General features: G+C 53.8%; 1 protein-coding gene across 2 annotated transcripts; it reads right to left on the reverse strand.

The window, feature by feature from the left end:
* Positions 1-22349: 22349 nt before the first annotated feature.
* Positions 22350-47753, reverse strand: KRT80 (keratin 80). Of its 2 annotated transcripts, none has more exons than XM_049883199.1 (9): positions 47139-47753; positions 41020-41228; positions 35512-35572; positions 34904-34999; positions 26787-26951; positions 26038-26163; positions 25210-25430; positions 24513-24571; positions 22350-24378 (listed from the first exon to the last, which is right to left on the reverse strand). In XM_049883199.1, the coding sequence occupies exons 1-9, from the start codon at positions 47421-47423 to the stop codon at positions 24251-24253; spliced, it is 1350 nt and encodes a 449-aa protein (XP_049739156.1). In that variant the 5' UTR covers positions 47424-47753; the 3' UTR covers positions 22350-24250. The 2 variants fall into 2 exon arrangements, with proteins under 2 accessions (XP_049739156.1, XP_049739157.1); XM_049883200.1 differs by having other exon boundaries at positions 24287-24413.
* Between the last annotated feature and the right edge of the window lie 22138 nt (positions 47754-69891).

The following is a 69891-nucleotide window of genomic DNA, read 5'->3' on the forward strand; positions in this document are numbered from 1 at the left end:
CTTTTTATTTGCAGAGTGGGCTTTGGGGTGTAATCCCCACCCTGTCACTGGAGCAGTCACTTAACCTGTTGCAGCCTCAGTGTCTTCATAAGTAAAAGGGGGATGATACCACAACCATCACAAGACCATTCTGAGGACTGGAGCTGGGTGGGAAGCACCCGGCCCTGTACCTGCTTGCCTTCCACACAGTGGGTGCCAGTCCACAGCAGTGAGGCCTGAAGCCCCTTTGGGAGGGACAGAGGAGTCAGGTGGAGACCACCTGGCAGTCCCCACCCCGGCAGCACTCGGCCCAGTTCCCCACATCTTGGGCCAAGGAGCGAGAGTTGTGGGCAGCGTTCCTGTGCCCTTGTGGCAGGTCTGGAGGGTGGCAGAGATCCACTCACAAAGGGGACCCACAGGACAGGTAGGCGGAGAAGGGCCATCAGAGAGAAGCAGCACAAAAGGGGTCTGGGCTCAGAGGAGGGAGAACTCCCTCTGATGGAGGAGGCGGGCGTGGGGGGCAGCGGTTGAGTGGGTGCTTGAAGGCTAGTTAGGATTTCCACAGCTGGTAAAGTAGGAGCAGGATATGCAAAATCGTGGGGGTAGAAACTGCAGTATCTGTTTGGAGAACGTCAGGGGTCTTGCCTGGCTGGGGTAGGGGTGAGTGGGTGGCATGGGTTGTTCCGGGAGCCCCGGTGGGTTGAACAGATTGAGGGGTCCTTGACTGCTAGTGAAAAGGCCTGCAGAGAATTCCATAGACAGTGTGCAGTGTGGGAAGTGCGTGAGAGGCAGTGGGGCCATGAAGCCAGCTGAGTTAGGGAAGCTTCTGGGCGGTGTGGGCTGGAGCAGGGGCTGGAGTGGAGGGGCAGGGCTGAGCTAGGGAGACCAGCCTGGGGAGGGGAAGGCTGAGGTTCACTGTGCGAGAAGTGCTGGGCCTGGACCTAGATGGCATCTGAAGGGATGGAAAGACTCCCTAGGAGGAAACCACCTTCTCCCCTTGGGCTGCATTGTAAGGACTAGAGGTTAAATGACTGGAAGAACTCCCTGGGCCCAGGTCAGAGGAAACCCTGGCCCTCGAGTTCCTTACTTTGGTGCCCTCAGACACTCCTTCCCCTGTTCTGGGTTCTGGGGTGAGCCCTGGCCTGGCTGAGGCCCGAGGTAGGGCAAGGGAGTCCATGTCCTAGTCCTACTGGGTGATATGTGATGTGTTGTGACTGTTCTGGGTCTCCTTGGCCCACTGTGGCTGGGGACATGGCCCACAGTTCCCAGCTGTCCTATTCCACAGACTGGGCTTCTGGCAAGGAGGTGACAGGCTAAGGAAAGGACTCTTCCAGATCTCCCTGCCACCTCGGGTGTGGAGCGTCTCGGGGTGAAGGCTAGGGGTTGAGAGAAGGCTGTGAGGCCTGATGAGTTTGGGGTGCCTGGGCCTTCCTGAGAGGTGTCCCAGGGACATCTTGTAGCTGTCACTGTAGCATGGGGGCTTCAGGCTAGAGCTGAGGGAGCTATATTTTCAGCTAGCTACAGCCATATTTTCAGCTAGCTATAGCAGCCACCTTGGAAGCTGGGAGTTCATGGCAGAGGAGGGTGCTGAGCTCAGCTTGTTTATCCCAAGCGGCAGGCCCTGGCTTGCTGAGAATGCAGCCTGGGTTTGGGGAAAGGAGACAGGAGGCCCAGCCCAGCCAGAATGCACAGGGAGGGCCCTGGACTCAGCCTGCTGGGCCCTTAGAACAGGAGCAGGGACTGGGGTGCTCTGGGGGAGGGCAGGAGCTGGGGGTGTTGGGCAGGCGTGCTGGGGCACCCTGGGAATGTTGGCACAAGCTTCAGGGGTCTGTGTTTGACTCCCTCCCCTGGGTGCTGGGTAACCCAGGTCTGGGGCAGAGCAGTGGGCTGGGCTTGTGCTGCAGTGGCTGCTGAGCTGGGTAGGCACAGTGGGCACCTGGACTGCTCTGAGCGGCCCCCACTCAGCCCTGCTGATGGGGCAGGCAGCAAGGGCAGCGGTGCAGGCCCTGGAGTCTGAGCGACCATATAAGCCACTCATACTTCCCCCCATACGAGTCCTAGCAGGGAACAGCTGGGAGCCCCGAGGGTGGGGCTGAGGTAGGTGATGGTGCTGGCAGAGTTCTGGCTGTTCTTACCTGGAGGCATGTCCTGTTCCCAGCCCCTGCCCCTCTGTCTAGGCTCCCAGCCTGAGTCTTTGGGAATCTGACCCCTACTCTGGGCCCATGCCCTGGCCTAACTCTTGCAGGCACAGCCTGATCAAGCAGAGGTGCCCGGTTGTCAGATGGTGGACATGGGGTGGGCACAAGGTGGGCAATTTGGATAGAAGTGGGGTTTGTGGGGAGCTTGGGCTTGGGGAGTTTAGGGCGGGGTTGATGGTAAGGATAGAGGCAGGGTGTGGGGTGCTACTGGGATTTGGAATAGGGATTTGGGTTAGGGTAGGGCCTGGGAAGGCAAGGTTTGGAGCAATGCTGTGATTTGGGGTGAAGTCAGGGTTTGGGGCAGGGATAGGGCTGACGTTGGAGTTTTGGGTACAAGTATGGTCTGAGAGGAGGTGAGCGTCAGAGCTGAGGTTTGGGATGGGATTGGTTTAGGGCTGGGCTTGAAGGGTGGGTAGAGAAGCACCTGATTTGGAATCAAGTAGGTTTAGGGTTGGGTTTGGGGTATAGCTCAGATTTGGGGTTAGGGTTGGGTTAGTGCTGTGTCAGAACTGGGGACAGGTTCAGGGCTGGGGGCAGGAGCAGGCATAGATTAGCATTAGGCACAGTTTGGATTAGGTTAGGCAGGGTCGGGGTTAGGCTTTCCATCTTGGATTTAGGCATGGCTGGAGCCCATTGGGGTTTTGGGGGATCTGGTTGTTCTGCCCTGGGGTGTCCCTGCTGGGTCTTTGTCTCCCCTTCCTGGGTGGGCTGCTCTCCCCTATGGCCTTGGTTGGAGACTCAGCCCTCCAGCCAGGTGGTGTCACCATCTTGCAATCTGGGCCCCTTAAGGACCATGCGGCTCTTGTTAAGGCCTATGTATCAGATGAAGCAGGGGCCCATTTCACACTGGAATGGGCCTGGGGTTTGGGGCTCCTTTCTGCTAGTGAAGGCAGTCTTCTCACCCGTACTGGCTATCTGCCCTCCTGCCTCAGCCTCCTCTCTCACCTGGGACCTTGGCTCCTTCTTTTAGCTGGTGGTGGGGCTGAGACAGGGTGAGCCCAGCCCCTCCTGACAAGCCTCACTCACTGGGCCTGCTCCTCACCTGGCTTTAACCAGAGAGGTCACCTAAAGGCCTGTCTGTCTCACCTTGTCCCTTTTCCTACACATTTGAGGGCCAACCTTGGCGGCCCAGGGGCAGGGCTGTGTCCACAGCAGTTACCCTGAACCCACACTGACTTGGGGCCCGTGGCCCCTGTGGAGGGCCTCCCTGCTCTGCCTCCAGTTACTCTTCCTCTAGGTCTAAACCCCACGCCACCCAAAGGAGGCCTGATCCCAGGCCTCAGGCCCAGCTTCTTGGGCTCATGCCTGCTGCTCCCACTTAGGGGCTTGTCCTCTGCTTCCTAGGTTGGTGGGAGTCTGGGGCCCATTTGTGGGCTGGTGGTGCTGGTCTGAGCCTGACACGCTCAGGTGTCCCCAGGGCCCAACACTCTGATTCTCAGCCAGCTGTAACTGGGCATGCCCCTGGCTGTCCGTATGAGGGGCTCACTCTCTCTACCTTTGAAGGGAGCACTGGGGGCCCTCATGATCCCCTGGGCCAGGGAGGGGTGGGGGTGCCTGGGTGGGTGTGTCTGAGTGTGACTCAGGCTGGATGCCGAAGCCTTGAGCTGGTGGCTTTGTTCTCCCACTCTTGGGCAGGGTACATGCCATGGTCCTGAGTCACCGGAGTGTGGCCGGCTGGCCTGGCCCACACCAGACATGCACACAACCACACTCACTTTTAGCTATGCATGAGGCCCAGGACACAGTGACTTGGAGCAGGGGGCCTGCTGGGCTGGGGGTACTGTCATCAGTGGCTCTCCCCCTGCGGTACTGTGAGCTGTTCACAAAGTGTTTATTGGTGACTAAGGGCCTGTGCTCTTGGAGCATCCTGGGCTGGGGCCAGCCTCCTCCCTCTGGTCACTCCCTGGGAAGCAGGCTAGGCTCTGGTTAGGGCCTGCAGGGACTGGGCTGGGGGTTGGTACCCACAGGCACAGCCAGAGACCCTGAGGGGCACATGAACACTTGCCCAGCTGCCAAACTCAAGGGTATCTCAGGATAGTATGTGCTAGCTCCCTGAATCGTCAACCATTGGATCCTTAAAACAACTCTGAGAGGATACTATTATTCCTACTTTACAGATGAGAAAACTGGGGCTTAGGGAGCCTCAATAGTTTGTTCCAAGTCACACAGCTAGTGAGTGGTAAGCCAGACTTACACCTCCTCCTCAGGTGTTTGCTGTGGCCTGCCCTGTCCTGTGCCAGGTGTGGGCCATCAGTTATGCCCCTGCCTCCACTTCATTCCAGCTTGTTGTTCAGACCCCTCTGACATGACCCCTCACCCAGAGTCAGGCAGGGAGCCCACAAAGTCGGCCTGGTTTTCCCTTGGGGAATAACATAGGGGTAGCTGAGCAGCCCTATTGCCCCTCAGAGCCACCAGGCCTGGGTCCTTGGGACCTTCCACGTCCTCTGAGGATAGAGTTAGATGTGGCCCTGCAGGTAACTTTCTCTGGACAAGGGGAGCTCCCTCCCTAGGGGGCCAGGCCTCACTGCACCCAGGACAGGACAGGAGGGGTAGTTTCCCCCACAAAACATCAACCCTTCCCCACAGACGTGTGTCTGTGAGTAGAGGGGGCAGAGGAGCCAAATGGTCTTTGTGAGCAGAAGCAGTATAGGTTAAGGGACATGGACCCTAAACAGCCCTGAGGCAGCCCCTCTCACAGGGACGAGGACAGTAACCCAGGGTCCTGGCTCTCAGGTCAGGCGTGGGTCCTCAGTGGCTGCCACTAGGTTGGGTGATTTTCTCTGTCAGAGGAGAGGGGTGCTTCAGACCCTGCTGCACCCCCCCCAGCAAAGGGCTACCCTGGTGCAGCTGGATGGGTGGGGGTAGGGAGCGGCTCCAAGGAACTGTTCCCACCCCCTCCACCCACAGCTGCACCCAGGTTCTTTGTCAGAAGATGTTTGAGAGAAAGGAGACAGCACCTTATAAGGTAATAAATGCTGACTACCAGGTGGGGAGAGGTCAGGTCCGCCTCCCTGCCTCCAGGCCTGCCCAACCCACCCGCAGAACAGCAGCTTCTGTGGTTGTGCCCACCTAGTGCCGGCAATGAGCCCAGCACAGCCCCCTCCACACGCTACCTCATCTCATAGAACCCCCATTTTCCCTCCTCCCCCCGCTCCCCATCACGGTGAGGGCACCTGGGAGGCAGGAGCTTTGCAGCTGTGTGCCCTTGGCTAAGTGACCTGTCCTTCCTGACCCTCAGTTTCTTCTGTACAATGAGGGGATGGGCTGTTACTGGTAACTGCTGTCCAGTAGGCCCTGGACTCATGGCAACCCCATGGGTTGCAGGGTAGAATTGCTCCACAGGGTTTTCTGGGCAGAAGCTGTTTTCCAGACCTTTCATCCACAGAGCTGCTGGGTAGATTCCAACCACCAACCTTTGGGTTGGCAACTGATCGAAAACTGCTTGCACCACCCATGCTCCTTGGGGGTGAGTTGTTTGTTGTGCGCCATCGAGTTGATTCCAACTTACAGCAACCCTAAAGACAGAGTAGAACTGCCCCATAGGGTTTCCTAGGCTGTAATTTTGGGATTGCAGAAGGAGCTGCTGGTGGGTTTGAACTACCAACCTTTTGGTTAGCAGTTGAGTGCTTAACAGTTGCGCCACCAGGGCTCCTTGGGGTGAGTTAAACCAAAAAACCCAAACCCGTCGCTGTCAAGTTGATTCCGACTCATAGCGACCCTATAGGACAGAGTAGAATTGCACCATAGGGTTACCAAGGAGCAGCTGGTGGATTTGAACTACGAACATTTTGGTTAGCAGCTGAGCTCTTAACCACTATGCCACCAGGGCTCTTGGGGGTGGATTAGGAGCCATGAATTCATCTGAGCAACCTAAGCCCCATGGAATGTCCCTTTACTTACAGACACTTACAGCCCATGGCCACACCAGGCACAGCCCTGGCCTTTTCCCCCAAGCTTGCCTCCCTGCTGGAGCTCTGTAGGCCAGGGCCCACCCTCTCTGTTCTGTGGGATCTGGGACTCAAGGCGGTTGTCCTGGTTAAACTACATGCCTGCGCAAGAAGTGCCTCTGGGTGGGTGGCCTGGCTTAGCTTGGTAACTTCCCAGCAACAAGGGCTGAAAGGACAGGGCCCTAGAAAGCAGGTGCTCCATTTCTAGACTTGATTCCCTGCCTTAAACACCTCCCTCTTCTCTCTCAACTAGCCCCTTCCTTGAGATCCAGCTGGAGGCTGGCCTTCCCTCGAAAGCCCCACAGCCTACCCCGGCATGCCTCCTCTAGCCCTGGGCATGACCGATGTGCTGGGCATTGTCCCATGCTGTCCACCTGTATGTGCCTGTTGCCCCATCTTGGTATTTGGCTCATAAATAAGATAAAAGCATGGACTCCATGTCTCCAAAGAGTTTTCCCCTCCATTATCTAATCTGACCCTCGCACCAGCCCTCGACCAGGACACTCTGGCCAAGCGAGGTTAACAGATGGGTGTGACAGCATGGGGAGGCAGAGCTGGGCCTGGACCCTCGTCAGCATGCTGAGGGAGGGACTGGGTCTTCCTGCTGGAGGTGTCACTTGGATATTCTCTAGTCCTGCCCCTCACTGTGGAGCCTGGGAAACAGGCCTAGGGCTGGGACTAGTACCCAGGACTCCTGACCCCCGAGTCCTGTCCACTTTCCTAGGGGAGGCTGCGGGCTACCCTCTTCCCCAGGTCTGGCCTGGGCCTGAGGGGCTCTGGTTCTTCCTGGTGAGTGAGTGTATGTAGGTGGCCTATTCAGGCGAGGACAGGATGGGGGCTGGGGCTGAGCCCCCAGCCTGATGGAGGAGGCCCGCTCTGGGCCTGCCCCTCCCTCTGCCCTCCGTCCGCCGTGCAGGGAGCCTTCTGGCCTGCCCACTCCTAGCCCAGCGATTGATTGCACAGAGGTTTTCCAAGGAGGCTGACAAAGCAACTTCTGCTCTGTGAAGAAAACAAGGCCGAACACGTGAGAAGGGCTGGCTTGCAGAGCCGCAGGCTCCCATTCCCAGATTCCCACGTGCTGTGGCCCTTAGAAAGAAAGAAAGAAAAAAAAAATCCCATTGCCGTTGAGGCTATTCTGACTCATAGTGACCCTATAGGAAAGGGTAGAAGTGTCCCATAGGGTTTCCAAGGAGCGCCTGGTGGATTTGAACTGCTGACCTTTTGGTTAGCATGTGTAGCACTTAACGACTGCACCACCAGGGCTCTGTAGCCCTTAAAGGCCTCCTCAATCCCCCTGCCCCAGTGCAGAAAGGACCCCATCCTAAAGCCCCCATGGTGGTACCCCTTCCTTAAAGTCCTGTGAGGCAGGAAATCCTTCTGTCTCTTGCCAGCTTGAAATTCAGACTGTTTTAGCAGAGAGTTCTGCCCGTTGTCTACCTCTAGTCTCTCCTGCTGTGTTTCTAGCCCCATTTCTTTTTGCCCTATCCTCTGGAGAACGCAGAAGGCCCAGTGCTCAGGCCACAGTAAGTTGGAGGTCAGGGTTACAAGAGCTGTTAATCCTCTTCTCTTTGTCCCCCTCTGTGGGGTTGGAGAAACCTGAGGCTCCCTTCTGAATTCCCACCAGGATGGCCTTCTGCACTCCCCTTCCCTGGTCTGCTTGACCTGCCCTGGCCTTCCACACCTCGAGTGCTCCTCTCTCCAGGAAATGTGCCTGGCTCTGTGGCCCATCTCAGATGACTGCAGCTGGGCTGGTCCCCAGCATCCTTCCTGTGTCCCCCATCAGCATGGGCAAGGCTGCCTAGAGAAAATATCCTTCTGACTTTCCTATCCACAGGCCTCGGGCCCCAAGACTTCTCACCCTGCTTACTGCTGCCTCTGTGGCCACCATCAAAGTGGGCAGGGCAGGGCAGGGCAGGGCAGGGCAGGGCAGGGAGCTTGGGGGAGGTTTTGCTGCCATTCCTTGTCCCAGGGAAGCTTCTCTCCACGCTGCCCTGGCCACATTTCCTGATCGGCCCACTGTGGGCGCTTGCTGAGGTGGAAGAGCTTGAAGATCATCTAGCCCCAGTGTCTGCTGGTGTAGGGACCCCCTTCCTGCTGTCCCTGACAGCTCTGCCTCAGGGCCCTGTCCTTGCTGTTCCCCTACCATGGAATAGCCTTCCCCCAGACCTTCTGAATGTGGGTCACTTTCTCCTTTCATTCAGTTCTCCACTCAGTTATCACCTCCTCCAAGGAGCCTCCCAGATCCTCACTCTGGATCCCCTTACTCTGCTTCATTTTTCTTCGCATCACCTATCCTTCATGAATTTCTATGCCTATTTATTGTCCGTTTCTCCTGCTAGAATAAGCTCCATGGGGGAACGGGCGTTGTTTTCCCTCTATATCCTCAGTGCTTTGAACAGTGCCTGACATTAGTTGGCACTCAGTAAGTATTTAAGTGCTTGAATAGTGCCTGCAACGGGGAGCTCACTACCATGGCACCACTCTGTGGAAGTTCTAATTGTTACAAAGGCCTTGCTTGCACTGAAGGGACAGCTGCCTCCCATCAGCCTCCACCCTGGGGAAACACTGCCGGGTCTCACCCTCTTCCCAGCCAGCAGCTTTTCATGCACTTGCTTGAGAAGAGTGGTTGGCTGATTCTTCCTGTCTTTCTGAGCGGGAAATGCCCGTAGGTCCAACCTCCAGGGACCTTTGGTTCTTAGTGCTATAATGGGGGATCTCAGCTGTGAACTCTTTGTCTGAGTGACTTTCTTTCCTGGTCTGTTTCTCTCCAGGTTGCTGTTGGGCCCTGGGGGGCATTAGAGGGAGGAGGAGATTGTGGGGTCTGCTCACAGGTTGCTGTTTCCCTCCAGGTTACTGACAGTAGCATCTCTGTGCCTAGGCTAGGATTCACCAGGAGATTCTAGAAACTGGGGGCAGGGCATGGGGGACAGAGAGTGTGGGTTCCCCATCCAGGGCCCTGGCTCAGACGGAGGCTGGAGTAGGCTCACCATCTGTGCCAAGTGTTAGTTCATGCATTTATTGAACACTTACTGTAAACAAAGCACTGTGACACTGGGAAGAAAGAACTTATTGTGAAATGAACAAGCCCAGGCCCACCCTGAAATCCTAGATGGGCAGGGCTGACATGGGCCTTAGAGATGGCTTCTTTTAACCAGCTCAGGAACCTGGGGCCCAGATAGGACATGTGCTGCCTTGGGTCACACAGCAGTGCATGGTGGCCAAGACTGGAGCCCATACTTCTTCCCTGGCACCTGCTGCCTGAGTACTGGCCACAATGGCAGGGGTGGGTGCTGCCTCTGGCCAAGGGGAGGACAGATGGCGCCCAAAGTTCTGAAGCACAGCCGCCAGCAGTGGGTTCCCAGGCTGGAAACTCACAGAAGCCCCTCCAAGGAATGTGGGGTTACTGATGCGTACCAGGGGGAGTGTGTGTGCACGTGTGGGAGTGAGTGTGTGCACAGATGTGTGTGTGGGGAGGTGGCAGGGGGCCAGGCAGGGTTCGCTCTGGGTGGGCGTGATTAAATGTGACTTTTAGAGTGATAAGAACAGGGTTTGCCCATTGTAATTGTTACATAAGTTGTTTGTCATGGTTATTTTGAGGGGTCTTAGGGGTTCCTATGAGTTGGATTTGACTTGATTGATGGCCATGGGTTTAGAGTAGGTAAAGGAGCCCTGGTGGCACAGTGATTAAAACGCTTTTAACCAAAATGTCAGTGGTTTGAAACCACGAGCTGCTCTGTGGGAGAAAGATGTGGCAGTCTCTGCTTCCGTAGAGATTACAGCCTTGGAAACCCTGTGGGGCAGTTCTTCCCTGTCCTATGAGGGTCATCATGAGTGGAAATCAACTCCACCTCAAGGGTTTTGTTTTTTGGGGGTGTGTGTGTATGTATTCAGAATAGGTAAGCCAAGGACTGGAAGATGTTTCAGGTGGGGAAAACCAGGCTGAGGGTGTGGGCAGGAGGAGGGCTGAGCACCCAGAATAGCGCAGCAGGTGGGGTGGGAGCTGGAGGTGGAGGGGCTCCTGTGTGAATAAAGGCCCCTGGAGGACTGTGTGAACAGTTCAGAGTAGGGGACAGGAGACTTCAGCTTTGCCCACTGCCTGGGGAGGGGAGTCCAAAACTTGGAGGCCACTTCTGCTGGCTGCTGGATGTGCAGAGGGTGAGGCTGGTGTGGTCTGGGGCGGGGGACAGGGGGAGGAGGTATTGGGGGGTGCTCAGAGCCTTGGCAGGTCAAAGAGGGTAGAAGGGCAAGGCCTCAGCACAGCTATGGCCTTGTCCTTCTTTGGAATGCCCCCTTCCCCACCTCCTCCCGGCACAAGCAGGAAGCGTCCGCTGAGTGACTGATGTGGGTGGTGGGATCTTGGGGGAGCCTCCCCAGGGCTAGGGACAGGGTCGACGCCCCGCACCGCCTGTTCCGTGGGGCCTTCTCCGGGGCCTGCAGCAGCCCGTGGCGGCCGGCAGAGGGCGGTGCTCGACCGGCTTTGGGAGGCTCCCCCGCCCCTGCCGCGGGTGAGGCGCCCGGGAATGCGGCGGGGCTCAGATGTGGCGGCGCCGCCCGCGTCCCGTCCCGTCTCGTCTCGTCCGGGCGGCCCCTAGCAGCCTCCTTGCCCGGGCACGCCAGCCCGAGGGCGGGCGGACGCCAGGTGTCAGCGCTGCAGGAACAGAGGCTGCCGAGCCCCGCCCCGGGAACCTGGAGCCCCTCCCGGCCCAGCCCCAGCTGGGCGTCTTGGGAGTGGGATGGAGGGACTGCTGCCAGGGACAGAGGCCCTGAGTTCCAGGTCAGGGACCCCAGGCACCAGAGAGACACACCTGCCCTGTAGGTGGGAGGCTTGGATCAGGCCCCTAGCCTTGCTGCTGTGGCCTCCCACCTGTCCTGCTGGAATCCTGGCTCTGGGCCTCAGTTTCCTCATCTGCTGCTTAAAGAGGCTGATGATTCTACCTCTACCTTGCAGTGCTGTGTAAGAGTAAACCCAGAGGAAAGGCTCAGGACAGTGGCTCAGGGCATCTCTGTCCACCTCCCACATTAGACTGGCAGGTCCCCTATGAAGCATCCCCCCACCCTGTCCCATAGCTGCCTCCTCAGTGTGGTGGCCCTCAGATTGGGGGTGGGTATGAGAGTGGGAGAGGCTAAGAAGTGAAATGTGAGCTTTAGCGTGTGCTGGTAACAGGCCTCGGCCTGGCCTTGCCTGTCGGGAGTCTCTGAGTGGAAGCCAGGGGTACAGGAAGGCTGGGGCAGCAGGAGATGGCTCAGCCCCTTCACTCCTGCTGGCCCTACCACCCTTGGCTGCACTAAGACAGACAAGTGGACATGGAGGCACATTCCTGGTATTTGGAGGGAGAGACAAGCAGTGAGGAGTAGGCTCTGGTAGCACCGGGGAGGGAGGAAGAGTGCAAATCCCATTTTCATCTGACAGATGGGTAAACTGAGGCTCAGGTCACCTAGCGAGTTAGTGACAGAAGCAGGGGCCAGAACCAGGGCCCCTGACTCTCAGTCCAGTGCTCTTTTCCTATTTCCTTATCTTCCATATTTTATGGGTTGGTTTGCAATTGCAAAGCCATGATGATAGGAGGGGGTGTAGGTCTCAGAATATGCTCAGGGTTCCCCTTCCCAACCCAGGCCTGGCTCTAGCCACACCATTGACACTCACATCCTGGTCCTGGTCCAAGATGTTCCAGAAGGGACCCTGACTGTCAGCTGTAAGGGTAGACCCTGGGAAGAGGTCTCCCCACAGCTATCTCCTCCTTCCAACACAGAATATCTGCTGATTTTGGTGTGTTATTTCACCCCCACCCCCACCCCTACACAAATACCAGTTGGGCAGTCCCAGGACACAGGACAAAGCTTAGAGTGAGAGATTCTGGCTGTCTCCCAAGAGGGTGGGGTGGGAGCAGGAAGCCTAGCTCCTGGGCTGAAGCCCACCTCAGGCTGTGTGGCTTTGAGCAAGGCCTGTCTCTCTGGGCCTCAGTTTCCCCATCTGTAATTATGAAAGAGTAGGCCACATTCATGGTTCTGGGATGTCACCCCCTGTACCCCAACACCTGAGGTGTGAGGTGGTCCCGACCAATTTTGGAGGGATCTGGAAGGGGAGGGGCTTAATTGGGTGGCACTGGCTACTTCTCAGCCAGTTTAGTTTTCAGAGGACAAAAGAGGCTCATTGTCTGTTAAGAATGGCAGCGCTCCCACCAAGTGCTTCCTGACTGCCTAGGGGTGAGGACAGGCTTGGGGAGGGGTCCCAGGTCTGTCTTCTGGGGCCTGATGGGTTGGGGCCTTGGTGATTGGAAGCCACACTTTCAAGGGGTGACCTGCCACATGGCTATCCCTGATCCCCAAGAAGTTCTTTGGAGTTAGCTCTACCCTGGAGACAGGACAGCGTTCCCCTCTCCCTTCAGGCTCAGGCACTGGAGTGGCCATGGGGCATGACCTAGCAGGTTAGGGTTCCTAGGAGGCCATGAGGAGAGTGTTTGTGGGTGGGGTGGGACATGATGGAACCGTGGTGCCCCCACACTGCCAAAGGCACAGTCTCAGCAGCCGTGGGCTTGTAGGGAGATGGAGTGGGACAGGGGCTGCCAAACAGACTGGAGAGTCCCCAGAAGGACCCCCAGGCTTCTCCAGTCTCAAGGACTTCCCCTAAAGCACCCCAACTCACTGCTGGCAGGGCAACAGCCTATGGTGGCCTGGAGGGTGAGTGAGTCCCTAAGGCCTCCATTTTGTACCCCAAATGCCTGTATCTTAGGAGAAGAAGGAAGGCAGCAGGAATTCAGGAATCTGGCCAGACCCTGTCCTAACAGGCTGGAGTGGGAGGGGCTGGGCTCCATGTGGGCCCACATGCTCTTGAGCTCAGCTTGGTAGCTAAGCAGCCATCATAAACAGCAGAAACACATGCAGCGGCAGCCAGCCCCTGCGTGTGTGCATGTGCACATGGGGTGTGCCTGTGCTGGGGGCCTGTGGGCCCGGGGACTCACTGCCTCCACCCACAGGTGGGAACCTTTCTGGTTACTTTATAGTCAATCATACATGCACCTGCGGTGAGGGGTGGATGAGACCCTTTCTGAGTACTTACTGTGTACCAGGTCTGCTCCATGCATTATCTCCTTTAACCCTCACAACCCTTTAGGCAGGCATCCTTATTACCCACTATTATAGATAGAGAAACTGAAGCTCCAGTAGTTGCCCATGCCTAAAGTCACAAGCAAGCGAGTGTAAAGCCAGGGTTCAAACTGAGGTCTGTCTGACTACAGAGTCTAGTTTTGCCATCAGGCATGTATGGATGTGTGTTTGTGTGTGCACGTGCATGTGTGCACATACGTGTACATGGTGGGCCTGGATCTCTTTGTATCTAAGGATCTGTTTGTATCTAAGGAGCTGCGGCTGGCTCTCCACCTCTTCCCACACAAGTCAGACCTGATGGCTTCTCTGCCCCAAACCCTCCAACATTGGTCTACTATGGGCACAGCCTGGCTTCCGCCACCTCTCACTGGCTTCCTCCTGCTCCCGCCTTCCACTGCAGCCACACCACCTCCTTTGTGGGCTCTCAGACAAGCTAGGCAGGGCCTCAGGGCCTTTGCCTTAGCTATTCCCTCTGCCTGGAATGCTATTTCCTGAATCCACATGGCTTGCTTCTTCACCTCCTTCTGGCTTTTGCTGAAAGGTCTCTGACTCCAGGCAGGAGGTGTGTCTGCATAGGATCCTGTGTACTCATGTACCCCATACACACACAGGCATGTGTACACACGGGCACATGCACATTTGTGTAGCGTGTACCTGTGTGCATGTGTGGATGTGTGTGCATATGCTGTGTACACATGTGTGTATGTCTGTAGTAGCGGTGCACGTGTGTACACAGGAGGCCTCCTCAAAGGCTGACCTCACTCTCCAGCTCCCTTACCCTGTCCCTGGGCCAAACCCCTCTCAGGCCCCTGAGCCAGCACACAGGTGGCATCTATTTGCATGTCTACCATGGCAGGACGTATGCTGGCCTTGTTGGCAGCACAGGGACTTCTGAGGATTTGAAGGAAGGACATTTGGGGGAGGGGTAGAATTGGCAAGGATGGGGATTGAACAAGAATAAGGCAGATGAGTGAGTGGGATTAAGGCTGAGGTCAGAGGCACAGCCTGGGTTTTAGGGAGCTGGCCCAGAAAGGCCAAATGCTGCCCCCTCTACCACTTCTCTTTAGGATAAGCACCCCCACTCCAGAGAGCCTGCACAGGGGTCCCAGCACAGGAGTGACACCTGTGTCTTGTCCCCATCTTTGTGTGTGCCCAGGCAATCTTTCCTCAATTCCCGAGGGAACAGAGGGGTAGGGGAAGCAAGATAGGAGTGCTTATCCTCCTTTGTGGTTGATAGGTGTGGGGGAGAAGGGCAGAGGTCAAATCCTAGCCCCAGGAACTGCTCTTTGCACTGGCTCAGGTAGCAGGCCACAGGTTCCTAGGTATCTGGCTCTCTGCTGAGGGTGGAGGTGCAGGCGAGGCAGCAGCCAGCAGGGGGCGCTCGGGGCCTGAGAATGGCCGGGAGCAGCGTTGCAGGCAGGAGGAGACCTGGGTTAGTAGGGCTGGGCCGAAACACACCCACAGACCCACCTGCATATCTGGTGGGAGTAGAGACTCTGCACCAGGAAGGGTAGACTCCCAGAGCGACGAACAGACACACCCTTCCCAGAGGGACAGACTCCCAGATCCCCTGCCCCCACAACTGAGGCCAAGGCCCTCGGAGGAACAGACACAGGGACAGCCCCCTCCCGCTCTGCGGGCACTCTGAGGCTGGTGTTGGAGGGCCCTAGCGTCAGCTAGCTGGAGGCGGAAGTGACTGAACTGGCCTGCCAGTTCCTCTGGGTGAAGCAGGGTTTGCTGGGCCTCTGGGACAGCCGGGAGCAGGGAGGAAGGGGAGGAAGGGCTCTGGAGAGAGACAGGCTCAAGGTCTGGTTCCACCTCTGCCTCTGGTGACCCTGGGCAAGTCACTCAACTGCTCCTGAAATGGAAGGAACGTTTGTCAAATGCCCACCCAGCACAGATCTTGACACTCAGAGTCACATGAGGCTACTACAGGCTGCTGGAGTCTCCATCATGGCTACGTTTGCATATTTCCTCATCAAATATTTAATGAGCTTCTGCTAAGTGCCACACCCTTTTTGAGGTACTAGGGGATACATAGAGTGATGAACATGCCATATGTGGTGGCACCTGTCTCAGGGAGCTAACATTCTAATGGGGCGGGGGAGGGGGAAAGTGTTCTACGACCAGTCAAAATAAAAACTACCCACGCCCCCACTTTGGTTCTTTAAAATGGCAATTACGGCGTAAAAGACAGAGACCGGTGGAGAAGGCCCTTGATCTCTTTTATTGCTTGTCAAGGGCTGGACCAAGAAAATTCCGGATATTACTGTACTGTTCTGGCTCTCCGCCTCTTCCCACACAAGTCAGACCCGATGGCTTCTCTGCCCCAAACCCTCTAACACTGGTCTACTATGGGCACAGCCTGGCTTCCGCCACCTCTCACTGGCTTCCTCCCGCTCCCGCCTTCCACTGCAGCCACACCACCTCCTTTGTGGGCTCTCAGACAAGCTAGGCAGGGCCTCAGGGTCTTTGCCTTAGCTATTCCCTCTGCCTGGAATGCTATTTCCTGAATCCACATGGCTTGCTTCTTCACCTCCTTCTGGCTTTTGCTGAAAGGTCCCTTCTCAGTGAGGTTTCACTGACCTTCCTATTAAACATTCACCCCCTGCCCCACCTCCGGACTCCCAACACTTTTTAGGCACCTCTCAGTTTTATTTTTCTCTGTAGCACTTACTGTCGCCACCTGGCTGACTGTATCTTTTATCAATACATTTCTTTCTTGTCTGCTTTTCCCCATGGGAACATCAGCTCCACGTGGGCAGGCAGATTTGCTCACTGCTGCACCTCCTGGCATGCCTTGAACATTGAAGGCATCAGTACATGTTTGTCAAGGAAATATGGACTGTTGGCCCGAGATGGCACACATCCCTTGGTGGTAGGGACTGATGACGGGGTGCCTGTCTTCGAGGCTGCAGCTGAACCTCTGTGGCACAAACCTGTTGGGGGCTGGAGAGCTGGGGATGGACAAGGGTATTCTGGTTCCTTTCTTGTTCTTTTCAGCACAGAAGTTGGGTGGCTATGGTGATACCCACCAAACTTACCTACCTTAGCTGGAACATGGAGGGGCAAGTTTCTCCCCTTGAACAGAACACAAAATGTGAAAAAGCTAGCAAGCAGAGGGGGAGGTTTGTTGTCTCTGACCAGAGGGGCTTCAGCAGGGGATTTGCTGTTATTATACATTCTCTACCTGGGGCGCACATATAGCCTACCTTCTGGAAGTCACACGATGGCCTTGGCCACCTGGTCAGAACAATCACACTCCACCTGTTAATTCCAACTGTTCCCAATAGAAGGAAAAAAATTTATTTTCCCCCACCCTTCTGCCCCTACCTCCAAGAACCAGGTCCCTGGGTCCCTCTCTTAAGTTGGTGGGTTTGGGTAAGACCACCTCTTTCAGTCCTGGGGTGGTATTGCTTCCTGGGTTTACTAATCCCTAGAATGCCTCAACTTCCCCCTTTTGCTCTTTAAGCGCTCAACACCCACACTGTCAATTCCTTGCATTGAATCCTCTCTGTGTGAAATGCTGGTATGATTTCTCTTTTCCTGGCTGGACCCCATCTGATAGACTAGAGAAGAAAAAACCTTTAAAGTGTTTCAGGCACTACCTCCTCACCTCTTTATACCAGAGACACCCAACAAAAAGAAGCAAGTAAATAAACAAAATAAAGCAGGCTGTGCTAAGTGCTGTGAGGAATAAGAACAGACTAATAATAAAACAGAAAATAAAAAGTAATGTAGCAGTAGTGGGAGACAACTTTAGATGGGTGTTCAGGGAAGTCTTTCTTAGGAAGTGACACGTGAGCTGAAATCTGAAAAATCAGAAGGATCCGAGTCTAGGGGATGAGGATTCCAGGTGGGGCCAAGGTCTCTGTGGGCTGTGGCAGCCCCTCAGTGGAAGGTGCTGAGCCAGCTCCTGCCTCCTGACTGAGAGGGGAGGAGAGGGAGGAAAGAGTCCCTTAGCCTGGGAGCCCAGCTCTGGGGCTCAGCCCTGGGGCCTCTAAGAGTTAGGTCGAAATTTGAGTCTAAGTGTGGGGATCTTAGTTCTGGGCCTAGCTCTTGGGAACACTGCTCACGCCTCCCTTCTTCCCCCTCTTCTTGATAGGACATTGAGAAGAGGAAATCTCTGCTCTCTCAGGCTCCTTAGAAGTGCTGGTCTCAATGAGGCCTGGAGAGGGCAGTGGTTTTGCGGTGAATGCCGGCAGAGCAGGAAGTAACCTTCCGGAAACGGAAAGCAGCCTGGGTGGTCAGCTCCCAAAGGGAAGAGGGAGGGCCAGGCCACTTCCCTTACCCTTTCCAATCCTCAGCTTCTGCCACCTAGATCTCTGAGCCCTGACAACTGGCTTCTCCTGGGGAGAGGCAGGGAGGGGGCAAGTGAGGCTAGGTGGATGGTGTGGATTTCCATATAACCACTTACCCCCCTAGGGGGCCAGATCCCAACTTTACTCAGGATAAGGGGAAAGGCTCTTAAAAATTAGCATGTTTGCTATTATCATTATTAATTACTTACTGTGTGCCAGACAGGAGTCCCTTGGTGGTATAAATGATTAAACACTCGGTTACTAATTGAAAGGTTGGCAGTTTGAATCCACCCAGAGGAGCCTCAGAAGAAAGACCTGACGATCTGCCTCCAAAAAGTCACAGCCTTGAAAACTCTATGGAGCATTCCTACTCTACACACATGGGGCAACCTAACAACAACAATATGCCAGATACCGCTACATTCTTTTATTATGCATCATCTCTTTAAATTCACAACAAATCTGTGAGGCAGGTACTGGTTATCTCTCTGAGGCTCAGAGAGGCTCAGCACATTGCCCAAGACCACACAGCTAGTACATGTTGGAACCAGGATTTGCTCTACAGCCCGTAGTATCAATTACTGTTGCTGCTGCCTCCGTAAGGCGAGTTGGGAGTGATGCTGCGTAGGGAAGAGGATGGGCAGGTGGTGAGAACTTCATAGTGGTGAACACAGAAGGGATCTGGAGGACCACTCAAGTCTAACTCCTTTATTTTACAGATAAAGAAACAAGTCCAGCAGGGAAAGTGACTTGCCCAAGGTCCCACAGAGAGTATGTGGCCAACCACAACAGGGGCAATTTGGGCATGACAGGGGACCGTGAGCTGACCACCCTGCACCACACCAGAAGCCTCTTGAGGGCAGGGATCCCACTGTACCCTTTATTCCCTCCTCTCTTCTTGATGTCCCTATGTACAGCACATAATAGGTGTCATGGATTGAATTGTGTCCCCCCAAAATATGTGTATCAATTTGGCTAGGCCATGATTCCCAGTATTGTGTGATTGTCCACAATTTTGTCACCTGGAGTAATTTTCTTATGTGTAGTAAACCCTTTCTCTATGAAGTTGGTGAGCTGGGATTAGATGCAGTTATGTTAAGGAGGCAGGACTCAATCTACAAGATTGGAGTGTGTCCTGAGCCAATCTCTTTTGAGATATAAAAGAGAGACATGGGCAGAGATACGTGGGGACCTCATACCACCAAGAAAGCAATGCCGGAAGCAGAGCTTGTGCTTTGGACCTGGGGTTCCTGCATGGAGAAGCTCCTACTCCAGGGGAAGACTGATGACAAGGACCTTCCTCCAGAGCTGACACAGGCTGATAACCTTCCCCTGGAGCTGACACTCTGAATTTGGACTTCTACCCTGCTAGACTGTGAGAGAATAAATTTCCGTTTGTTGAAGGCATCCACTACAGCAGCACTAGATGACTAAGACAGTAGGTATTCAAAAGATCCTTGATGACAGATTCATCTTTCTTGTTTCAGCAGATGCAAACATCTGACATTCATGCCTTCATTTAGTAAGTGCCAGCATTTAGTTATTGCCAACTGCAGGCTTGGCATCTTGTTAGGCACAGGATTGGGCAATTGAATAAGACACAGTCCCTGCATACAATTGGTTTATATCCTGGTGGGAGGCTCAGGGGTTATGTCACATTATGACACACAGTTTTCCTCATTCTCAATCCAGGCTTCCCTGCCTATGTTTGGTAACTCCTAGCGCCCCCTCTCTACACAGGCTGGAAGCAAACCTGCGCCAATCCCTTCTCCTAGGCCATTTCTACTGCCTTCCTCTTTGCCAGCCCTTTCTTCTAAGCCACCTTTCCCTCTTCCTCCAGGAAGCCCTCCTTAAGTGTGTAACTTCTTCAGATGCTCTGCAGGCTCCCACTGCTGAGGGCTTGAGCTGTGCCCAGACGTCTCTGATTCTATCTTCTCTCTCTGTCTCCCCCGACAGCCCGTGGCCAAGCCTCCCCTCTAGCTGTTTTTTCCTCCAGCCTAAACAGACTATGAGAAGGCAGGAGGGGAAGTTGTGCAGTCAACCCTCAGCGCAAGGGACCCCCTGGGAGGAAAGTTTCTCTGGAACCACCAGCATGATCACGTGATAGTCCTGGCACAAGGCTGCTGAGCCCTGACCGTCTATGTGGAGCCTGGAGGTGCAGCTGGGCACTGGCCTTTGGGTTCCTGCCTAACCCCAAGCACCCTTTGGGTTTTCAGGCAGGGGCCTTCAGTCTCCACCTCACCAACTCCTGGGTTTGGTCATTTTTTCTGCCCCTCTGGTAGGCAGTCAGCAAGTAAAAAATACTTCCACGCCCAAATGCTTCCTCTCATCTGTTGGGTGACCAAAGTTACAGTGCTCAACCTCTCTGGGCCTCAGGAAAGGATACCTGTCCTGCCTGTCTCACAGGTGGTTAGAGAAATGAGAGTAAACCTAGGCAGGGGCTGATTTTCATTACTGTAGCCAGGATAGGGGTGGTGCCCTTGGGGAGTATTCTCTGGATCACTCCCAGAGGGCAGGAGTAGGAAGGAGGAAGGAAGGGGGGAGCTCGGCACGAGGAGGGGAGTTGGAGTTTGTGCCCCTCCAGAGAACCATTTAGCTCTGCTAGCAGGAAAGGAAAGGAGCCCTGCTGGCACAGCGGTGAGAAGCTCAGCTGCTAACCGAAAGGTTGGAGGTTCAAACCCGCCAGTCTCTCTGCGGGAGAAAAGACCTGGCGATCTGTTCCCGTAAAGATTACAGCCTACGAAACTCTATGGGCGGTTCTATTCTGTCCTATAGGGCTCTCATGAGTCAGAATCAACTCCATGGCACACAACAATAAGCAGGAGAGTTTCCTTGTTTAGGGAGGGAAATCATTGTTTTCATTAGTTCATTCCTTCATTCATTGTACATACCTTCTGCCTCCCTCCATGAGTCAGGCAATGCATTGGCACGGAGGATACAGAGTTAATGAGACATGCCCTCACCTTCTTGGGACTTTTAAGCTAGGAGACCTTGGTTGGGGAGGGACATCATTCATTTATCTATTCATTCGTTTGTTCCTTTGTTCTGCATTTATTGAACACCTTCTATGGGTCAAGAACTGTGAAAGGCCCTGGGGTACAGTAGGACACAATCCCCGTCCTCGAGGAATCTAGAATCTTCTGGGATAAGAGGCACAAAAATACTACTTGAAGCAATGGAAGCATTGCTTGAGGATTAAGGAGTCAAGGATGCAGAAATAAATGTCAGAGATAAATGTCAGATGAATTTAATGTCCCCTTGAGCATCCAGAGCAAGGCCAGGCACAGACTGAGATATCTAAATGTTTGTGAAATGAATGGCCTGTGTGTGTGAACATTTCTAAATAATTTATGAGTCAAAGAATAAAATCGTTTTAACTAAGTGATAATAAAAATGCTACATATGAAAATGATGCCATTAAAATGGTACTTTAGAGGGAAATTTATGGTCTTCAAAGACTCCAATTAGAAAAGATAAAAAAAAAGTTAATCATCTAAGCATTCAGCTCAAGAAGTTGGAAAAAGATAAAATAATAAACTAAAAGGAAGTAAAAGGAAGAGAATAACAAATATAAGGGCAGAGATGAATAAACTAGAAAACAAGGATATACTCAAGAAAGAGCTGGCTTCAGCCCTCGGTCTTTCCTGGACGGCTATGTGGTTTATCTGTCAGTCTCTCCTTAGTTCCAAAAGGCTACACCACCCCTCAGCAGCCTCAGGAAAACTAATAAACTCGATCTCTGAACTTTCAGAAGAGGGCCCTAGCTGTGCGGCACCCTGAGGGAGCCAGCCCTGAGGCCATTTGTCTCTGGGTCTTCCAACTAGTCAGTCGTTTTTAATCCTTAATATCTGCTGTAATAATGATAATGACATCACTAATAATCCTTTACATTTGTTGAGCTGTTACAGTTCAGAGTGCCAGAAGCAAGAGGTGTGGCATTCCTGACAGGAATGAACACAGATATCTCATCAGAGCCCCAACACCCTGTGAGGTGAGTATCCATGTGAGGTGTTGCTCCGTTTTACACATGAGGAAACTGAGGCTTCGTTTGCCCAGGTCTCATCTCTGGTAAGTGGGTGAGCCAGAACACAAACCCAGGCCATCTGCTTGAACACCCCTCCCCTCCACCCCCTAATTCCTTTTGAGATATCTATTCTTTCGGTTTATCTATCGCGATCACATAAAGTCTAGCTTCCTCCAAGCAGTCTGCTCTGATTCCCTTCCACAAGCCACTCTCTTCTCTGACCTTCAGTAGCATCCACTTCTGCATTTGGCTAGGAAGTCTAGGATGGCTATCTTGAGTGAATATCTCATTTCTCCAATGTGACTGTGAACTTCTTGTGGCAGAGGGGTGGAGAGCAATCGTAGGCATCAATCATAGCACAGGGCTGGGCTTGGAGAAGGTCCTTAATCCGTATCTGTCGAACTAGAATTTGATTTGGCAGGATTAGGCCTGTACCTATGAGAATATATTCTGGGCTGTGCCAACCCCCACGGGCGGGCAGAAGTGTTTGAGAAGGAACCTGCCACCACTTGGGAGATCCCCCATGTATGTGCTTGATAAGGCAGCCCACGTGGTGCCAGTACATGTCAGGAATCACTGGGAACAAAAGTCAGTGCTGGTACAGTCTCCTTGGAGATTGGTGAGGCAGGAGACATTTTTGTGACCAAGTTGTATTGGCCTGAAGGTATAACTAGGTCCCTAGATCCCTTTTGCCGTAATTAAAGAATTCCCAAAGTCCTGTAATCAACATCATTGACCAGTGACCAACCAGTCCTGAGAAGGAAGATAAAGACAAACACACAGGTCTATCCATGGACAAATCTCAGCACTTTATTCATCCCTTGGCAGGGAGAAGGAGTCATGGCCCCAAGATAGTCAGCCAATCAGATGGGGTGGTGAGATATATGCTATCTATCCAGAAAGATAGTATATATAGGACTGATTATGCAGAAACAGGAAGGGAAGCAGTAAGTTAAAAGCCATATAAGTTATGAAAAAATAATATATATACTTTATATATCTTTATCCCTACTGAGGATTTGCTCCCTTGGAAACCAATAAATAGCCTGAGAAAAAGCAGCAGTTAGCACCCTCTTTAGGGATGAGTATATACCTCTGGGTTCCCTTCAGCCTGAGAGGTGGTAGCCTGTTAGTGCCCCCTACAGGCCTGGAGGGCCTTGAGGTCTGGGAGGGGCCAAGGCTTTGGGCCGCCTTGTCCTGGAAAATGAGATGAATGAATCAAAGACCAGGGCAGGGAAAAGGAGGCACAGGTATGGGGCCAATAGGGGAGAAGAGAGGGAAGGAGAGAAGTGGGCTGTGCAGTGACAGGCTAGAACTGCTAGGCTCCCCCAGCAACCCCCAAAAGGAGAGTAAAAAGAGTACACAGGATGAAATAGGAGCACTCCTACTTTAATCCTAAATCTTGTTGGATGCGGAATTTTTCTCTTTGGTTGAGCCCTTTTAAGGCTGTCATAGGGGCTCCCCGGCCTGACCTCAAGGGCTCAGAAGCTCCCAGACCTGCCTGGCCTGTGCCTTCTTCATGGCCCTGCCAGAGGCAGGGAGAGCGGGCATGGGGGGAGGAAAAGGGAGAAGGGCCAAGGGCAGGACACCCCTAGAAAAGGAGCTATGACTCCAGAGGTGTGGGGCATTCCTGGGTCCTCAGTGAATGTAAAGGAAGGCAGGCCGGCTGTCTGGACAATGGAGAGGAGGATGGGGACCCTGAGAGGTGGGATTCATGAGAAATGGGCCTAGGGCTTCATGGCAGGGCTGGGACTAGGAGTTTTCAGGACCTGGTGCTCCAAAGCCAGGTGTTCAGGCTGTAAAGGGCCTGGGCTGAGGACAGAGAACTCAGGTCCCAGCAGGGGTGGCGAACCCAGGGATGGCAGGGAGGTGAAGAGAGGCTGCAATTCTCCTGCCTAGTCCCAAGCTGCCATCTGGCCTCCCCCTCAGAGAGTTGATCATGGCAAGAATAACTTCTGGAGACAGTGTTGGGAGCTGGCTGGGGGTGATGCCCCCATATGCAGCTGGTCCAGTTCTGAATATGACCTACTGTGAGGGATCCATGGGGAATGGGGACAGAGGTGTCTGGGTTGATCTCAGAGGTCCAGGCTGAGGTCCCAACACCTAGGGGTCCTCCTTCCCTCACTCTTAATACTGTCAGGTATCTGCCGGGCCCAGGAAGTACAGGAAAGTCGGAGGTACTCAGCACCCAGCCTCCCCAGGAGCTTCAGATATGGGGTAGGGGTACCCACGCAGTCCTCATCAGCCCCCAGTCCATAGCTGGAGCTGGGCTGGGCGAGCAAGGGCACCGGCAAGACAAGGCTTGAGACATGAGCTTAGGGCAAGTGTTGGGCAAAAGAGTCAAAGGACCTTGGTTAGAGCCCTCTGTTGGGGGAGGAGCCTCAGAGGAAGGAGGTGGTAGAGACAAAACTGATCCCAAATTCTAGTTTGGGGTCCAGCCAGGAAAACCTCTGGCCAGAAGGCTGGAAGGGTGAGACTGAGAGATGTTAATGTGGAGTGGATCTGAGCAGCCGGTGACACCCCCCTCCCACCCCTAGTATCCACAGAAAAGTGGTCCCTGCTGAACCCTCTTCCTCCTGTCGGGTCAGTATCCGGTTTTGCTCCCCTCCCAACCCAGAGGCTCCAAGCTGCTTTCTTGAGTCTAGATTAAGTCTCTCCTGCTGCAGTAGAACCTGCGGCTCCTGGGGTCCAGCTGCCTTACTCCGAGACCTCCGACTCCTGGGAGAGGAACTTCTCTGACATTTCGGTGATTTTGATCACGTGGCCTTTGGTGTTCTTCCTCTTCTTCCGGGAGGGGGCCTTGGAGGGGCCTGACTTGGAGGCAGCTACAGGGGAAATAGGGGATGGGGCAAGGGAGGGGCTGGAGGTTTGGGAGCCACTTAAAATGATGCCTCAGGGTCATGATCCCCCCTGTACCCCGTTCCCTCCCGCCATGGTCTCCAGGGGTAAGCAGACTCACCAGTTCTGCATCGGGACTGTACAGCACTGACCACGGCGGAGGCTGAGGGCAGCTCCATCCTGCAGGAGGGGGCGTGGTGGGATGTGAGGGACCCTGTGGCTTAAGCTCCCCTGGGATTGGAGGCCTGGGACCTGGCAGGTGGAGGGGAGTTCCCAGCCCTGAGGTTGCCCTGGCTGTGTGACTCTGGGTCTCGGCCTCCTCTCCTCTGTATAAATACTGACATTTAAATCAATTGCCACGGAGTTGATTCCAACTCATGGAGACCCCACATATGTCAGAGTAGAAATGTGCTCCATAGGATTTTCAATGACTGATATTTTGGAAGTGGATTGACGGACCTTTCTTCTGAGGTGCCTCTGGGTGGGCTGACAACATTTTGGGTAGCAGCTGAGTGCGTTAACCCTTTGGACCACGCAGGGACTCCAGCTGAGATTTATGGAGCACTGATTTGTCACAGGCATTTGTGTGCCTAATCGCATTAATCCTCCCTACCCCTGTGTGAGGGGGGGCCACATTTACTTTTGGCCCATTTTCCAGATGGGGAAAATGAGAATTTAACTGGGCCAAGGCCCCTTATTTGTAAGTGGCCCAGCCAGAACTTGAACCCAGGCCTGCCAGGCTCACTCAGCCATGCAGGAAAGGAGGCTAACTTTGTCTGGGGCTGTTCCCTCAGCCCTCCCTTTCCCCGGCCCCTCACCGGCTCTCCTCGCCCTCCACCAGCTTGCAGTAGGTGGCGATCTCGATGTCCAGGGCCAGCTTGGTGTTCATGAGCTCCTGGTACTCGCGCAGCTGCCATGCCATGTCCTTCTTGGCCTGCTGCAGGGCCTCCTCCAACTGGGCCAGCTTGTCCTTGGCGTCCTGGAAAGCCAGCTCACCCTGCTCCTCCGCGACCTTGATGTTCTCCTCTAATTTCAGGCACTGCAGCCAGGACGACAGGAAAAGAGACCAGTAAGGGGGAGTGGGAGGGAAAGAGTGGGCCTCAGTCAGTAGCCCACTTGGGGCCTTGGTGGGCATGTATATGGGAAGGGAGGGCTGAGCAATGGCATCCCTAGGTTGCACATGAAGCAAGAGGGAGTTCAGTTAGATCTAAGGAGACACTTTTCTAAAGCCAGTGGGAAGTACCACAAGTTGCCCAAGGATCTGGTACTAACTTCCCTACGGAGCAGCAATTGCTTGTCCTGGCTAGAGGCTGGGCCTTGGGCCTCTACTCCCTTCTGGCTGTATAGTTGGTAGGAAGCCTGGGAGGGAGGCAGTGGGCTTGGGGCTTGTGAAGCAGGGGGCCTCTAATAGGCCAACGACCCTGGCCAGTTTACAGAACACATTTACATGCAAAGCTTGTGTGATCTTCATAACCATCCTAGGAGGCTGTGCTACTATCCCATTTGATGCGTGAGGAAACTGAGGCATAGAGGTGCTAAGCGACCTGCCTAGGGTCACGCAGTCAGGTCATGCCTGTACTCAGTATTCGTGGTGTGTGGGTGTGCTCCCCTCTACCCTCCCCCAGGTGGGTCCTCCAGAAACGCACGTGGCTCTTGATGGAGAGGATCTGGGATCGGAGCTTCTGTACGCCCACGTTGAGGTCTGCGATCTCGCTGCGGCTGCTCTGCAGGCTAGTCCCAATCTCTGCAGAGCGGGCAGCTCGTTCCTCCAGCTGGGGGAGGGGCAAGTGTGGGCGGGGTCACCATGAGCACCCCTCCTAGCACCCCTTGCCCCTCCTGTTCTTTTTCCTCTCATTGCCCCCCTCCCTACTGCCCCATTTCGGTTCCTGTGGCCCCTCTCTGGCACCAGCCCTCCTCTCTCCTCTCCTGACTCCAAGGCCTCTCTCCGATGGTCCCTCCTGGCTGCCTTAGGCTGAGCCCCGTAGGCTGTGCCCACACATGACCTAGAACTGCTGCATAGAAGCACCACTCTGAGCTCCTGGAGGCCACAGGTTGCGGGCTTCCCTCTTGACCACGCCTCAGGCCCGAGCACAGATGAGCTCTGGGCTCTCACCTCCATACCTTCTGTGAGCTGACTGCTGCGGCCTCCTAGCACAACTTCCCTGTCTTTCCCATCCTGTCAGAGAGCCTCAGGGCATACTGCTGCCAGGGACCTCAGCCATCACAGATCAGCCCTCCTGGGCCCAGAGAGCACTGTCTTGCTGCCCTCCCGGCCTGTGGTTCCTGCTGCCCTCCCGGCCTGTGGGCCCTGAGGCCCTCCCGGCCTGTGGTCCCTGCTGCCCTCCTGGCCTGTGGGCCCTGCTGCCCTCCTGGCCTGTGGGTCTGCCTGCTGCACCTGGCTCCGGGAGTATGCCTCTGCCTCCTCCAGGCTGCGTGCCACGATGGCATCGTACTGGGCCTTCACCTCCTCCACGATGCTGCTCAGGTCAATGTGGCAACGATTGTCTATGCCCATGGTCACTGACACGTCCTTTACTTGGGCTTCCAGGTCCTTCAGCTCCTGGCCGGGCACAGACATGGGGGGTTTAGGGCTGGGGGAGGGCACAAGAACCCTCTGCCACCCCCAGTCCCTTCACCTCCAGGAGTTGGAGTGGAGAGTTGAGTTTCTCCCCTCACGTCTCCCTGGAGAGATGAAGGATTAATGCCTGCCCACCATAGCTCCCCAGCTTGGACTTGTGGGAAGTAGGTGGCCACTCCTGCTTACCCTGTTGTCCTCCCTCTCTGGGCAGGGAGAGACACTTGGCTCCAGGGACCCACTCTACCATCTGTATTCTCTCCAGTCTGCCCACTGTCTGCACTGTTGCCCACTCCAGGGTGGGACACCCTCCTCCTGGCTGGTGGGGCAAGGCCCAAGGCCTGGGAAGCATCAGGTCCCTGGCTCACAGTTACAGCGTTGTGTCGTGCCGCTCTGCCTCTCGAGGGACTGGAGCTCCCGTGGGCCGGCAGAGCCTTTTTCATCTTCACAGGGCCCAATGGCATGTCTCAGTTTGTCAAATAGATGTTGGAATGGAAGCCCATGAGTGATGGGGGGCAGGGGTGTGGCTAGAGGCTGACAGACATGCACCCCCACAGACATGCACCCCCACTCCCTGACTCATGGAAAATGGGTACACGTGCTTGGGGTGAGGCCCTGTCTCTGACGCTTAGACTTGAGGGTCACCTGGAGTGTCACTGGGCTTGCAGGCAACAACAATAGGATTTAGCCACAAAATTTTCATCTTTTCTTCCCTACGCTCGTCTTCTCTCCTCTGTCTCATCGCTGCTTAGAAAATGCCAACCCACACCCCCAGAGATGCCTGGAGTTGCTAAAATCTACCATGTCCCCAAAGGCTCCCTCCACACCAGGGTGTGTGCTAAGCGCTTTCCATAAATCCTCACATTTGATCCTCACGAGGCTGGTACCCTCATTAGCCCCAAGTTACAGAGGGAAACTGAGGCACAAAGCAGTTATGGGACCAGCTGTGACTGCTGAGCTGGACCCCAGAGGTCTTGCCCTTCCCCACCGCTGATAAGCCTCAGAGGGCAGAGGCAAGAAGCTGAAGGCTTCTTGTTTTTCTAGCCCCAAACCTGCTTCCTACCATGCCCCACCTGCAGTCTGACATCTTTCTGGCTGGCAAGCTCAGGGGTGTGTAGGGAGGAGGTGGGAACAGGGGTCTTCCTATGTGTGCCTCTTGGGTCCTAGGCTGCTTCCCTGGAGGTGAGGAACAGTAACTGGTCCTGGACGGAGCCTCCTTTGGGAGGGAGGAGCCAAATGGGAATAAACAGAGCTTCCCCCACTAGCATTGTGCAAAGAATGAGTCACTGGGCTGGCCTGGCCTGGCAAGGAGCCTCTGAGAGGCAGGGAGGGGGCCTGGCAGGAGGTGGGTGGGGCTCAGGGCCCAGTCTGTAGAAAGCGAGGCTCCCCCTGGGGAGGGAGGACAGGGCCTTGGGCTGAATGGTACTCCTGCTGGCATTCACAGTCCACCCTTGACCTTTATTTCAATCAAACTTTAGTGGGTGTCTCCATTTCCCTGATTGCCTCATAGTTTCTTTTCTACTGGTTTGAATCAGGTTCTAAACAAAGTTCATACATTGTAATTGGTCTGTATATCTCTACGTTTCTTTTAATCTATAGATTAAAAAAAAAAAATTCAAACCAGCTACTATCAAGTCAATTCTGAATCATGGTGACCCTATATGTGCAGAGTAGAACTGTTCCATAGGGTTCTCAGGGCTGTGACCCTCCAAAAGCAAATCTACAGCACCTCTGGGTGGGTTTGAACTGCCAACCTTTCAGTTAATAGTCGAGCACTTAACCATTTGCGCTCTCCAGGGATTCCGATCTATAGAAGCCCCCTCTATTTATCTCTCCCTCTCTCTTATTTCCTTGCAATTTTTTCTCGTTGGAAGAACCAGGTTGCTTGCCTTGTGGAGTCTGAACAGTCTGGGTTTTGCTGATTGTACCCTACACTAATGTTTATTAATGCTCCTCTGTATCTCCTGACACCTGCCCGTTGGATCTGAGGTCCTGCTCAGACCAGATGCAATGTTCTGGCTCATGACCGAATTCTGACCCCTGGCTCCTGACTTCAGGCTCCCTCCCGACTCTTGCCTGTCTTTATGCTCAGAGAGGCTGTGGTTGAGTCCCTAGTTTCTGTGCCTGGCAGAAGTTGGAAGTTCTGAACTGCTCTGGAGCTGTAGACTACAGGGATGAGGGTGGTCAGCCAGAGTCACATGGGCCGCTGTGGAGGCCTGCCGAGTAAGGCTGCCCTTTGCCAGTCTGCTTGCCTGCCCACCCCACTCCCAGCATCTCTTGGGGACAAGGACAGGCTCCTGTAAAAGGAAGCCGGGCAGTGGCAGGCACTCTGCAACACTTCTGGGGGCACCCTGCCTCTGCCCTCTATCAGCAAGATCCTGGGCTCAGTGGCTGCTGAACTGGCCAGCTGTTCCAGTGGGTTGAGGGGTTGATCTTCAAATGAACTCCACAGAGATCCCTGTACAGACACAGGCCGAGGGCTGAACTCATGCTGGAATAAGGTTGGTGGTTACTGCAGATTCACACCCCAACACTCAGTCACTGGTTACCATCCGAGACTAACATTTCTCATGGGGAACCAATACCCTGGTCAGGGCTTGGCCGTGGACAGTTTCAGAGATGCAGCTTTAGGGTTAGCAGGAGTGGGGAATTCTGGATACAGCCCTCCAACGGTACTCTTAGCTTGGGTCTGATTCAGCATTTGTTACTGCCCAGCCAATGCACCTCAAGTGCAGCACCACCTGTCAGTGGGGGCTTATGAGTTGCTATGTTGCTGAGCAGGTTTCAGCAGAGCTTCCAGACTAAGACAGACTAGGAAGAAAGGCCAGGCAATCTACTTCTGAGAACCAGCCAATGAAAACCCTATGGATCACAACAGTCTGATTCTGTTGTGCATGGGTTCTCCATGAGTCAGGGACCAACTTGATGGCAGTTAATAACTACAAAACACCCAAACAAAGGTCAGGGCACTGTCAGGACATACTGCAGAGGGGGGAGGGCTTCCCCCACCAGGGCCAGCAGGATTGGCAAAAGACAGCTGATGCAGCAGTCTCCCATCCTTTCTGGAAAGAGGCAGGGTAAGCAGGAGCTTGGTAAATAGGCACAGGAAATGGAGGGTTCAGAACATCCACAGGCATGTTCAGACATGCTGGCTCCTCCAGGCTGCAGAGGGTACAACAATGCTGACTTGTGCGGTGTGGAGGTGCCACCACGAGAAGGGCCCCTAGAGAAGACATGCATCTCCCAGTTGGCAAGAATGAAGCTGAGGAACAGTTTACAGCTTCCTTCGGAGCCAGTCTGAGGAGGTGCCATGTGTGTTGTGGCTACCCTCACTGAGGTCCGAGGTCAGGGCAGAAGGTGATTCCAGGGGGTAACTTAGTGCTGTTAGTAAAATGCAGTGTTTAATGGCACAGGACTTTGAATACCATCACTTCTTGTTGCCTGGGTAACCCCAGCCAAGTTTTTAAACCTCTCTGAGCCTTAGTTTTCTCATAATTATAGAGCTTGTTATAATCATAGAACTGAACACAGTTAACATTTGTTAAATGCTTACCGTGTGCCAGATACAGTTCTAAGTGCTCTAGGATATGTTAACAAAATTAATCCTCACAACAACTCAATGAGGTAGGTGCTATTATTCTCCCCATTTTATAGATGGAGAAATCAGCACATAGAGAGATTAAAATAAACTGCTGAAGTTGACACAATCCAGGCTGTTCTGAAGTCTGTGCTGTCTTAACGGTGCCAAACTGCCTACTTCATGGGATTGTTGTGAGGATTAAAGAGATTAGGTATGGAAAGCATTAAGCAGAGTGCTTGGTATACAGTAGGTGCTCAATAAACAGGCACTAAAAATAGTATTGTTGTAGTTGGTAAAGGTGATGAAGCTGGGACGGGGTGTCCAGGGGCCAAGCCGCCTACCCCTGGAGCAGCATCCTCGAGACACCTCACTCAAGGGCAGGTGCCAGCACCAGCTTCTCCACAGGGCTCAGCACTCCACTGTGCGCCCGGCTGCTGGGGATTGTCAGCAAATTCCCAGCTAATCTCCCTGGAACCAGAGTTTACGGGTGGGGCAGGCAGCGTTCCGGCTGGATGCAGTCAGGCCCCCGAATGCACTTGGGAGCTGGAATGCACCTTGAATGCTAAGGGGGAATGTGAGCCTCTGCCGGGCCAGCGTCCTTGCCCCAGCCTCATGTCCCTGGAGGGCTGTCAGTCATGAAGCCCTGTGATGGCCATGAGAGGTAGAGCATCCCCAGGAGGCTGCGGCGGGTGGAGATGAGGCCCTGAGCATCCCCGTGTTCATCAGCTCCTGCTGAGCTGGTCGGGGAGGGGCTTTTCAGAACCTGTCCAGGCCTCGTTTTATCCACAGGGGCTGGTGGGCTCTGGAGAGGCCCAGGGATGTGTGTGTGTGCGTTGGAGAGGGGAGGGCTGTTTACTGGGATGCAAGGGTGGGCCTGTACAGCAATGCTTTTCTGATCTGGTGCCTGTTTCAAAACTGAAACTAGAGTGCCCAGCCCCCCGGGGCCTACTCACTTTCTACCATGTGTCTTCCTCCTAAGGTAGCCGTGGCTGGCAGCTTCCTTTGCTCAGAACTCCCCTGTCCAAAATAGTAGCCGCTAGTCGCCTGCTAACTTAAAGGTTGGCTGTTCGAACCCAGCCAGTGGCTCTGTGGGAGAAAGACTTGCTGATCTGCTTCCGTAAAGATTACAGCCAAGAAAACCCTACGGAGCAGTTCTGCTCTGCACACGTGGGGTTGCTATGAGTCGGAATCAACTCAATGGGACCCAACAACAACAGCCATGTGTGGCAACTGAGCACTTGAAATGTGGCTAGTTTGAATTGAGATGAGCCGTAAGTGTAAAATACACACTGTATTTCAAAGATTTAGTATGAGAAAAACATGTAAAATAGCCCATTAATTTTTTTATATTGACTGATGTTGAAACCATCTTATTTTGGAGATACTGACTTACATAAAATATATTATTACAATTAATTTTATCTCTTTCTTTTCTTTTTTAAAATGTGGCTACTAGAAGATTAGTCCCTGGGCGGTGCAAATGGCTAATGTACTCGGCTGCTAACTGAAAGCTTGGATTTGGCTCTACACAGAGGTGCTTCCAAGAAAGGCCCGGAGACCTACTTCTAAAAAATCAGCCATTGGAAGCCCCACGGAGCGCCGCTCTACTCTGACATACATGGTGTCGCTATGGGTTGGAATTGACTGTACGGCAACCGGAGATGGTGGTGGGCCTAGCAAATTAAAAATTACCGATGTGGTTTGTATTATATTTCTATTAGATGGCGCAGGCTTGGAGGCCCATGGATGTGGGCAGTCTTTTTAGCCAAGGGTCAGTGTTGCCTTCTCAGCCTGAACTGATACATAGAGAGGAACTCAAACACACCAGCTCACCACCTTGCTGCTTCCCAAAGCGGTACCTGTTATAATGCACTGAGCACCTACTACTTTCACTACAGTCCCTCCTCCACAGCAGTCTTACAAAAGCACAAAGCACACCCACTCCTCCCCAGTACCCACCTGAGTTTGGACGCCCATTGCACTTAGAAATAGGTCCAAACTCCTTATCAGGGTCTCAGGTCCTACATGGCCTGACTCCTGCCAGGCTCTCTGGCCTCCTCTCACAGGACTACCTGCCTTGTTCTCTTGGCTCTAGCCACAACTGCTTCTTTCCTGTCCTTTAATCACAAGCTCGCTCCTGCCTTAGGGCTTTGCTCAGCTCTCCCCACTGCCTGGGGTGACTTCGTCCCAAATCTCCACTGGCCTGACTGTTCCCCAACTTTAGGCCTCAGCTCACTGCCACCTCCTCTAAGAGGCCTCCCTGACTAGGGGATCTGAAGCTCTCCCTTCCTTCCAGCACTATGGGGTCACCTGGTAAATTGTCCCAACACTTGTCACCTTTTGAAATGATCTTACTCAGATATTCGTTTACTTGTTTATTCCCTGTCTCCTCTTAGCTAGGCAGGGTCTTTGCCCATCACTGCTGTTATAATGGACAAATGCTTAGCACATAGTAGGCACACAATACACGTTTGTCAAATGAATGAATGGATACAGGCAACCCTACAGGGTGGGTACTATCACAACTCTACAAGAACGGTACTATTTCTCTCCCCGTTTTACAGATGAGGAAACCGAGGCACAGAGAGGTGAAAACTTGCCCAAGGTTGTAAGATTGGTAAAAGACAGAGGCAGGATCCAGAGTGAAGGGCTGCAAAGTCCAAATGGAGTCTGTAACTCTTCCCTTGCTAATGAGGCAGGGGCCAACAAGTTCTGTGAGTGTGCTTCAGGCAATGCCCAGGTATATTGCTGGCTATGCTCTGCCTTCTTCAGTTACAACACCACATCTACAGGGCCTGTGTTCTGGCTTAGAGCTTGGTCTCTGAGCTTGTTGAGAAGTGGATGAACAGGCAGAGTGCAGATTCTGAACCAACAGCCTCGCTAATGTTGGCCTGGGCTGCACCAGCCCACAGAGAATTGAGGCAGAGGAGCCCCTGACCTCTGATCCACAGGTATGGCACCCTAAGTAGCCTCTTATGGGGGCATGGGACTTGACCTGGTTGTGGAGGGCTTGGTCAGGAACATGAAACCTTCCAGGGCCACCAGTATAGCGGTTTTCCTGGGTGGGCTGTCTTCCCACTGGTCCCAAGGTCTGTGGTATTCTCTCTGATCTGCTCCAACACATGACCACAAACAGATCTCAGTCCCACAGAAGCCTCAGCTGGTGGCTGAGTCTGCTGGAAAGGAGTGTGGCCAAGCATAGCCATGAAGCCCAGTCGCCCTTTCCTCAGGGCAAGGCCATGTAGCTATGGTCAGCAGCCTCTAGGGCCATTTTAGCAGAACTTATTGACCAAGGGGGAGACACTGACCTCCACTCTGACCCTGGCTGCATTGCCATAGCTTGGCACCAGCAGTTTGCACACAGGCTGCCAAATCCTGCCATCTCCAGAATGGTTCTTCCTTGCTCTTAGCTGAATTGAAGGCATTTGTGGAAACATAACAGTATTTTGGGAGCATCACCCCTCCACCTCCTCACCCAGGAAACAGAGGATGTGGAGAGGAGAACAGGCGTCCTGAAGGGTGCCCAGGAGGCAGTGGCTGGAGCAGAGCGGCACCCAGCAGCAAGCCCTCCACAGCAGGGCCCATCCTGGTGTCTGCAAAGCAGAAAGCACACTGGGCCTGGGGACCACTGTCCACCGGCCTCAGTGGAGGACTCAGGAAGCAACTGAGAATGTGTTCTGGAGGCTCTTGTGTCTGTAACTGGGTCATTTTTGTTCCCTCAGAAGCTAGGTCTTTCCTGCCTCAACCAAATGGGGAATGGTGAAAGGCATGCCTTCCAAGGCTAGAACTGTGGGTGCCTGGGATATCAGCTGCAGTGATTAGAGAGAGATTAGTTCTGTAAAGGAGGCCCTATGTCGGCAGTCCAAGTCTACCCAGAAGCACCTCAGAAGAAAGGCCTGGCTTTCTATAACTGAAATATCAGCCACTGAACACCCTGGAGCACAGTTCTCCTCTGACACACACGGGGTCGTCGTGAGTCTGAACAGACTCAATGGCAACCGGCAGTTCAGTAAGAATAGTTGCGCAAGTCCCACTGGGCCCTGGCTCTACGGCCAGCCTCCTGATCCTTGCCCAGGTGCACCTGGCCCCCCGAACACCCTCAGGGTTCCGTGCACACTTGAAGACACAAGTTCTCCCTGAGAGAGCTGCCATGCAAATGAGTGATGGGGTGAAGGGCGGGATTACTGACGTTGACACAGGAAGGGGTTTAGGAGATTGTTATGTCTGTGGTTGGAAAGGGTAAGTGACTGCTGAAGGTCCAAGCCCCACTGGGCACCCTGCCCTCCCCTGCATCCCCTGCCCGCGGACCCTTCAGCCCTTGGCTGGGCAGGACCCTGGCCCCCTCTCACTTACTTACCTGCTCATAGATGGTTTTCATCAGCTCCACAAAACTCTGCAGGCCTTTTAACTTAGTTTCCAGTTCAGTCCGTCGAAGACACTCTGTGTCCAGGTCCTAGAGTTGGAGGCAGTGGTGAGTGATCGCAGAGAGGATGGAGGAGACCCAGGCAGGAGTAGGGTAGGGGTTCTTTGCTTTCTGTGTGAGAGTGGGGGTGATCCCCAGATGGGACCTGGTTCAGACCCTGGGAGAAAGGAGGAAGGTATCTATCTGCATCTCTGTCTGTATCTGTCTGTCTGTTGGTTTGGGAATCAAGCCTCTGAGGGCTTTCCTTGGGGGTAAAGGAAAGTAAGGAGCCCAGGTGGTACAATGGTTAAGTGGTTGGCTGCTAACCGGGAGGCTGGCAGTTTGTGCTCACCCGGTTGCTCCATGGGCGGAAGACCTGGAGATCTGCTTTTGTCAAGATTACAGCAAAGAAAACCCTATGAGGTAGTTCTACTCTGTCACATGGGGCTGCTATGAGTTGGAATGGATTCGACGGCACCCAGCAGCAAAGGAAAGGAGGTGATCCTGAGGGAAAGGGGGCATAAGGCGCATGAGGAAGGAGGAGGGCAGTTTGAGCAGGCTACCTTCTTCAGCTGGACGAAAGTGAACTCCATGTCTGTGCGCTTGGAGATCTCATCCTCATACCTGGGAGAGAAAGGGGGAGGGAGGGGAAGAGTGGGAGAGACAGGAAGAAAGAGGGGAGAGAAGGGAGTGGGAGACAGAGGCAGAGGGAGGGAGAAACTGTGAGTCTGAGGCTGCTGCTCAACTGGATCAATTAGAAAAAAGTGGTCCTTCCCTCAGTGTATGCAACCCCAGGTCTCCTATGACACTCCCAGCCTCTCACTCCCACTCCCTCCTGATGATTATCCATCCTCTCCCAGTAGTGTCTGTCCCTCTTCCTGGCTCTGCTCCACATCACCTCCTCCAGGAAGCCTCCCCGATTGTGCAGCCTGCTCACTCTGGCACTCTGGTCCTTCATCTCCTCCCTTCCCTCAAGGATCTCAGCTTCCAACTGGCTGTACCTTTCCTCAAGTCTGCTCCTAGGCCCTCCTACTCACACCTCCTCGTTTCCCACCATCACCCCTTTCCCACAGCCCAGCCTGCTCCCCACTGAAGCTTTGCTAGAAGATAGATACCATCTCATCATGCTCCTTCCAAAGGGAGGACAGAAAGAGTGTGGGCTTTGCAGTCAGATAGACCCCTGGTTGTGCTTTCAGGCCAGTGACTTCACCCTTCTCCCTCAGCTTCCTCATCTATGAGGTGTGTGTGCGGGTGTGTGGAGGGTGACAAAGCCCACCTCTGATGCAATATGTACAGTCAATACTTGACAGAGGTAGGGTCCCTCCCTTCTCAGTTTTGCCTCTTCCTTTGTCAAGTTCAACGCATGTTTGGAGCAAGGATGTGGTTGGATGTGGGAACTGGATCCCTGGTTCCTGACCTTATCCTTTTCCTCCAATCAAGGTATTTGTCTTGGCCCCAAGTGGATGGGTGTCTGCCAGCCTCAGACTTCCCTGCCCCAGTGAATATAGGAATTCTGTGGCTTCCTGTTTTCCCACCCTTCTCTCCAGTGAATGCCTGAATCACTGGCTGCTTTAATTATAGCCACCTGTCTGGCCCAGTCCTTGACCTCACATTGGGGGCAGCGTCCCCCATCACCAGGTCAGCTGGCTGGACCTGCCCCCTCACAATGCCTTCTTTTCCACCAGCCTGCTGCCCAAGGAGCTGAGGGCAGGGCCTGGCTTAGAGGGCAGCCCCCTAAGGGAGGCTAGAATCCGCAGCACACTGGTCTCTGACACTCAGCGTACTGGATGTAGATACTCTTCCCATCCAAGCCCTGAGCCTGAGGGGGGCTCTGAGGGTTCAGATCACAGTGCGGGGGCAGAGGGATTGCTCAGGGAGACTGTGGGCAAACAAAATGCCCATGAAGTGCCTTGACTGGAGGGGGAGTGACCACCCTCACCTGGTGCTGGGCACTTTACCTGCACCCTGTCCTGTGATCCTCAGAGCCCCAGCTATTGGTTCCATTTTGCAGGTGAGGAGGCCGAGGTTGTGAGAAGGGTTTGGCTTAAGCTGGGTTTGGTGGCTGCTGTGGTGTGGTGGTTAAGCATGGAGCTCCAGAGCCAGACTATTTGGACTCAAATCCTGGCTTCCTTGCTAACTAGCTGTGTGCCTTTGGATAAGTTACTGTGTGTACTATGATAATAGTAAAGTCGAGAGAATTAGTTAATACATAAAGTGTTTACAGCAGAGCCCCACACCAACCAAAGCCATTACTATTATGTATTCCCTGAGTCAGTTCTCTCCAATGCCAGGCCCCGGCCCTCAGCCCCCTGTCCTCTGCCCTCGTGTTCTGGAGAGAAACTACGGGAAGCCTTACTGCAGACAGAGGCAGTTCTCTGCACTTCCTTCACAAATCCTTACGGCTGGGCTGACTGGAACAGGCTTCCCGATGGGATTTGGGGATCTCCAAGGAATTCCCTGCCCTGGGGAACCCCAAGCTGAGAAGCTCTTCATCTACTGGCCCTCCACCTATTAGTGTCTTCTTCCTCCCTGGAGAGCAGATTCTGCCACCCTGGATGCGGGAACTTGGGGTGAGCCATCTGGGCGGCCCTCCAGGGCACCAAACCTCCTCGTAGCCCTCACTGCCCTCTCCCTCCTTCTTGCCTTCTCATCAGGTGTCCTGACTGCCCTGAGCTCTGATCTTTGCTTGGCCTACTGAGTCATTCCTGATCACTTTGGGCCTGCTCTCCAACTTACTTTTAGCTCTGTCTGCTGAGAGGCTTTAGGAGCAGAACCTCAGGCCTTGGGCCCGGGGCACTGAAGTCCTTCAGAGCCTCTCACCTTCTTGAAATTGCACTTGGCTGGGGAGGGGAGGGGGAAGCTGTGTTTCCAGGGTGTCAATTGCAGACCCACCAGAGAGAAACTAGCCAGGGGCTGGGGGTAAAATAGGCAGGGTGAGCCAGGAGGAGACAGGGGGCCTGACAGCCACTCTGGGAAATGCTGCCCACCTCACAGAGAAGGATGCCAGGAATGTGGGGGCCTGAAGGGGTCCTCAGGCTATCCTGTACAGACTGGGGTCTTCCCTGCCCCTGGGCCTTCAGGTGTGCTGGGTAGAATGGGGTAGAGCCCATGCCTCCTTGCCACGGACCCTTTTCCAGGATCTAGCTGGTGGCATGGTACAAGCAATGGACTGAGGCAGGATGCTGGGTTCCAGTTTGGGGCCAGTCCCTGTAAGGCTCCTGCTAGCCCATATCCAGCGTTTATACGAACTAGCAAAAGGCTCCCTTCCTCAAGGGGTGTGCATTCCTGCACCAGTCTGCATGGCTTGATGCATGACTAGATTTCAGCCCTTTGCTCGCTCTCTCAACCAGAGGCTCTTGTGCAGTGAACAGCTTACACAACTGTACATGGCGTCCCTGAGTCACATGCTGCATGGCCTTGGGCAAGTTGCTTCCCTTTGCTAGGCCTCTGCTTCTACCTTACTAAACAGAAGGGTTTGACTAGCTGATCCTTGGGGTCCCTGCCCGCTCAAAGCCTTTGGAAGTCTCCGTCCCCATAGAGGTTTGGGTGACACCATCTCCCCCAAACCACCCCCAGTCCTCTGCTAGTCTGTCAGCCACCAGCTCCCAAACACATTCTCAGGCCCTTTTCAGCTTGTCACCCCCCACCCCCCAGTTGTTTATTTCTGGGAGGAGGCCGATCTCATCGCTTTGTACAGACAGGGCACAACCCCTCCCCGCCAGGGCTCGGCCTGGTGCCTCCTGGCTCCTGGGGGCTTCAAGCTTTGGGCAGGCTAGCTTCAGCCTTCCAGCTCTTGCCTGCAGACCTTGAAGCCCTCCAGCCCTGTTCCTAGGCCCGGTCTCTCCTCCCTGCACGCCAGTGGGTTCCCTCCTCAGAGAGGGAAAGAGAGGCCCTGAGCCTAAACAGAGTAAAAGCAGGTAGCAGGCAATGGAAACCAGGCAGCAGGCCAAATGAGGGGGCTGAGCCAGATTAAAACAACAAGTAGTATTTGTACAGAGCTTCCAGGTACAAAGTGCTCGCATCAACAGGATCTGGCCTGGCGCATGGAAGCAGCCTTCCTAGTGGCTGGCTGGGCTTCCAGATAGATAGGACTTAGCACATGTGCTGTGTGACAGAGGACAAGCCCCTGCCCTCTCTGGGCCTTTATTTCCTTCTCTATAATAGGAGGAGCCAAGGACTCCTCCAGCTCTGCCATTCTCTGGTCTCTTGAGGGCCAAAGACCTAGTAGGTATCAGTGAAATGAGCAGTGGGTTCTGGCGAGCTGACAGGACACGCCCTTCATGGTCAGGTGTTGGGAAGAACAATCAAATTCCTTGCGTGTTTCCCTAGGGCCCCTGGGAGGGCCTGACTGGTGGAGAGGTGGCCCCCAGGTCAGGGAGGGGCCCAGCCCAGGCCAGGCTGCAGATCATGCTGTTGGGTGGGATGTTCCGGCCAGATCATTCCACAGAAGAGGAAACTGAGGCCCACAGAACAGGGAAAGCTTCCCGTATGACTGTTCCCTCTGATCCTGAGTGTGGCCTGAGCAGGAGATGTGGTGGGCAAGCTGAGCCAGAGCCGGAAGCCCTGGACTCCCAAGGAGCCTGCTCCCACCCTCCAGCCCTGACTGGCTGGCTCAGAGACTCCCAGCTCTTCCAGAGATGTGGGCCTCGCCTGGTCAGCAGGGCATGAGGCTGGGCCCGCAGGTGGGAGAGGACCTAGGCCACACCTTGCCCTCCCCTCATGCTGGCTGGGGGCCTCCTCCCAAGAAGACCAGGCCCAAGCAAGAGGTGTGGGCACAGCCTGGCTGCTCAACCTCTGCTCTGCCATCAGCCTCCTTGTCTCTGAAGCCCTGCCCATTGCCCAGTCAGAGGATTGCGTCTCCTCTGAGCAGCCCAAGTGCCTGGTCTGCCTCTAGACTGGCCAATCTAGTTCAGCAAACCTGCATTAAGCACCTACTGTGTGCCAGGTCCTTTAGCCTTCTAGGGGCTAGGAGAACTGCTATTTATAACTGCCAGGTTGAACTCTCAACATACTCCTAATACCTCCTTAAATTGGTACCAACTATCATCATTCCCATTTTACACAGGGGGAAACTGAGGTGCAGGGCTAGGGGCAAGGATTAACCCTTTCCAGTCAATACCCAAGCCTGGGCCCTTCACCACGAGACGCTCTGCTTGCCAGCCGATTGTGTCCCTGTCTGTCTTCCCCAGGAGGCTGTAAGAGCATCTTGCAGGCTGGGGCTGTGTTTTCCTCATCTCTCTAGTTCCAAAGTTGACCTCGATGCCTGGCACACATTACCTATAAGGGATCACTTATTTATTTGAAGAAAATCCACCCTTTCTGTCCCTCGCCTGCACCCCATCTGCTTCCCTTTCCTTTCCACCCCAGACTTGATTAAAATCTAAAGCCATATCCAAAGCAGAAGCCCATCTGTTGTTCCAGCTAGTGACATAATTTCCCACGGCCAGTGGGACCATGGGTAAAAGCAAGCATGTTTATGACAGAGTTTTGAACCAGTTCAGTCCAGTTAGAACCCCTGCTGAGAATTTGCCTTTCTAACAAGCTCCCAGGTGTTGCTAATGCTGCTGGTAAGGGACCGATTCTGAGGATCACTGGTAGAGCAGTGGGTCTCGAAATTTGTCATACGTAAGAATCACCTGGGGATTTTGTTAAAATGTAGATTCTGATTCAGTATATCTGGGGTAAAAAAAAAAAGAAAAAAATTCTCAGCAGGGATTCAAACTGGGACAAACCAGCTGGAAGGTCTGGTTTATGGGTACCAGAAGATGGGCAGGTTGAGTCAGGGGATGTGGGTTGGGGTGGTGCCCAGGGGTCAGCAAGCACAGTGCTTAGCTGTGAGCCAGCCACAGACTGACTTTGCTGCAAGGGTCACTATTTGGGGTGGTGGTTGTAGTATCTAGAATACTGTCAGGCACATAGTAGGTCCTCAGTAAGTATTTCTGGAGTCGAGAAATGTTCTGTATCTCCTCTGTCTCTGTGTCCCGTACCTCCCACCTGTAAAAGTTGGTTCCTGCCCCTTGTTCCTCAGCAGGCCCAGTTCCTGATGGTGGCCCTGAGAGGGCATGGCCTACCTGATTCGAAACTCCTCCACCTTCTGGACCACCTGCAGTAGGTCGGCTTCCAACTGTCCTCGCTCCTGGCTCACTCTGCGCAGCTCCTCCTGTAGCCGGCCCTGGTACTCCTCGTAGAGGTGCCCTAGGTCGAAGGTGGTTGAGTCCTGGCCCTGCAGGAAGCTCCAGCGGGTCTTCAGCAGCTGGTTGCGCTGCTCCAGGGCTTGCACCTGGGAGAGCAGGAGGGTGGCGGTGAGAGGGCCAGGTGTGGCCAGGTGGGGAGCTGAGGCCTCGGGCCCCAGAGGGGGCCTCTCTGAGAAGTGGCAGCTCATCTTTGCACACCCACCCTGGCCCTCGCTCAGTACTAATCTCCAATTAATGATTGTGCCAACAGAAGATAATGAAAGAAGGGGAGAATCAGAGAGAGGCGGAGCCAATGAGCAAAGGTTTCCTAGGGGAGGGGCAAGGCCAGGCAGATGAGGCGAGAGGGCCTTGGGTTTGAGTTCTAATGATGTGAAGCTGGGGGTTGGGTGGGAGACCTCAGGGAATGTGGGGTGTCACAAGCCCGTCTGCAGCTCCCCTTGATGGGCCTGGTCTCATCTTGTTTTGGAAACTTGGCAGGCTAGGCCTGGTTGGGACTTAAGTGCTAATCCTTCTGACAACCTTGGACTTGTGTGTGCCTTTTCAAGCCTCAGTTTCCCCAGCTAGAAGTTGGGGATTATATCAACTGTCCTACCTACCTCTCAGGACTGTTAGGAGAAGAACCCGGGGATGTGCTTCGGAATAATAATACCAGCAAATGTTTATGTGGCACTTACTGTACGCTAGGCATCGTTCTTAACTCATTTAAATCCCTGGAACAATCTGATGGGATAGGCATGATTATTATCTGCATGTTACAGTACCTCTGCTCTTAACCACTGCAGCAGCTGCCTCCTGTCTGTTGCCTGAGTTACTGAGGGCACTGGGACCCCAGCTACTCTTCCTGGGCTGGCTCATGCCTTGCAGATGAAGACTGGGAGGCTCTTGAGCACTGCTGCACCTCACTCACGCTCTCCTGCTCAGACTCCTGCAGGGGCTCCCAGGGCCCACGGACCACACCACAACCACCACCAGGCTGTCCTCTCCTTCCCCCCACCCAGCCCAGTCCAGCTCAGTGTCAGGCTCCCCCTGCCTCTATTCTCCCTAACTTCTGCAGGCTCCAGCCTTCCTTGGGTACTCTCCTTCCCACCACTTTGGCTCCTCCCCACCTCCCCCTGTGTGCTTCCAGCTGGAAGTCCCTCTGGGACTAATAGGTGGGAAGACCCCCCCCCACCCCCACACACACTACTGAGGCCCTCTGCTTATCTGCTTCTCATTTGTCCTGGCCCACCATCCCTCCTTGACTGACTGGGGACCATCTAGTCCCCATCTCAGTGTCCCTACTCCCCTGGGGTGTGAAGGGCCTGAATCCTGGGCAGCTCAGGCTGTTGGATGTTGTGATAATGAACCTGATAATGCTCCCTGTGATCACTGGGTAGGCCGGGCCAGGCCTCCTCCGACCCACTGCTGGGGCCGCTGGCGCAGGCTCACAGAGTCACAGCCGCAGAGAGCTGCCAGGAGCCTTTGGGTGAGCTGCTCCGAACCTTTCCTTTACAGAGGAGGAGACGGAGGCCCAGGGACATCACGCACAGCAGCTTGGTGGCAGAGCTGCTCAGAAAGGCTCACCTGATGGCTGCTGCCCAATCTGGGCCTGAATTGGGGTGCCTGGTGGGGCCTTCCCCTCTTTCTCTGACCTGCCCACATCCCCAGATTTTCCTTTTCCCCCCTAAGAAGCTCTGATGACTTTGGGAAGTCCCCTCTGACACAATAGACAACACCAGCAGAAATAATGGGCAGTGGCATGTGACAATGGCATTTGTGGGCTGTCATTCCCCTGCTTAACTCCCAGCTGTACAAGTAAGTTCTGCGTGAAACCGATCTTAAGTCTACCATCTGCTGTCCTCACAGCCAAACAGGTTCAGTAGGGACGAAGTTCAAGAGGGTTTCTGCCCTGCTTTGTGTGGGTGAGAGGGAGCGCTGGGGGGAGTCTACTCACCCCATTTTCCCAACCTTCTGACAAGCAGGAGCCCTGTGTTTACACTGAGGGGGAGTGAAAGGAGAGATGTGAGGCTCCTTCCTCCACCCATGAGCAGCAGAAAAACCTTCACACCAGGAAGTTCTTCCCACAGTCTAACCTCAATCTCCCATGTTTCATCACTAGCCCCCTGGGAGATAATGTGTATTTGGCCAGCCAATCCAGCCAGAGCGCATTTTTGGTCTTGGGGGATCCGGGCAGCCCCCTGCCTCCTGCAGCCCTTGGGGAACTCGTTGTCTCAGTGGGTTGGGATGGCAACTTATCCCTCACCCAGGACCTTCTCTGCAGGAAGGCTCCTCCCTCTGGGAACAAAGGCTTAGGGAGGGCTACTAATCCAGGCACCCTGGGAGGTGCCCGGTTAATTGCCTCCAACCTGTCAAAGCTGCCGATCTCTCACCACTCATTTTTCCTTCTCTCTGTCTTGGTTGTTCTTCCCTCCCTCCCCCCGCCCCCACCTTAGATTACACAGTGGCAGCTCTAGGGGGGAACTCACAGAGCGAATGGTTAATCTGCCTCCCCATTTACAGATAAGAAAACCGAGGTCTGGAGGCACAGAGCTCACTGTGGCCCGCGTGGTGGGAGGGCCAGGCCTGAGCAGGGTTGTGGGGAGAGAAGTGCTCTTTGGGGAGGGAGCTGAGCAGCCCAGGCTGGAGTTCCTGGCTGGGAGTCTGCTCGAGGAAGGGAGTCCCAACACAGCAAGGGCAGCTTCAGGTCCCTAACCCATGGGCAGTCCAGGCAGGTGACTCTAGGGGGCGGTTCTTCTGGGGCATGCAGGTCCTATTCTTCAGGTGGCCTTTAGCCAGAGGTTGGCTTTGCCCAGGAAGACCCCTAATCTCTTGGTCAGGGAGCTGACTTGTGCCTTCCTGCCTGTAGGCGGGGGATATAGTTCCAGTGACTCCCGAGGTCCCTCAGGCCTAAGGACAGATATTGCCTCCATCCTTCTGTCTCCAGGCCTTCCACCCCTCCTCCTGGGCTCCCTCTCTAGGGTCCTTAGGCTGACTTTGGGCAGTCCTTCCTCTCCCACCTCCATACCCCCTGCCCTCTGCAATATCTGCAAGTGAAGGGAGGGGCCCAGGTTTGTCCTCTCCCTGCCTCCCTTGGCCTCCTCTCCTGAGGACCCTCCTGGTGCTGCTTCCCCTCACTGCCTTCTCTCATGGCTCAGGTTTACCAGCCCCTCCACTGGCATGAAAACAGAGACAGAGTGAGAGGAGAAATTGGAGGCACAGAGAGGGTAAACGGCTTGGTAAAGGACACACAGGCAGCAAGTGGCAGAGTCCAGACTGTTCCAGGGCCCCTCGGCCATCTCGAGGGAACCTTCCTCCTCCTCTTTGGTGCTCTCTTGTGTCTCCCAGTGCCTCAGACACCCAAGAAGGGGAGGTGGAGCCTGAGTGCCCCCACCTGTCTGCCCAGAACCCCCAGCCCTGCAGGCATCATGGCCTCTGACCTCTAGGCCCCCCACATTGTACCCCCTACCGACAAGGTCCAGCCACCCCTTCCTCCAGAAAGATATCCTCCCTCCGCTCTTCCCCAGGGCTTCTTGTAGCTCCCTGGGCCAGGGCCTATTTAATTAATTCATTTAATAAACACTTACAAAGCACTTACCACACACCAGGTGTATTCTAAGTGCTTTTCAGAAACTATCCCATTTGATTTTGACAAGTCCGTTACACCAGTGTGTACTAAAGTCAGAGGGATTAAACAATTTGCTGAGATTACACAGCTGTTCAGCCGGGGAGCCAGGAGTCAAACTCGGTCACGTGACTCCAGATTTCACCTCTTAGCTGCCACCTGCTTCCACCCAGGCCCTTGACAGCCTTACAGAGACAGGGAGGACACAACATGAGCTAACAGACCTACTCTGTAGAGTGGATAGGTCAGCTGGGACTCCTGGGGGCAGTGCCCCAGCAACCAGGGCCCCCAAATGGCAGGCACTGACTGCTCCCTGTGTCCCACTGCAAAGGGCACCCCAATACCAAGGTCAAAGCTTGAGGGGTGGGAGATTCTGATCCTGCTGAAGACTTTCTAGGGCATCGCCCTGACTCCTGGACATAGGACCCCTGGCCTAGGACCCCTGGGCCCCTCCCCATGCCTTCACCCTCTTCTGTCCCCATGGCAGAGGCACAGGGTGATATCAGCACTGGCATCTGAGGGAGAATAGCAACTCATCAGAGCCAAATTACATACCTCAGTGAAGCATTCCTTTTAAGGGATTAGGCTGGGTTTGGAGAGGAGGTGGCTCTGCAGGAACCTGCCTCCCGATGGTGATGGCTGCAGAACTGTTTTCTGAGGGAAAACCAGGGCAGCAGTATGGGGCTCTGGGCAGCCAGTGCTGGGGTAGGGGATGCTCACCTCAATGCACAGCCGTCCTTCTCCAGTTAGTCATTCCTCTAACATACCCTACTCTGGGCACCCCGAGGGTGGATGAAGAAACTGGTATGGGCACATGAGTGGGAGAGGAAAATAAATGATTCCCACCTCAGACTACTGGCTTTGTGTCTCACAGACCTGAGTTCAAATGCCAGGTGTGTGACCTTGGGCAAGGCACTTAACCTCTCTGGTCCTTGGTTCCCTCATCTGCACAGGGAGGAAAATAACAGTCAGAGTGTTGCTGGGTGGGCCCAGTTACTTCACATTTGTAAAGTTCCTGCAGAGAACCAGGCACAAACTGATGCTCAAGAAAGGTTACATTCCTTGCTTTGGCCCTCCCTTCCTCTGCTCCTCTCTGTGAGCTCCCACCTAATGTGAGAGACTGGCAACATGCAGAGGAACACAGAATCCCAGAGACCAAGGTTGCAACAAGGGCTGAGCCAGGGCTTGGATGGCTCTGGTTTATTGGGAGGATGAGAAAGGTTGAGTTTTCCTCATATGTAAAATGGGCATAAAATGTCTACTTTCATAAGGTTGTTGAGGGAAATAGAGATAAATGTGTCACCCATGCAGCACAGTGCCTGTCACTTAAAAAAGTAAAAAAAAAAAAACCAAACCCGTTGCCGTCAATTCAATTCCAACTCATAGCAACCCTATAGGACAGAGTAGAACTGCCCCATAGAGTTTCCAAGGAGCACATGGTGGATTCAAACTGCAGAGCTTTTGGTTAGCAGCCATAGCTCTTAACCATCATGCCACCAGGGTTTCCGCCTGGCACATAGTAAGTAAATAATCAACCACAGCGGCTACTCTTATGATTATTGTTCTTGTGTAGTGCCGGAGGTAGCAGAGCTGGGAGGATGGCCGGTAGCGGCTTCTTGGAGGAGGTGAGTGAGGAGCAGGTTTGGGAGGTGGACAGGGTCCCTAGGAAGCTCTTGTGGCCCTTGCCCTGGAGGCAGAGATGGACAGCATGCAAGCTGTGGGCAGGGGGGTCTAGGAAGCATAGGGAGTGGGGTCCCAGGGACTCACTGCCTCTACTCTGGTGGGGTGTGGAGGAGGAGGAGGAGGCTTCCTGCTTGAAGCATCCATCTCCTGCATTCCTATCTCCTTACGCACCAAAACTGCATCCTCCTTCCTGAGGCTGCCCCACATGCCATGGGCCCTGCCTGGGCTTCCTACCCCAGGAAGCTGAGCGGCGTTGCCTTGGGATAGATGCTGCACAGTGAGAGGTCAGAGACCTGAGGACTTCAGGGATGGACAGAAGGGTGGACCCTTGGGAGGTCATCTCTGCTGTCCACCTGCCTTGGAGTAGGACCATAGACCATGCCTCCATCCATCCACAGTGGGGGCATCCCCTAGGCCACACTCAGGGTGCTCTTTACTGGTCCATGCCTGGGCGGGGGGACCCCAGGCCATGCCGAATGTTATTATCCAGATGTCCCTCACAGGCCACGCTGGGCCCCTTTCTCTCCCCAGGCCAGGATGGATCAGAAACTCCTCTCTCCATCTGTTTGATCAGAGTAGCCTGTGGAGGCCCATGCTGGCTCCTCATTGGTTGGGAGTAGGGGTGGGACAAGATGCTCCCGGAATACACAGCTTAGCCACAAGCCCAGTCCCGACAATCTTTAGTTTTGGGACCCCCACCCCTTCTGCTCACCTTGCCAATCAGGGAGGCAAACTTATCATTGAGGATCTTCATCTCCTCCTTCTCCTGGTTTTTCTGCTGCTGGATGGCTGGGTCCACCTTCAGGTCCAGGGGCACCAGCAGGCTGGGGTTTAAGGTCACCTTGGTGCCAATCGGCTGGCAGCCTGTGAGGCTGCGGGAGCTGAAGCCCGGCTGGGGGGCCCCACAGCTGCCCCATTCCAAGGTCCCAGGCCGGGGGCCGCCCTCCGGGATCACCTCACAGCTGCTGAAGCCAACGACGCAAGAGCGGCAAGCCATCGCACTCCCGGCCCGGGAGCGGGAAGGGCGCTAGAAGAGTCAGCGAGCAAGTGAGCTTTCGAGGGGCGGCGGCTGGCTCTGGTCGAAGCCAGGGCAGGCTGGGGACTGAGGAGCAAACACCTGTCGTACAGTGTTCATTAGCTCGGGGAGGGCGGGGCGCCTCCCAGCCCGACGAACCTGTTAGATGATGTGGCCCTCCACCCCTCCCCCGGCACCAGTCAGGATCCCTTTCTAGGGCAGGGGATCTGTCTGGCTGAGGGGGGTGTTCTCAGGTCCCCCAGCCAAGCCTGACCTGTCTCCGGGGAGGAGGCTGAGGCTGGGTTGGCTGGGTGGGTGTGGGGCAGAGGAGGAGGCAAGAGGAAGGGAAGATTCAACAAGGAAAGCTAAGAGAGAGGGCACCTCTGGCTGCAAACCTCAGCTGCATACCTGAAGGCTGACGTACCTGGGCTCACATACTTCTGGAAAAGATGAGGCAAGAAGATGGTTCCAGGGAGTGTAGGGCAGCCATCCTGGGCACCGTGCCAGCCTGGCATTGGAAAACAGCACCTTTATTATTTATTTTCTAGTTGCCAAAGAGTCTCCCAAGCTTATTTCCCCCTTCTTTTCTTCCCCCTCCCTCCCTTCCTTTTGTCAATTTTAACTCTCATTCATTGGGCACCTACTATGTGCAGCCCACTGTCACAGGCTGGAGAGAAAAAGATGGTCAGAGACAAGAGCCTTTGGCTTTGAAGTGTGAGACCTGGGTTCAAGACTGAGCTGTCTGCTCACTACTGGTGTGATCTTAGGCAGACTTTTGTCCTTGTTTGTAAAATGGCAATAAAAATATGCAACTCACAGGAGGTAGTGTGCGCTAAGCGTGGGCACAAAGTGTTGGGGATGAAGTTGGACCCAGTATTTATTTATTTACTAAATGGTGGTTAAGACTGGGTGGGAGTCCTGGTGATGCAGTGGTTAAGAGCTCAGCTGCTAACCAAAAGGTCGGCAGTTTGAATCCACCAGGCGCTCCTTGGGAACCCCATGGGGGCAGTTCTACTCTGCCCTATAGGGTCGCTATGAGTCAGCACTGACTCGATGGCACCTGACAACAACACCACCAAGACTGGGTGCCACTCTCTGGGAGCAGCTGTGTCTCTGGGGCAGATACGTGCACGGTGAAACGCTCCTCTGCTCAGGGGTCCTTCTCTTTCTCCCCCCTCTCCAGCCCTCCCTCCTCTCTTCTCTGTCTCCTTCCCCTCTTTCATCTGAAATATGAGGTAGAAATAGGGGAGACACTGTTTTTCTCCCATACAGCCTCTGATGGGCAGCAGCTCAGCCAGCCCAGGGCATACCCCCCTACCCTCCCTGGTTCTTGAGGTCCCACTCTTCCACATCCAGGGGCTTCCTGGTTGATCAGAAGAGTTGCCAGCACTCTGGCTCTGCCTCCTGTCGATGTCCAGCCTCTTCCCCCACCCTGGCCTGAATTCTCTAGATCCTCTTGCCCTGGTGGGTGGTTGTGTGTGTCTTCCCTGGACCAGACACACCACTCTGGGCTGCACAGGGGGATGGGCTCCAGGCCCAGGCTGGGCTGAGAGCCACAGCGGAGAGAGAGCTTGACTGGGGCAGACTTGGGTGGTCAGTGATGACAGGGATCTCAGCCCCCTCTGGGGCCAGGAGAAGAGACAGGCTTAGAGAGGGGCAGCCACTTGCTGAGTGACACAGCTCACCCGAGGCCTCCTGGCTTCTGGCCCAGGCCTTTTTCCTTTATATTGGGCATTTCTGGCTCACCAGGCACAAGAGGAGCTGATGCTGGGGGTGGCTTGGTGAGCCACTTCTGGGTGACTGGGTCACTGCAATGGTGTGTATGTCCCACTTCTGACACATGCTGTCCATTTCCCAATCAATACCCACCTGCATGGCCCGCCTCGGGCTCCCAACATCTTTATCCTGCTCTGGTACCCTAACAGCATGTGGTCAAACCCAGCGCTCTGCCTGCCTCCATGCCGGCTGCCCCTTTGCACTCCGTGATGAAGGGAGGGGGCAGGAACGGCGTCTGGGCCTGCTCATGTCAAAATAACAGCCGATAGACCAGGTATGCCCCAAATGCCATACATGGATTAGCTCCTTTAATCCTCACAACAACCATGTGACATAGGCGCTCTCATTCTCAACATCTACAACTTACGGAGGAGCAAACTGAGGCTCGGAAGGGTTAAGTGCCTGGAGCAAGTTCACATAATTTCTTCATGATGGACTTGAAGCCAGATAATTGGAGTTCTGAGCCCTTACTCTTAGCCTTTTCAAGTTTTGTGACCCCTGGAAAGGGTTGTTGTTTGCCATCATGTTGATTCCCACTCACAGTGGTCCTGTAGGACAGAGTCGAACTGCCCCGCAGGGTTTCCTAGGCTGTAATCTTTAGGGGAGCAGATTGACAGGTCTTTTCTTCTGCAGAGCAGCTGGTGGGTTTGAACCACTGAACTTTTGGTTTAGCAGCTGAGTGCTTTGCCCATTGTGCCGTTGGGGTTCTTTCCTGAAAAGTGGGGTGGGGTAGAAAAGGAAGCCAGCTTTCTACAGTTGGGGCTTAGTTTAGGGCAGCCCCACACTCTAATTTTCTTTTAGCTGGATGCTTAATTCTCATAAACACCTCTGCATAATTTTTTTTTTTTGGTGGTAAATATTTAGGTAATGAAACATTTGCCATTTCAACAGTCTTCAACAATTCAGTGACATTAAATATATTCATTATGTTGTTCAACCATCACCATTCCCGAATGCAAAATTTCTCATAAGTGCTGTTTCTTGGTGACTTCCGCTGGCCTCAGTTAGCCCCTGAGTTTTGACAGGTCATGGTTAATTGCCAAGTCCCTGGCTTCGAGTCCGGCTTTGCTAGGCCTATCTTTGGGGCTGAGACTGACCCTTGTTGGGGGTGGCCTCGCTTTTCTGGAGGAATCAAGGACACACTGGTGTGGGGCTCTGGCCTTGGGGGAGGAACACTGTCCTGGTTTGCTTCTCTTCCTCTGGCTGGTGGAGTCTCCCTTGGATGCAGTTGTAGAAGTGTTTTTGGCAGTCACAGCTCTGGCTGCCAAACACGACCAGCCAGCAAAAAAGCCCAAAACAAACAAAACTCCTTGGAACCACCCAGCCCTACCTCCTTCCCCCCTTCCCTGTCCCCTGCCTCCTCCTCCCCTCATTTAGCTCCACCTGTGGCTCCCTCTACCCCTGAGTTGTCATCCTTGGGGGTCATATAGTCATGGCCCCTGTCTGTGAGCAGGGGCTCCTCTACCCCAGCTGGTGAGAGTGACCACAGACCCCTCCTGGCCTTGGTACAGAGTCTGAGCTACCCAGAAATTCAGCCCCTGCAGGGGTGCAGGAAGCCTGATGGGTGCCAGGAGATGGAGGATAGGTCATGTTTAGCAACTTGGGCCGTCCCCAAATCCCTCCTGAATGTACTAACAAGCAAAACTGCTTGCTACTTCAGGTGGGGGAAAACCTTGGCCTGACATCAGCTTGGGTGACCCTGGCTGGAGATGGCATCTGGGCAGCTTATTACCCCTCTGATACCTGTATGGTCCAAAGATTGAAGCTTCAGGTCCTCCTCTCTTCATTTTAAGCCTGCCCTCTTTTCTCCTGATCCCCTGTAACTGGTAGTAGGATGCAATCCTGATAACCCAGGAGGCAGGGCAAGGGCAGAGGTAAGGAATGGGGAGGGGGCTTGGACTGGGATGCTCAGAGGCCTCTGGGATTGGTCCTCAAAAAAGCAAAGGGTAGTTTTCCTTCTGAGGAAGAGGAAGCTTAATTTAGCACTCTCTCTCTCATTATCTCTCCTCCTTCCTTCTGTTTCTCAAGTCACTCCCTCCCAACCTCTGATCTGCCTCTTTCCTTTGTGTGTTTTGGCTGTCTTGCCCTGCCTCTCTCTCTGTCTTCCTGTTTGCCTGTCCCTCTTGCAGTCTTCTGCCCATTTGGAGTCAGAATCCTGGCCCCGGGTTCCCTGGTCTCTCAGCCATGCAGGAGGGAGAGGCCTGTGGGTTCGCCCTGTAGCCTGGCTGGATGGCCTTACAGGCATGGCATCCCTGTGTCTTAGTTTCTTTGTCCCCTCCTTGTTCTGCTCCCTATTTGGTCTGAGGCCTGGCCTGTGGAGCTGGCAGGCCTGAGATAACGCAGGGACTTCATACATAGTTGCTGGACAAATGTTCTAGTCAGTACATCCCAGGCTAGCTTGGGCTGTAGGGTGGAATGCAGCTCTTGGGGAGACAGGCAGGGACCCTCTGAGCAGGGGAGCCAGGACAGGGTTCGAAATCCAAAGGGGAGAATCTTAGTTTCACTCCAGGGCATGATGGGAAGACTGGGCCACTCCTCCAGGAAGCCTTCCCAGATGACGTTCCTGGGTTCTAGTCCATCTCTCACCCTCTCTCCTTAATGCATGTCCACACCTATGGTGGCTACCTGGTCAGTGCCCTCTCCCTGATGAGACCAGAAAGTCCCTGGCCTCCTTTCTCTGGACCTTCCCTTTGAGCAGGGCTGTTGTGAGGCTGCAGGAGGGAGGCCTGCCCTGGAGCTAAGTCCTGTGAATGGGGTGGCCTGGGCTTTTGAAGAATCCATGGAGGTGTGAGAAGAATTTCTGAGGGCCCAGAGCTAGGGATTGGGAAGCTGAGTGGAGGTTTGGGAAGGACAAAGGCCAAGAAAGGAGGACTAACAGCAGGGATGGAGAAATGAAAACAACATGCATTGAGCCTTCTCTGCATGTCAGGCAGGCTATGGAGACACGGGGAAGGTCTTGACCCAGGTGAGGGCATTGGGGACACCTTCCCACAGGAGGACAACTGAGCTAAGGCTGGAAAGAAGAGGAAGAGTTGTCCCGGCAGGGAGGTGAAGGGTGTCTCAGGGTGAGGGAAATGCATGAGTCTGGAGGTGAGAAACTGTGTGGGAGGGTGACAAGAGCCAGCATCACCTGAGTGCAGGTGCTATGCAGCTCAGAGGAGCAGTGACCTCTTAGGCATCCAGTAAGGCTCTAATTATGGCATTTCATTACTTTGCATAAAGTCCTTTAATGGCTCCCTGTGGCTTAAGTGGTAACAACAACAACAACAACAACAACAACAACACCCCTAAAACCAAACCTATTGCCTCATAGCAACCCTGTAAGACAGAGTAGAACTGCCCCATTCTAAGGGTTTTTAAGGAGCACCTGGTAGATTTGAACTGTCGACCTTTTGGTTAGCAGCTATAGCTCTTAACCTGTATGCCACCAGGGTTTCCTAAGTGATAAAGGTCTAAACATTCTTTGAAATGTCAAACAAGTTCCTTTTCACCTGCTGCCCTTCTATCTCTCTGTGTTCTCATCTCCCCCATGCCCTCCTTCTCTGCACAGCTCCTGCCCATTCCCACCCCCAGCAAACTGGCTACATTTTCTTGAACACATTGAGTGGTACCATGTGTCTTTGTCCACATCCTGGTAAACACTGACTCACTGACTTACCCATCTTTCAGGCCATGGAATCTTTTACCCTATAAAGTCATTCTTGTCCACCTCATCCCCCATCCCTGTGCTGGGTAGAATTGGTGATACCCTCCTGGGGCCTTCTGTCCCCTTCCCTTGTTACAGTGCCTATGGCCTTCAATGGTGAGGCTGGGAGGCTGGTCCTACCATGTGTATCCCTGGGGCTGAGTGCAGGGTTCAGCTCGTAGTAGGGGCTCAGAAAATGATGGCTGAGTGAATGCCCTAGGTTAGGTTATTTGGGGTGTGGTTGCTAAGAAAATACTCAGGAATCAGGGAGGCCTCACCTCAGAGTGTGGCCAACTTGGTCTCACAATGCACATGGGTTTTTGGGAGGCTATCTGGTTTCTTCCCCTTCAATGAGCAACTTTGGGGCTCTAGTGTAGACACAGGATCACGGCTCTGCCCCCAGGAACTGTGAACCTAACAAGACTGTCAGATACTAGGCCTGTCTGTGGTGTTGGGGCAGGCGCTAGGTGGGCTTAGCTTAGAGTTGAGGGAGCTGGGAGCATGAAGGGGCTGCAGCATTGTGCCCCAAAGTCTTCCACAGCAGAGCATTACATTATGGGGACTGAGGTCAGGTCTATAGAATAACTTCACCAAGAGGAGTTCTGTGAGATCATGTTGGATGAGGGTTGGCATTCCTTCCCTGCAGAGCCTTTAAGCACAGGGCAGAATCTAGCTAGGTGGGGAGACTGGGATTTGGACATGTACACAGAACCTAAGGCCTGAAAACACCCAAAGACTTGAGACCCCTAAAATGGAGAGAAGTGCTGTAACCCAGATCTGTGCTGTCTAACACAGCCACTAGCTACACGCAGCCATTTAAGTTTAAATCAATTAAAATGGAATATAATTAAAAACTCCTTTTTCAGTTGCACTAGCCACATTTCAAGTGCTCAAGAGCCACCAGTGACTAGTGAGTACAGTGTTGGACAAACACGTGCAGTGCAGATATAGAACGTTTCCATCGCGGCATACAACTCTGTTGGACAGCACTGGTCTGCAAAGAAGGCATCTGAGATGCGAAGATGGCCTGGGAGGCTGCATTTTCCTGGAGGGCGTCAACTGGTTCAAGGTAGGCTTGAGAAGCAGCATGGAGTGGGGCAGGAGCTCTGGATCTGGAGTCAGGGACCTGATTTCCGGTTCGGGCCCTGCCACTCCTCAGCGGTATGGTTTGGGCTTGGCCTCTCTGGGCCTCCAACCAAACCCACTGCCATCGAATCGATTCCAACTCATAGTGAGCCTGTAGGGCTGCACAGAACTGCCCCACAGAGTTTCCAAGGCTGTAAATCTTTCCAGTAGCAGACTGTCACATCTTTCTCCCTTGGGGCAGCTGGTGGATTGGAACGGCCGACCTTTTTGGGTTAGCAACTGAGTGCTTTAGCCACTGTGCCACCAGGGCTCCTGAGGGAGAGATAAGTATAGGCTAATTACACTTTCTTGCCTTCTCAGCACTTAGCCCAAACTGTAATTATTTAATTGTAGGTTGTTTACTTGTTTGGGTCTGCTTCCCCTGTGAAGCTCTATGAGGACAGGGCCTGTGTGGGGGTTTTGTTCTCTTGGGGCCCCAATGCCTAGCACAGTGCCTGGTACACAGTGGGTGCTTGGTGACTATTTCCTTCTCGAATGGGTAGAAGGCCACCCTTCTGCACGGAGCGCTTGTTATACCATGTTGGGACACAGGACCAGACATCAAGAGCTTTGGGACGGGTGTAGGGCACAGACCCCACAACCCAGGTGGGTTGTGGATGAAAGTCAGGGTGGGGAAGGGGCACCAGCCTCCCACAGGGTCTGCTGCTTCCTTGCCAGGCTGGGTGACTGGGATGGGCCTGTGGCTGACCTAGGGTGTCACACAGTGCACTACCATTGACTCCCCAGAGTTCAGTGGGAACACTTTTGCCCTCCTGCCCTGGTGAAACAGTTTGGGTGGGTGAGAAGATTGATAGTCCGCCCCTGCAAAAGGAAGAGCAGAAAGAAGCCTCTGTAATGGGGCTTCGAACCAGTTCATTCTGGTTTGACCCCCTGCTGGGATTTGCTTTTTCCACTTCCAGATATACTGAGTCAGAATCTTATAAGAATCACCCAGGAATTTTGTTAAATGTGGATTCTGATTCAGTATATTGGGGGTGGGGAGCATATCCCCAGCAGGGGGACAAACTGGAATGAACCAGTCTGACACCCTGCTCCCTAAGCTGGCAGAGCCCCATTAGCCTAGAGTTTGATCAGATATGCACCTGGAGCAGGGCAGGGAGCAAGTCATAGTTTCCTCCATCCACCTCCTCCCCCAGCAGGACCTCTCTTAAGATGCAGACCCAGGGATGGAGGTAGGTTCCCCTGGTCCAGGCTTAGGGCAAGCCGAGCCTCCCTAGGGAACCCCAGCCTGTGTCCGGGTGTGTGGGTGCTAGGTTCATGCCAGCAGCGTTTTGTGCGGTTGCCAGGCCTGCTTCTGGGTGGAGAGGAGCAGGAAGGAGGGATTGCACAAAGGAAAACGGGCGGGAGGGTCCAGTTTCCTCTGGTTTCTTTGCTCCTTGGGAAATACCTTCTCATCCACTGCCTCCCCCAGGAGGAAATGCCAGGGCTCAGAGGCAGGGTCCTGCCATGGCCTCCTGCCCACTGTCTGCGCCACCCACTGTGCCTGGCTGCTCAACCTGCAAGGATGGTTCCTTCCAACAGCCCTTGTTGCTCAGGCCTCAGACAAATACCCGGCGTTTTTCCTCCCCCCCACACCTCTTTTGTGTCTGCCTCAGAGACTTCACCCAGGTGGCTACTCCTGCTGCTCCCTCGCTGTGGGAAGCCTTCCCGAAAAAACCCATGTCTTTCCAGGTCAACATGCAAAAGCCAGCTCCACGATGGCAGGGGCTTTGTTTTATTCCCTGCTGTATTGCCACTGGCACACAGTAGATGCACGATAAGTATTTGTAGAATTAACGTAAAGTGTAGCCTCTAGCATTGGAGGGTCAGTGGTAGAATTCCCATCTTCCGTGCAGGAGACCCAGGTTTGATTCCTGACGAATGCACTCCTGTACAACTACAGCTTGTCTTGTCAGGTCTAGAAAAAAAGGCCTGGTGATCTATTTCTGAAAATCAGTCAATAAAAACCTTATGGATCACAACAGTCTGATCCACAACTGATCATGGGGATGGCGCAGGACTGGGCAGCGTTTCATTCTGTTGTGCATGGGGTCGCCGTGAGTCAGGGCCTGACTCATGGCAGCTAACAACAACAAGTACCCTTTATTGTTTGGGATTTGTTTCAATGGCTGTCTTAGGCAGGGATTCCTTCCCTCCCATCAGACAGGGTTTGGGGGCCCTATTTCACCTCCTCTGAGTCCCCCCACACCTGGAATTCATTATGAGACCTGGTCACTGGAGATGCCAGCCACTGTTATCTATCCCCACATTTCTGCATTCTTTCAGGAAATGCTTTCTGTGTCCCTACTGTGTGCCTATCCCTGTGCTGAGCTGTGATTCAAATATGAAGATAAATGAGGCAGGGCTGTGGCTGGGTGTCCTCACCACAATTCCCATCCTTTCTGCCTTCTGAGCCCTGGAACCTCTTCCCATCCACCCCCTGTCACAGTGTCAGCTGCCCAGCTGGCTCCAACCTCCTTACCCTTCCATGCCTGGCAGGACACCTAGCTATTTCATGGCTGTCCCCTCCCTGGAGCTGCTTTCAGAGAGGAACAAAGAGGGACTGGGAGCCCAGAGCGGCTGACAAAGGGAGGCCAGGGAGTGGTAAGGCATCTAAGACGCTTCTTTGGAAGCCCAGTCTGCCTTTATCTGCCCTGATAATAGACCGAAACCATATTCTGCTCCCTGTCAAGTGATCAGGGTCTGGCCTCTGCAAGTCTGTCACGGTGGCAGCAGCCCAGGGTGACGCTGAGCCTTATGGGCACTGCTCCAACTGCCATGGGCCAGCCAGCCCCGGGGAGCTGCAGCCAGATGGGGAACCCCCCGCACACAGGCCACCCACATGTGGCATGTCCCACTTGTCCGAAGTCCTCAGTGGCCCCACAGGGCACACAGGGGGCTTTCAGGACGTATCCAGAGAATTGAAACATCATCTAGTGTGGTTTATGGCTCATCTTTGTATTCCCAGTGCTGAACACAGGGTGCTCGACACCTACTCATGGGGGCATACTGTATGAAGAAGGAGCCCTGGTAGTACCATGGTTAAGAGCTCAGCTGCTAACTGAAAGGTTGGAGGTTTAAACCCACCCAGCAGCTCCTTGGGGGAAAGGCCTGATGATCTATCTCCATAAACGTCACAGCCAAGAAAACCCTATGGGGCAGTTCTACTCTGTCACATTGGGTTGCTATGAATTGGAATTAACTTGCTGGCACTCAGCTATAACAACAACTATGTGCAGTGGGGGTTCAGTGGTAGAAGTCTCGCCCTCCATGTGGGTGATCCGGGTTCAGTTCCCCACCAACGCACCTCATGCGCAGCTACCACCGTCTGCCAGCGGAGGCTTGCGTGTTGCTACGATACATAACAGGTTTCATTGGAGCTTCCAGACTAAGACAGACTAGAAAGAGAGGCCTGGCAATCTGCTTCCAAAAATCAGCCAGTGAAAACCCTATGGATTACAACAGTCCGATCCCGTTGTGCGTGGGGTCACCGTGAGTCAGTGCTGACTTGGACTTGAAGGTAGCTAACAAAACAACTATGTGCAGGCACCTGTGTCTTCTGCCTCCCCATCCTTTTACTTCCTTCCTCCAGCATCTGCCGGAGGGGGCTCCTGATGCAGAGAAATGGGAGGGGGGGTCTCCAAGGCGGTTGACCTGTAGATGGCCAATTGACGGCTGGCCATGCCCACGGCATCTCAGGGAGAAAAGGAGGGAAAGTGCTTCCTTGTGTCCCAGTGGCTTGCCTTAGTGTCCAAGCTTACAGAAAGTGCTCACATGTATGACCTGATTTTGTGTCCACAACACTGCTAGCAGCTCAGGGATCACCATGCCCTCATTTTGCAGAGGACTAGGGTTTGTACCCAGACCTTCCAGCTCCACATTCAGCCTCTAACCCAGGGTCCCTACTGCTCTTTGGGGTCTTAGTCCCTGAGTGAAGCTTGAGGTAGGTCCCTGACACTCTCTTGCCCTGGCCAAATGCCTTGGGTGGAGAAGATTGATAGTCTCCCCCTGCAAAAGGAAGAGCAGAAAGAAGTATTCCTAAGCTGGCAGAGCCCCCATTAGGCTCGAGTTTGGTCAGATGTGCACCTGGGGCAGGGCAGAGATGAAGCCACACCCCCTCGCATCCCACCCCTCCCCCAGTGGGACCTCTCCTAAGATGTCGACCTAGGGATGGAGCCTGTAGGGTAGTCTCCAGGGCAGCTGGCCTGTGGATGGTCAGCCGGAGAACCCGCAGCTCAGAGGTTCTGGAGGAAGTTGGGAGGGGCTGGGGGCTGGGAGGGTGGGCTAGGCATGTTGGATAAGAGCTGGGGTAAGGATGGGCCAGGGAGAGGTAGGAAAAGGTGGCTAGGGAGGAGCACAAGGAGCAGGGTGGAGGGATGGCCAATGGGGTAGGGAGGCAAGCTTGGGGTAGGCCAGGCTGGAGCCTTGGGCTGCTCACTGGATGGAGCAGGACCAGCCAGTGGAATCTGATGACTTCAGCGGCTCTCTGAGGTGCCACTGGCTACCTCCTGAGTGGGCAAACTGTACCTTGTGAGAATGGGGACTAATGACTGTTTTTCAACAGGCGATTCCTCTACGTAGGGTTTATCTGCCTGGGTCATCGCTCTGCAGTCTGTACTTAGCAGCCTGGTCTGGGGCCTCCTGCCTGCCTGCTGGCTCCAGGGCCCTGCACACAGATGGCAGCAGATGAGGGAGAAGGAGGCAGGAGTCAACAGAGCAGCATCCCTAACTCCACCCTGCTCTCCTATGCCAGGCTGCTGTAGGTGTGTGTGCCCCTACCATGCCAGGTGGCTGCCCCTCACAGCAGTTCTCCAGGGAAACCTGACAGATTCTGACACCCGCTCCCTCCCAGTCCTTATCACACCCTTCCAACCTGCCCAAGACTGCACAGACCACCCCCCCACCAGTAGCCTCCGAGGTCCTTTGCTTACCTTTCCCCTGCACACCCTTCTCTTTACCTGTCCTCAGCATCTGAAGGGGGTGAGGGCAGTGATGCTGACTGAGAACTTCCTAGGCACAGTGCCTCCAGCAGCCACGTGGCTTTCTAAATCCTCACAACCACCTATGTGGTAGGAGTTATTTTCAGTTTACAGCTGAAGATGCTGAGGCTTTGTGAGGTTAAATGACTTGTCCAAGGTTACCCAGTGTGGTAGGCAGAATAACGGTTCCCAAAATATAACCTGGTTGCACAATGGTTAAGTGCCTGGCTGTTAACCGAAAGGTTGGCGGTTCAAATTCACCCAATGGCTCCACGGGAGAAAGACTTAGAGATCTGTTCCCATAAAGATTACAGCCTAGAAAACCCTATGGGGGCAGTTCTAGCCTGTCACATGGGGTCACTATGAGTTGAAATCGACTTGATGGCACCTAACAACTATAGCAACAACAAAGACATGTGTGTCCTAATCCCCGGAGCCTGTGAATATGTCACCTTACATGGCAAAAGGGACTTTGCAGGCGTGATTAAGTTAAGGATCTTGAAGTGGGGAGATTATTCTGGATGACCTGCTGGACTCAGTGTAACCACAAGGGTCCTTGAGATGTGGAAGAGGCAGGCAGAAGAGTGATGGGATGTGAGAAAGACTCGACTGACAGATACTGGTTTTGAACATGGAAGGGGTCATGAGCCAAGGAATGCTGAAGCCTCTACAAGCTAGAAAAGGCAAGGAAATGGATTCTTCCCTAGACCCTTCAGAAGGAATGAAGCCTTGCTAACACCTTGATGCGAGCTCAGCAAGACCCACTCTGGACATCTGAACTCCAGAGCTGTATAATAATTAACTTGAACTTTGTGGTAATTTGTTACAGCAGCAATAGAAAACTTGTATACCCAGCGAATAAGTGACATGGTAAGGATCTGAACCCCGGACTCAGCCTCCACTCTGCTCCTTTCTACCTTACCTGTGTGATCATTAAGGTCTGCCCACCACCCTCTGCTGCCTCTCTTCCCACCCACTGCCTGCATTTTCTGGACGCAAGTCAGGCCCCCCAGCTCGATACATAGAGGCCTGTTGGTGAAGAGAATGAGAGAAGCTTCAAAACTGGAACAGAGTCTGGATTTCAGATACCCTCCTTCTCATCCCCTTCCTAGCTCTCTGGGGTCAAGAGCTCTTAGAACATGCCTACAGCAGTCTGCCTCCTGAGGGTTCAAGTGGGCCAAGGTCTGTGCTAGGCTTTAGTGCTGCGTGTGTGAAGAAAGGGCTAAAGTGTTGAAAAGATGTGGTCTCTGTCCTCAAGGAGCTCACAGCCTGGCTGGCTCTCTGCTTGGCTTGGCTTGTCTCTGTCCTGGTTGCTGGGTCCTTTGATGTGGGAAGAGGGTGGGATGGGGGCTAGTTCTGTGGGTCTCTTTTCTCTGGGGCCCCTCTGGGGGGAGGGTGTCTCAATCTCGTGGATCTCTCTGCACAGTGTGTCCACTCACGTCCCTGAGTGTGAACGTGTGAGTGTGCAAGTGTGCCTACTCACGTCTCTGGTGTGCAAGCAGGTGAGGGTGCAAGTATTTCTACTGATACTCCTGTGCGTGTAAACATGAGTGTGTCTGCTCATAACCCTGTGTGTGGACATGTAAGCATGTGTGCAAATGTGTGTCTCCTCATGTCCCTGTATATGAGTGTGTGAACATGTTAGTGTATAAGCGTGTGAGTGTATCTATTTATAATGTGTGTGAGTGTATGGACATGTGAGCCTGTGAAGGGGCAAGTATGTACCTATTCACAGCCCTGGATGTGAACTTGTGAGCTTGTGATTATGTCTACTCATGTCCTTGTGTGGTGTGAGCATGTAAATCTGTCTTCTCATGCCCCTGTGAGTGTGTGTGTGTCTACTCATGCCCTTGTGACTGTGTCTACTCACACCTCTGTGTGTGTGAATGTAGCAGCATATGAGTGTGTCTGTTTAATCCCGTTTGAAAGTGTGTGTGGATGTGTGAGTGTGTCTACTTGCTTCCCTGTGTGTGTGAGTGAATGTGTGTCTACTCAGTCCTGTGGATGTGAACCTGTGAATGCCTCTGTGTGTGTGTGTGTGTGTGTGTGTGTGTGTGTGCACTCCCAGCCTGGCTGGGAGAACGGTGGCTCTCTTTGTCCTGCGCTGTCCCTCACCCCCAGCCAACCAGCACTGCCTCACCCTGTGACACAGCCACTAATGACTGTTTGCCATTGTCTGTGCAGCGGTGGCATCACCCGCACTAATGACGAGTCTCCTCTGCCTAATGACCTGGCTTCTGCCCCATTATTTAGGAGCCGTAAGAGCACTCAGCCCTCTGGCCCAGAGATGTTGACATACTCAACACATTTCCGGCTGGAATGTCAGTGGGGGTGGGGAAAGCGCAAGTCGCAGCCCTCCCTGCAGCCCTCAGGGTGTCCCTTGTGGGCTGGGACTTTCAGCCGACTGAAGACATTGAAGGCATGCCTGAGCGGGAAGCCCCAGGTCTGAGCCTGGCCCTCTGTCTCTGGCAGGGCTGGGTGGCTGCTGCCTGCGCCTTGGGCCTGCAGCTACTCCCTGCTGCCCCTCCCCACAAGGTTCCTTACACCCTCAGCAGCCAGACCAGCATCAGCCCAGTAAGCCTGTCTGCCTTCCCACCCTGAAACCCTCAAGCTCTCTTGGCCTCTCCCAATGAAAATGGCTCCCCTGATCAGGCCTCTCTGTGCCCAAGAGGCTTTGGTCCGAGGCCATCCCTGGGGGTCTGGAGCAGCACTCTGAAGAGGTTCCAGGGTTCAGGGTAAGCCACCCTGCAGGCCCTGAAGCCTCATTTATGGCCCTTGCCAATATTACTTTTATGACTGAAATTAAGTTAAAATAGGCTTCTGGACTCTGGGGGAGGAGCTGGAGAGGGGCTGCTGGCCGCCTTTTTGAGAACCCACAGCCATTGGTTCATACTTTCACACCTGTCATCGGCTCCATCCTATTGATGCTTCCCATTTATGTGTGTGCTTCCTCCTACTGTGAGCTTGTCAAGATATGCAGATCAGACTAGTACCCTGCCTGCTTCAGTCCAGCTCACAAAGGTTTTTCTGAGTCAATGAATGAACTCCTGGAACTAACTATGTGACTGACCCTGAGCAAGTGATTCACAGGGTCCTTTTCTGCAAAACACGATGACAACAGTGCCTGTTAGTGCCTGTTAGGAATTAGATCAGCTCTGTATTTAAGGCACGTAGAACATTGCTGGGCACACAGCATGCCTCTCTGAGCCTTTGTTGCCTCACCAATAAAATGCGAAGGACAACTCCAGGTGCACTGAGAGTCCTGAGGGTTAGTGATAGAGTAAGCGCCTGTGGCCGAGGGGGGCTGCACATACCATCCTTCTCACGGCTCCTCATCTTCAGCACTTGTCTCACCACCCGTGAATGAGGAAATGAAGGAAGGAAGGAAGGAACAAATGCCCCAGGTGTCCTGGCTTTTCATTCAGTGAGGTTCTGGTGGGAGGGCCCACCTTTGGCAGCTCAGGACTGTGGCTTGTCTAATAGGCATACGGTGGGTATTTCTCAGGCTGTCGGTTATGACTCATTAGAGGGTTGTTGGAATAGAAAACTATCCTAGTACATTTCAAAATATTGTTTTATGAGTTTATGTGTCTGTTATCTCTGTGTTGGTCTTAGTGTGGGTTGAGGTGACAGACTGGAGACACCTGACCCACTGTCCCTGGGCAGAGACAGGAGGAGGGGTGTGGGGACTCCCTGGTTCCTTCTTGCTCCTCCTCCTCTTCCCCATGAAGCCTGTGTTAAGCACCTATGGATGCTGTCCTGGTGGGTGGGCTTCCAAATGGGATGACTCAGGCCCAGCTGGAACCCCACCCATTACTGCCTCCACAAACTTCAGCGGTCCCCTCACCATTTGCCTGGATACAGCTCATGCTTGGCATTTAGGTCCTTTGACACCCAGGAGCTGCTGGCAGGGTGGAAGGGTGGTGCTGGATATGAAGAGTGGAAGGGAAGGCCTCCCAGGCCTGCCTGGCCTCTGGGACCTGGGTCTGGATGAGCTCCAGTGCTGTGCCGAGCTGTCCCTGAACCCCGCTCCTTTCCCTACAACGCTGGACACCAGCCAGCCCTGGGGGTAGATTGAGGGCACAGAAGAGGCTTCCACAAAAGCTGACCAGTGGCGAGCCCTGAAGAAATCTCGGCCCTGAAACCCAGGGGTAGTGTTTTCCGTCCCCCAGCGCCTCCCCACAGCAGCCACACCCTCAGCGTGGGCCTTCAGCCAGTCGCTGTGGAGTCACGCCAACTCGCAGCGGCCCCACGGGCGTCAGAGTAGAACTGTGCTCCACAGGGTTTTCAACGGCTGATTTCTCAGAAATGGATCACCAAACCTTTCTCTGGACGCACCTCTGGGTGGACTCAAACCTCTAACCTTTTGGTTGGCAGCTGAGTGTGTTAACTATTTTTACCACCCAGGGACTCCAGCAGGGGCCTTACTAAGGGCCAATGGTGGCCTGGAGGTGACAGAGGCCTGTTCTTCGAAACCAGGGCACCATGGCAACAATAGATACCACTACTGCCAAGCACAGTACAGGTCAATTTACATGCATCGACTCCAATCCTTACCACCCTCTTATAGTGTTGTTATTATTGTGCTCCTTTTATAGATAGAAGAACTGAGGTCCAGAGCAGTTAGGTAAGTCTACAAAACTAGTAAGTGCAATAGCTGAGATTCCCTCCCAGGCCAGGCTCTCCTTGCATCCTGTGGCTGAGGAAAAAACCTGTGTGTGGTGGGGACACAGCCTTACCATGCAGGCTGGTTCCAGAGGCCAGGAGGAGAGAATCTGGTCTTGGAAGCGTTCGCAGTACTCCCAAGGGAGAAGCGCCTCTTCCAGAGAAACTGACCTCTTCCAGGTACTCCCCAGAGATTCCTGCCCCAGATACAACCTTATCTGGGGCCTCTCTGACAATTAAAGGAAGAACTTGAGCTCGAGGAAAATGATCATGGTTGGGGGTGAGATCGCTTGATTATCAAAGGAAAGAATTACAGCAAGAATGGTGTGATTCCAGAGTCTTCCTTGGTACTCCTTACCAGCACGGACTAATCCTACAGCAAAATGGGCTTAAATGACAATGAAGACTCTCAAAGCTAGAATTGACCATGGAAGGTGTAGCTTTGAGAGAACATTTGCAAAGCAACACATAAACAAGGGCAAATAGAATACAGGGTGAAAAGAGACCTAAGCAGTGAGGGGACAGGGAGTAAGCAAACGGTTGGGTGGTTGGACAGAGAATGCTTCCCAGAGGAAGAGGTATGGAACAGGTTGGGGAGGGACAAGGTTACCCTTGGTGGGGGGCGGGGGGGAGGCAGGGAGAGGAAGCAGTAGGCCCCTAGCAACCCCTGCGGCATAATTCCAGAATCAGTCAGGCCCTAGGAGCCCCACCCCAGAGACCCAGTTCAGTGACCTGGTACCCTGGGAATCTGCCCTGATTCCTGGGTGGGGATTGTCCAGCCACATGCCTGCCCAGCCCATTTGGTGTCACTTGACAATGACATGGTAATGTGTGATCTTGAGTCAGATCTTCTCCAGGGATTTTTGGCCCAGTTTTGACGTGTGACCCATTCAGGGGTCTTCTCTGTGGGATGTCTGGGGAGAGAGAAGAAGGAGGAGTGTAGTTTTCCCCCAGGTGAGGGTGAGGAAATTCTGAGAGATGGAATGGGGATGCTAATAAGGCTTGTGGCCTCCCTTCTCAAGGGAGCCCACCGGGAGAGTGGTCTGTTCCCACAGTCAGTCTGCCTTCCTGCTTGGCTGCCTCTGGTGCTAAAGCTTGAGCCTGAGCCTGGGCCTGGGTCTAGGGCAGAGCTTGGGGCAGTAGAAAGAAAGCTCAGATCTACAGAGTTCCTGAGCTAGAAGAAAAAAAAAAAAACCTGTTGCCATCGAGTTGATTCCTACTCACAGCAACCCTAGAGAACAGAGTAGAACTGCCCCATAGAGTTTCCAAGGAGTGCCTGGTGGATTTGAACTGCCAATCTTTTTGTTAGCAGCCGAACTCTTAACCGCTATACCACCAAGGTTTCTTCCTGAGCTAGAGGGGCCCTTAATCCACTGCCTTCCTTCACAGAGAGGGACATAGAGGCCCAGGAGTGGAGAGGGAGGACAGGCAGGGGGGCAGGGGTGGACTCAGATTTGAGGATATGACGCTGCCCTGGTTTTTGAGGAGTTCCCTGGAGGTGGGGAAGCCTGGCACATCCAAGGGAAGCAACGGACATACCTTGGACCCTGGTGCTGGGGTGGTGCTTGGGGAGGGAGACAGGACTGATCCAGGGTGGTTCCCTACTATGAGAGGAGGTGGCTGGTAAGGAAGGGCTGGGAAGCTGAACTGAGTAGGCCAGGGTGGGGGCTCCCAGTGGGGAGAGAGGGGCGCGTGTAGGAAGTTGGGGAAGGATGGTTGTCTAGCTGAGCTGGAGCTGATGGCCTGCAACAAGAGTGAGATGGGTCAGAAACAGTGCCCTGAGGGCAGGGCTCTAGGCCAAGCTGAGGGATTTCCTTTGGCATCAAGGGGCAAACGCAGCCCCCGATGGTCCAGCGGGAGCTTTGACTGAGACCCCAGAATGCAGGTGACTCCTCACCCTGGGAGCAGAGGCCTTTCCGTGTCTTTCGGTGCTGGATTTCTGGAGCCACAGCCTGTCCAGCCAGGGCTGGGTGGAGGGGTCTTTAGACCCCAGTGGTGGATTCTGTGGTGGGTGAATGGGTTCATTTTGGGGGTCGGGTAGGGGCTGGCTGAGGAAGGAGGGGTTAAGGAAGAACTTTGGGATTCGGTTGACTCCTGCTCTGTCCTCTTCTCTAGGGACTCCCCGAAACTGGGACTGAGGCATCCATTTGGGGATCCATTGTCGCATTATAACTGGCATTTAGATGCCAGCAGGAAGCAATCTCAGGAATGACAGCATGTGGCCACCTCCCTCCTGCCCAGCACAACCTCCGTGTTGTAAAGCAACAGCACCCTGTTCAGGGCCAGCAGCTGGGGAGAAGCTGAGAGAGATGCAAAGGAGAAACTGAGGCCTGGGTAGAAGAGGGAGCTCTCCTCCCCTTATCTGTTTTCTTTGGGGAGTGGGGCTATTAGGCAGTGGGAAGGACCTGGGAGGAGGAGCAGAGACGGTGGGGCACTAACCAAAGGCCACGCATGGAGCCCATAGGGACCTTGTATCTGAGCCTCGTGGGGACCGCTCTGTTGTTAGTACTCGGCCGCCTTCCCGCCTTCTTGTCTTTGGGCTCTATGCCCAGGCCCTGCTGTCGGCATCTGCTCCCTGAGCCAGCTCCTGGCAAATGCAGCCATGAGATCATGGGGCGGGATAAGCTGGCAGGCCCCCCATCTTTCCAGAGCCATGGCAGGTGCATGGCAGAGCCCCGGGCCTGGCGCCTCTGTAATCTCCCTCCTGGCCCCATCATCTTCCAGTGAGGAGACTCCTCCAATAGCCCATGCCACCTCCTTCATCTCTGTCCCTAGATTCCACCAACAGTGGAAAATTGGCTCATGTTAGGACATGAAGGCTTGAGATTAGACTTCATGAAGGAGTTCCTACTCAAAAAATGAGGTAGTGGGGTAAAAGAAAACCCATTGCTGTTGAGTCGATTCCAACTCATGGTGACCCCATGTGTTACAGAGTAGAACTGCTCCACAGAGTTTTTATTTATTTATTGTGATCCATAGAGTTTTCTTGGCTGTAATATTTACAGAAGCAGATCACCAGGCCTTTCTTCCACAGTGCTGCTTGCTGTGTTTGAACCACCAACCACTAGTTGAGTGCTTACCATTTTCGCCACCCAGGGACCTTGGTGGGATAAGAGAATGGGGGGTTGAAATTAAGGACAATAATTATTTTATTAATAAGTTACTCTGTCCTGCTCCATGCTAAGTGCTTTGCAGGCAGGTCTCAGGCAATCTTCCTGACCTTGAAGAATGTGGAAACTCAACCCTAGGTTTCACAGTTAGGAAATGGAGGAGTTGGTATTTGCCCCAGAGGCTCTCACTCTGGAATAAATCTTGAGGGTCCAGCAGGGTGGGGCTACTCGTGGACCAAGTGGGCTGGAAGTTCACCCCCAAGTGCTCACTCAGTCCTTCATCTAGTGATCAGCAATGACTAAGGTAGGGTTCTTGAGGGCAAGAGCTGGAGGTCAAACAGGCAGGAAAGGTAAGAGGTGAGAGCATGTTCCAGAGGGTGGAAGTCAGCCAGGCAGAGGTGGGTGGGCCTGTTTCTGTCTGGCTCCTCTTGAGTCAGAAAGGAAGCAAGAGCATCCTAAGTGCAGCAAGAGTGAGCAAGGTGAGCCAGCGAGAACTTCTGACTCCCAGGGCTGCCTGACATTGGCAGGTGAAGGTGTGCTCCCTAGAGAGGGACAGCAGTTTGAAGGGCTTAGTCTGGAGATGGGGGGTGAACTGCATGATTAAAGGGTCTATGTACAGGTGTGTGTGTGTGTGTGTGCATGCGTGTGTACAGAGATGTGTATCCACAGTCTTCAGCGATGTGTTTTCTGCCCCTGCCAGCTGGGCAACCTCCAGCAATGTCTGTGTTGTTGTACCACAGCCACCTGGAGGAGAATTGTCCCCTTTGCTGATGGTCTGCAATGTACTTCTATTTGGGCACAGTGCTATCTTGCTTGGGAACCATTCCTGTTCCCCAAACGTCCTCCAATTTGGCAGATGGCTTATTCTAATCCTGACAACCTCCACCTTTACTTCCAGAAAGTTTTCTCTGCCTCTTCTCCAAGGACCCCCTTTCCCTTCCCCTTTCCCTGAGAATGAACTGGGGTCTAGGGTTTTAGCTAGTGGTGGGTATATACTGTTCTTCCCCCCAGAGTCGACAATTCTATTCTGACTCATTCACTCCTGTGTTCCAGCTTCCACAGGACTTGGCCCATTACAGGGAGTCTACACATGAGTATAGCACGGATGCATGGAGAGGAGGGCTGCATGGACAATGCCTGGGGTGTAACTGGAGCTACCCCAGGTGTTCCCAGAGAGGCACCATGTTGGCTGCTGGCCCCAGTCTGCCCTTAGTGCCCTAGCCTGGCCTCATGCCAGTGGGTCTTGGGTCAGAGTCTGCATTTCAAGGCCCATGACAACAGACACAATTAGAATCCTAGGGTGTCAGGGCTGGGTGGGACCCTGAGACCATCTAGGGTCATCGATCTGTCATTTATACACAGGAATTCTCCAGAGGGGGAAGGCCTTGCCCAATGTCACACAGTAAGTTTGGGGACACGGCTGGGTCTCCTGACTCCCATGCCATAGCATGGGTCACATTGCCTCCCTAGTTTGATGAGCCCTCTTCTCTCCCCACTTTCTTTTCTCTTGCCTCTGTACTTTTCTCATGCTGTTCCCCCTTTCCAAAATGTGCTCCCCTCTCCTGTCTGCCCATCCAGATCCTGCCCATCCAAAAGACCCAGCCTGGCCCTTCTCTACTGTGGAACCCGCCTGATCTCTCTCTACCTTCTTCTGCACCATTGGGAGCACATCCTGCTAATTTCCATCCTCTAATTGTCTGTAAGACAAATTAAAGCTTTATTACTTGATGCTGTAATGACCCGGGCTCTAAACAAGCTCAGTTGCTTCCTAGCTGCATGACCTTGGGCTACTTACTTAACATTCTTGGTCCTCCATTTTTTCATCTATAAAATGGGGCAGGTGTTTGAGCCTGAGTGAACAGCAGACGCTAAGGCTCAGAGGAATAAGCTTGGAACACGGCAAGATTGAAATCTAAGGTGTGGTGAGTGTGGGTGGGGATGATGATGGAAAGACAGGCAGGGGCCAGATCATGAGAAAGCCTCAATTGGGAGGAGTTGGGCTTTAAGCTTTAGGCAACTGTTGAGACTTTTTGGGAAGAGAAGTGACAAACTCCCACCTAGAGTTTGGGGTGGCCATGAAATGGGTTGGATAGGGTATGGGCTTTGGAGTTGGCAGATTTATGTTTGAATTCCAGATCTATCACTTGCTAGACCTCTCTGAGCCTCCACTTTCAATCTGTAAAACAAGGACTATACCTTGTTTTACCCCAGAGAGAGCTACCCCAGAAGCTAACGTAAGGAAAAATGAGAAAACGTTTATAAATGGTTTAACTTGGAGCCTTGACCTTAGCAAGTGCTTAACAAAGAGTAGCCATTGTTACTGTTGTCGTCATCTAACAGTGCATGTCCACATGCACTCTGGCCTGGCTTTGTCCCTGGGTCTGTCTGGGTTCATTCTTCAATTCTCAGCCTGGAAGCTTCCCAAGGACAGTGCCCACGTGCATCATCTCCTTGTTTCAACTGCTCCAGAAAGTGATGGGAGCTGTCACTGTCAAGACACTGAGAAGAGGGTGATGTTACCCTTCAAGTTCCCTGGGGTCATTCTGCAGAAGCCCCAGGAACTTGCAAGCAGGTGATGAGGGGGAGTCTATGCGTCCTCTTGGCCATCTATCGCCTACAGTATGTGAGAGGATTAAGTAGCACAGAAAGCCGTGTGTTAACATGGTGTGCGCCCAACTTCCTTACTGGCTGGTCTAGCCAATTCTCCCAGGAATAGTCCTTGGGGCCGTGGGCACTTGTGGGCAGATGTAGTGTCCAGAGAAGTGTGGGGCACTGAAGGGAAACTGACTGCAGTTATCCCCAATCCTAACTGATCATTTCCTAGGCCTGTGCTGATGGAGAAAGGAGCCAGACCCACACCATCCATGAAATAATTAGAGTATAATAATTATTAGACAATATTTTAAAGCAATTACCAGGTGCTGAATGGTGTGCTAGGTAAGGAGGACAATCATTTGGCACAGATTGATGCATCCCTGCCTGCATAGAGTTTACTGTTTGGGGGGGGGGGGTTCAGATAAGCATTCATGCGGTAATAGGCACTCTCAAAAAACTGAGGAAGGCGGAAATCCAGGGGCTATAGGAGCTCTGAGGGGTGTGCTTGGTCGACT

This window comes from Elephas maximus, chromosome 4 (genome assembly GCF_024166365.1).
Source record: "Elephas maximus indicus isolate mEleMax1 chromosome 4, mEleMax1 primary haplotype, whole genome shotgun sequence".
Lineage (NCBI taxonomy): Eukaryota > Metazoa > Chordata > Mammalia > Proboscidea > Elephantidae > Elephas > Elephas maximus.

Bases quoted from the DNA above. Each gene is read 5' to 3' on its own strand.
- KRT80 (XM_049883199.1), bottom strand. From the start codon at position 47,423: ATGGCTTGCCGCTCTTGCGTCGTTGGCTTCAGCAGCTGTGAGGTGATC. The intron at 25,431-26,037 runs GTGCGTTTCTGG...TCCTGGCTGCAG, and splicing joins TCCTCTCCATCAAGAGCCAC to TGCCTGAAATTAGAGGAGAA. The intron at 24,572-25,209 runs GTGAGGGGCCGG...CCCCTCCTGCAG, and splicing joins GTGGAGGGCGAGGAGAGCCG to GATGGAGCTGCCCTCAGCCT.